Here is a 71672-nt window from a genome sequence, read left to right as displayed (position 1 = left end):
AGACACTGATTACTTCCTGCTTAACCACATAGCCCCTGGCCCTGGGGTAGGGGCTTTTAAAAATATGGATCTTCTACACCTGTTAATAGGGGGGGCAGCAGGATGATCCACGTCCACCCCATGATCTTGCCCAGCCCTTTCCTTTCTAACTAGGCAACTTTTTTGCCTCTAAGCTTTCCAATCTTTAACATCAAAAACTTCACCTAGTAGCACTACTATTTTTAGGATACTATGAATAAGAAGGCACATAAAGACAGTTAATACATTTAATGGCATTTAAAATGACTATTTTATTAATACTATGACATCCATGTACACTTAGAAACTAGAGTCACATTTTATATTCAGTCCACAGACAGGGTGTGGGGTGTACCAGGATCTTGGGCCTCTTGCAACAACTTTGCAGTCTCAGCCACAGGGAACTGCTGACCAACTCCAAACCCAGAGTTCCTGACACTTTTCGAGTTGCCCTTTTAAGTGACAGCTAATTATATCAATTGATGACTCTGTCACAATAGTTGTAAACTTTCATCCCAATGGTAGAGCGCCCTTTAATAATCGCCCTCCTCCAGTGACCTTTGAGGGCCAGGCATGCAGAGTCGGCCAGTGCAGGTACCGAGGTGGCAGGACACGTAGCTCTGTACTGGGCCCTGTGCCGAGGGTTCTGGGTGGGACATGTGGCCCCTTTCCTTACAGGGCGTGGGGATGGGGGTACTTACCTCCAAGCTAGTAGGATTGGTAACCTCAGGATACATTAGAGTCGGGTGTGTGTGTGTGGGGGGGGAACTTCCAAAGTTGTAGAATCCCAAGTTCACCCAGGGCGGTAAGGGTCCAGAAATGACCTTCAGAAAACCAGCAGCCCGTGGGATGTGCAATGAATGTACTGACAGATGAGAGAGAGATGCTAAAGCAATTTACAAAACAACACAGAAGGGAATAAGGATGAATAGAAAATCCAGGTGAAACCAGCACTTCAGCACCAGTGGGCTACAAGCGTGGAATGCTTCTTAAAGAGAGAGTTTTGAATTGGATAGTATCACATTTTATAGTGAGGAAAAAAAGAGACCCAGGGGAGTCAGAGCATTTGCTTCTATAAGAAGAGTCAATGACCGAGCAACTGCCCCCTGCCACAGTCACAGGGTACTGATTAAGTAGAGAGCAGGAAGCCTTATCGTGAGTGTGTGTGTGCGTGTGCACGCATGTGTGTGCGTGTGCTTGTGCATGTTGCAGGCAGATGCGAGCATTCTGGCAATGGGCTTCACATGGCGGGGTCCTAACTGACCTTCAGATGTGAGGGATAACTGTCTGTTCCCCTAAGTGAGATCCTGTAATTTACTTCCATCTGTGAAATGATGGACTGAGCCCCAGTTCCTTCACAAGAAGGCCTGTGGGATTTATGCCATAAATACAGCATCACTTGCTGAGAGGCAGCGGTGATCAGCAAAGGCAGAGAGTTTTCATTAAAATGCACAAATGATTAGACTTGGTCCATGTAGGGTGAAAAGAGCCCAGATCAGTGTGGTCGTTATGTATTTTTATCGTGTATCTGACATTGGGTCCGGTGGGCCTTTCACTGTGAATCCCGCATTGTTTACACGTTTGCATAAAGTTATCTAACGGCTTTTATAGGAGAGGTGAAGTGATTGTGCGCGTAGTTAGTGGTTTTGCGGGATGCAAGCGGGAGAGATTGGTTTGGCCTCACAGTGCCGAGATCTGGGCTGGGAGCGGGGTGCCAGGAGTGCGGTGTCCTTTGTGGAGAGGGCGGGTAACCGCGGGTGGGATGTGGGATGGGGGACGGAGGCGGACGGCGTGTGCGAGTGTGGACGCGGGGAGGCACGAGCGTCTGAGACAGGTGCACCGGCCTCCCCAAGCCGCGCAGATGCTGAAAGTGGCCTTCTCTGACTTGTGTGAGCAGGAAAGTCGTGGAAGGCGCTGACGCTGTCCCAGAAGAGGCCCTACGTGGACGAGGCGGAGCGGCTGCGCCTGCAGCACATGCAGGACTACCCCAACTACAAGTACCGCCCTCGCAGGAAGAAGCAGGCCAAGCGCCTCTGCAAGCGCGTGGACCCGGGCTTCCTCCTGAGCTCCCTCTCCCGGGACCAGAACGCTCTGCCCGAGAAGCGGGGCGGCGGCCGCGGGGCGCTGGGGGAGAAGGAGGACAGGGGTGAGTACTCCCCGGGCTCCGCCCTGCCCAGCCTGCGGGGCTGCTACCACGAGGGGCCAACTGGCGGCGGCGGCACGCCGGGCAGCGTGGACACTTACCCGTACGGGCTGCCCACGCCCCCGGAAATGTCGCCCCTGGACGTGCTGGAGCCGGAGCAGACCTTCTTCTCCTCCCCTTGCCAGGAGGAGCATGCGCACTCCCGCCGCATCGCCCACCTGCAGGGGCCCACTTACTCCCCGGAGTACGCCGCCAGCCCCCTCCACTGCGGCCATCCCCTGGGCTCCCTGGCCCTCGGCCAGTCCCCGGGCGTCTCTGTGATGTCCACTGTACCTGCCTGTCCCCCATCTCCTGCCTATTACTCTCCTGCCACCTACCACCCTCTCCACTCCAACCTCCACGCCCACCTGGGCCAACTCTCCCCCCCTCCCGAACACCCCGGCTTTGATGCCCTGGATCAGCTGAGCCAGGTGGAACTCCTGGGGGACATGGATCGCAATGAGTTCGACCAGTATTTGAACACTCCTGGCCACCCAGACTCTGCTGCAGGGGCTGTGGCCCTCGGTGGGCATGCCCCTGTCTCCCAGGTGACATCAACAGGCCCCACAGAGACCAGCCTTATCTCCGTGCTGGCTGATGCCACGGCCACGTACTACAACAGCTACAGCGTATCATAGAGTCGGAGGCAGCCAGCCCAGACCTGAGTCGCCCCGCAGCCCTCTCCTTCCCGCGCGAGGAGCAGAGGCGACCGCGCAGTGCTACCGGCTTTCCTCCGACCGCCCGGGGTGTGCAGGTCTGAACTGTCCGCGGGGCAGAACGGGGCTCTGCTGGTCTGAGTGCCCCTGCGCTCCCTGCCGCCTACATTTTGAGTATATTCCTTCAAATGGGTTCTCATTGGCTACACCCTGGGAATAAGGCAAGGTAGTTGCCGAAAGATGGTTAACCGGCAGATCTTCATTACTTCTCCCGGTCCCCATCACGGAAACCAATGTGTGAAAATCTCAGCGGCATTCACACCTCTCCAGCTTCTGACCCAGACGCATGGGGTACAGCCGTCCTGATCTTTGGGTCCTCCAGGTGAGAAGAGGCCTGGGCTGGGACCCAGAGGACCCCGGGTCCGGTCCCAGTTCTGCCTCGGAAGGCTGGAGGGACCCGCACTCGGCTCTCTTCCCCTTCCAGCCCCTCCCCCAATCTGTAAAGTGGGGGACAGACTTGACATCTAAGGCCCCTTCAGCTCCAGGGTTTTCTGACCTAGGATTCTTTCAAGGCTAATTAAAAAGAAAAAGTTTGTCTTAGTAAAATTCATTAATGTCCAACCTGGTGATAATTCCGTGTGCGCAGCCCAAGAACACATGGCTTTCTGCATGGCATTGCCTTCCCAAATGATCGTGGTTTTTCAAAAGGACTCTTCCAATTTGAGGAACAGCATTCGTCTTGATTTGGGAAATTAACCACTAGGGTTGACTGCATTACTGAATGTGATTGAATTCAAGCCACTGGTTTTTAAACCCATTGTTTAAGATAAAAAATTTTTTTATCACACACGTTTCAAGAGAATATACAGAGCCTGAATCTATACAGTCAGCGTATGCGAGACATGCACAACACAAACACCTTCCCGCTCATCCTTCAATGCATGTCTGTACAGCCTAAATCAGATGCTCTTCTAGATGTTGGCAATTTCTTGTCAACTTCCTGTTCTGAATGACCCCAAGAGCAGGGAACCTAAAAAGAATTTCTGCACCACATCATTTACCATCCATCTGAATGTATTCATTTCTTGAGCAAAATTTCAGCATACTCTCCCCTCTGCAGGTGCAAAAGGAGCTTCCTTCTCACTGTCTCTGACTCTCCTTCTTCCTTTCCCGGGATTTCTTTTTCTCTTCTTCTCTGTTCTTCCTCCACCCCTGACCTGCCCATGAATTCGAAGATCCCCTGGCTTAAAAATCCTACATGATTCCTATGACTGAGATAGGAATTTGCTCTCCTCACCAGACAGCTGGTTCTTGGGAACATCTTCAGCTAACACTTCAAAACAACTTCCCCTTCCCTATACTGACTTCCCAAAGAACAGAAACGCACTGTGATTCAGAAAAGTTTCTGAGCCCTGACCCCACCCCAAAAACATTTCCATCCTTCTCACAAACCTCCTTTGAAGGAACATACCTAGCAATGAGGGAAAAGACAGTTGTTTGTCTTTTAATTGCAGCATATTATTGCCTGTATGAAATATGTAAGTGTTTTATATATTCTCCTATTTTTAGCTTATATTTTATATTGTTGAGAGATCCTTTTTTTTCCTTCCAAGGCATCCTACTATAAAATTACTTATAAGATATAATTAATCTTTATGCTATTGCTGTATGCAACATTTGGTAATAAATGGTAAATCATTGACATATGATTGACTGGTGCAGTCCAGAATGTATATTAATAATCTTGTAAAACATTATCACAGACATTAAGCTAAACTGTTCCTTTTTTTTTTTTTTTGTAAGAGATACACATGCTTTGGAACGGTTGTAGATATTGATCTGTCTAAAATATTTAATTTAAATAAATGTTTTTGTACCATGACCATTCTATCATTTGAATTATAGTTTTGCAAACAGAAAAGGTTTTCCAGGGAGGCATAGATATTATGCCCAGTTCTCCTTTACAGTACTGGTCAAAATACTTTCTACATCAATTTTTTTATTTTAGAAAGTTATCTTGTAGTGTCGGTTTATTTTATGAATTATGGTAAAGAGATAAAGCCTAATTTGACACATTAGAAACAGTGTTGTTATCATGAATATTGAAAGAAAAGAGCAGTTCATAACCTACCTGCAGAACAATTTTCTCCTCAGGATGACTTCACACTTTAAAGTGGAATGAGGTGATTATCAGGCGCTCTCAAGATAAGACGTAAGTTCTGCCCAATTGCTTCCTTAAGGCTGCCACGTTTTTTCCTTCTTTGAAATAATCTAGAAAAATACCTAGTTTTCTCTCTTTACTATGCATTTATTGATGTGGTATAACAAGACATCGCAGGCTTTCAAAACCCAGTGGAATGGTGGAGAAGGGAGGGAAATTCCTGGGTTGGTAATTAAAAGATGTAACATCTTGTGAGGCTTAGGATTAAAATCCCAGCCAAAAAGTGTCTGGAAAAAGCAGATGATTACTCAGTCCCCTTGCGGGTCACCATGCCTGGCTTCTCTCCGTGGGGGAGCAGTTGTTACTTGTTCAAGTCAAGGGTAGCCTTGTCTTCTCCCAGGCTCTCTGGGCCAAGGAGTGGGTTCTGGGAGGGCTGAAATGGGCATATGTTCAGCCTTCAATTCTGATCATAATCTGTAGTCATTACTTTAATGGCTCTTTATAGATGTAGAGAAATTTATGGCAAGTTTTATGGGCTAATCCTCACTCACGATCCCACGTGGGGCCCTGTCATCCATCCACTCCACTGTGCAGCCAGAGACACTGAGGCCCAGGGTGGGAGGTGGGGCAGTGTAGCTCATCCAACTCAGTTAGGGGAGGCTGGAGTTCCCACCCTTCATCCCAGATACATTTATTGGCAGCATCAGTTGAATAGCCTAGAGGTTTCATGGCTTCACCATGGCATGGAACGATGTGCAGTCCAATTCATGCCTATCACAGCCCCGGGGAAAGAAAGAATGAGCAAAGAGGAAATTACAGGGTCAGAGTCAGATGAACCCCAAATTCACTGCACCTGGCTGGCTAGCAGTAGCAGTCTGCAGGGTCATCAGCTGTCCAGAGAACGCGTCAGGCAGTGTCTGCCCAGGACATGGGCCCTCGGCACTGCCAAACGGGCATTTTTCTTTCCAGGACGTACTGTGGGGGCAGGGGCGTTGTCCCTGCCTCTGGGAGAGCAGGAAACAGGCCGGCGACAGGGCTGCTCTTTCACTTCTGCTCAGCCGTGAGTGAAACAGTTATGTCCAGAAGCCAGGAGTATTTTGGAGTCTTAGCTGCCCGTTCTGAGAACCCACCTGTCCTCAGTGACAAGAGCACCTTTTACTTTGACTGATGAGAATTGATGGGGTTGCCTTTTTTTTCCCTCAAATGTAGATGTGACTATTTCATTCTTCCTTAAGATCCTTCAGTATCTGCTCATCGCCCAGGGCACCCAGGGTGAGCACAGAAGTGGGGTCACGTGAATGCAATGAGGTTCCTGCTTCTGGGCTTCTCACTTATTAGCCCCGGTAATGTATTCATATGCCAGCCCCCTGCCCCCGCCTTCCCAACTGTTTGAGCTTCAGGACCCACAACACCTGGCTTGGCCCCATGTGAGTGCCCCTATGGCTAACCTTCTTCCTCTTTCCAGAAGCCTTGCACAGCATCCCCCTACCCACCATTGGGTACCTACTGCACAAAAGACCTATTGTTCTCTGAAATGTTTCCTTTCCCATTCTTCCGTGTTTGTCCCAGTGCTCTTCCCCTACAGGGGAAACCCTCACTCCCATCACCTGTCTGGTGACATCCCACACACCATCCAAATCCAGCTTACATGTCCCCAACCCTGCCTGGCAGAGGGGCCAGTTACTGTTGTCCCTGAGCTCCCAGGGATCTTGAGCAGACCTTGGTAACAGCACTTACTGCTTGGCAGTGGAATCATCCACCCATATGCATCTTCCCCAGCAGGGCAGACACATAGTGGCTGCTCAACAGTAACATGAATGAATAAATAAATAAACGTCTGAGGTATTCCAGTTCATCTTGGTGATATAGATGATAATCCTTTCCCCTACATAATAACTTGATGCTCAGGGAAGGGCATGCTATCCATTGTGGTGTTTGGGGAAAGGAACACACAATTTGCTGACAGAAACCAGCAGTGAGCACATAATAGGTCCTCAGGAAGACAAAACCACCATGACAAGTGAAGTCAATTGAGCATGGTCAGATTTATGTCAGTCATAAGTAGTCTTCAGGGGCTTTAATTCTTCCTGTTTCCTTCCTAAAGCCTCCTGGGTCCCTATTTCCCCCACCCATCTCTCTGGATACCAACACCCTAGAGCCTTTGTGTGTGTCTAGTTCTGGCTGGATGTGATGCATCCATGGCTATTCACTCTAACCTGCTAGACTGTAGCCTGTAGTAAATAGACTGTAGCCTGTAGTAAACAGGTCGGGAATGGGCACAAGGGTACAGCAGGACAATCTCCTCTCCCACCCCATCCTAGAGCAGCTGAATAGAGCTGAAGTTTTTAACATTTGTAACTGCCTGCTTTCCTTTTGAAAATTATGCTCTTGATTTCCTCCCAGTGAAAGGGATTTGGAAGGAAGAGAGGGGGGAGGGAGAAGAGAGGAAGGAAGGGAGAAAAGAGATATATTTATCTATTATCTATCTATCTATCACCTATCACCTTTTTAATCTATCCTTCTATCCATCCATCCATCCATCCATCCATCCATCCATCTATCCATCCATCCATCCATTTATCCACCCACCTGACCCATCCATCCACCCATATCTGTCTATCATCTATCATCTTTTAATCTATCCTTCCATCCATCCATCCATTTATCCACCAACCTGACCCATCCATCTATCCATATCTGTCTATCTATCATGTATCTTCTACTGGTATTTAAAGTCTCAAAAGAGACAGTCTTTGTAGAAAGTTTAGAGAAAAAAAGATCATCTATTATCCACAACTTCGAGACATTGCTGGTACTTTTTTTACATAGGTCCATCCAGTCTTTAAGTTTTTTTTCATCTAGCTCTATGTCTACATATGTCTCTTATAATAGGCATTTTTATTCATTAATACTAAGTAAACATTTTCCTGTGCTATCAAACTTAATTTTTCTGCAAAAGGTGTTTTCTTGCCAGTTGAAACAGCAATTTGGAAAAAAGAAAAATTAACCACTCCATGACTTTGACATAACTATTTTCAATATGCTCATTTTGGTATCCTGAACTTGCCAGGCTTGTATTTGTGTATTCAAAATTAATTGTACCTGGTGTGATCACAGTGTAGATATAGATACCGCTGGTATTTGGCTTTATTCTCTCAAAAATCATAGAAAACATAGAAGTTTTGCCATATTGATGTTTATCTTCATACTATTATTTCCGATGATGGCTCAGTACTTTAGAGCATTAATGTGGTTTAATTCACTTGACTGCCCCCTTGCTATTAGATCTCCCACTTTTATTTTTTTCCATTATAAGTAACACTGCAGTGAACATTTCCTTGTTTATGTCTTTGGCTTGACTTCCAGCAGGGAATCACCAGATCTAGACATATGAACAAGTTTACAGCTTTTGCTTCAAACTGCTTGTTTGTTGGGTTTCCCAAAGAGTCTCAATTGATAACTAAGGCACGAAATGCCTCCGTTCAATTCCCAGGATGAACTAACTCTCAACAGGAAGAATTAAAACCCCTGAAGACTATTTATGACTGACATAAATCTGACCACGCTCAATTGACTTCACTTGTCATGGTGGCTTTGTCTTCCTGAGGACCTATTATGTGCTCACTGCTGGTTTCCATCGGCAAATTGTGAGTGTTCCTTTCCCCAAACACCGCAATGGATGGCATGCCCTTCCCTGAGCATCAAGTTACTATGTAGGGGAAAGGATTATTCTATCAGCAAGGCTGCTGGGTTGGTTCCGGAGTCCCTCAGAACACTATCAGCCCTGCTGGCTGAATTCACAGGGTGCTCAGAGCTCTAAACTCTCTAGGAGGGTATCTGGAAAATGCCTGGACCTGGAGGCAATTGTCTGATCTTACCTCATCACTGGATTTTAATGGGGACTTGGATAAATCCCCGGACCTGTTCTTTCCTCTAAGGAGATGGTGAATTTGTAGACACTTGAGAAATTGTAAGCTTTATATGCATGTACAGGATACCTATTGTCTATTTTAGATTTCTTTGAACAATTCAGTTTTTTTTTTTTTTTTAGGCTTGGAGGCTGGTACTAGTTTGAAAACTCTGGAGCCATGTGATTGTCCTATTGGGGTTGCTTGTGTGAGAGAAATAAGAGAGAAAATACAATATGGCTAAGGGGATTGCAGATGACTCACTCAGTTTCTTTGTCTGGATACTGAGCGGGATTGGAAGAGACCAAGGGGTCATTTAGACCATTCTCCGGCCTCTATTGAGGGCTGCCTCTTAGCCAGTCTTAGCAGATGGCTTTCCATCTGATCTGAGTCCTTCAGAAAAAGGGGTCGTTCTCTCCGTAAGCTAGTCTAACAACTTCCATCATCAAAAAGTTCTTTCTTGTACCTCACCTAAATCCTTCCTGTTTCAGTCTAGGTCCTTGTGGGCTTGTTGTCATCTGTGGAGAGAGACATGTTTGTCCCCATCTTGTCCAGGTCATCCTCATCCCTGCAGGCTGGTGGTCATGCTCCTCTGCTCTTTGCTGTGGGGCCATGTCTGAGGCCCGGGTAGGGTGCGGTTTCCTCCAAGTCCTCCCTGAGGTCTGTGTTCCCCTTAATCAGACGCTGAACTTTGTAGGGATGTGGGAGGGGCAGGAGGAGGAAGGTCTTGTTGTATGCTGCGTGAAAGAGGGAGGCTGGGGATTTCACCAGGGAGTGGGAGCGTGGACTCTGTGGGCACTTTTGGAATGTTCTGCATGTAGGCATAGGGTGTCGTCATATCTCAAAGTGTCACACAGCTGGGTCACATGGTGGGTCCCCTGGCCCTGCTCACCGTGTTTCCACAGGTCACTCATCTTCCATCACTCTGAGGGGCTGTGGGGTAGCACAGGTCTGGGACAAGTTGGGTGGGGGGAACCTTAAAACAACAAAAATGTTCCAGTGGATTCTGGAAAAAATCACGGGATTCTGATGAATGAAGAGTTTGCAGCCCCAGGGGTCTCAGGGAACTGGCTGTTGCGTCTTGGAGGTTCTGATGACAAAACCTAAAGGTGGGGCTCTGACTTCCGTGGGGAACAGGTCATGTGAAGGGGGCAGATGGCCACAGGCTTCCGCCTGCTCCAGCCTGTGTCTCTCCACGCCGACTAGTTCTTATCATGTCAGAGAAGCCGGAGAGGTGCTGAGCTCTTCCATTCCAACCCAACAAGTCCTAGAACCTGCTTTTTCTTCATTCCCTTCCCTGAAAAGCAGAAGCACCAGCTCCACAGCTCAGGGCGCTGTGAAGGTCAGGGAAAGTGTGTAACCTTAAAATCAATGATAAAGTGATTTGTTCTGATGATGACCGTCACTCCGCCGGGGGTGTCCTCATGTAAACAGAATAGCTACATTTTCACTGGCAAGAACATGGGGCTTGAAATTAGGAGATTCTCATCCCAATTCTGTGACCTTGAAAAAAAAATCACTGGAGGTCAGAGCTGGAAGGAATCATTGTTATCATGCTGTCAACCCCCAGGTTTGATGAGAAAGGAAATGGAGGCCCAGAGAGGTCAGGGAACTGGCCTGAAAGCAGGCCGGCGAGAGTAGAAGCGGGTGCAGGGCTATGGGGGGAGAGCTGCGATGGGGAGGTGAGGGTGAGACCCTTCAGGGCCCGGGTGGTCAGTCTTCCTTAGCCAAGCAGGGTGGCTAGGGCAGGGCTGTGGGCGAGGGTGCCCCCACGGCTCTCCCTCTGCTGGGATGGGGGTCTCGGCGGTGGGCGGGGCCTAGTGGCGCAGGTGCAGGGGTGCAGGGTAACGGGAAGAAGGAGCCCTGGGAATGCGATGGGAGGGGCGGCGGGAGCGCTGTGGGTTAGCAGGCCTTCAGAAGACCGCCCAAGTTTCTTCTTGGGCTTCTTGAAACGCAGCTGGTCTAGGTGGGTGCTGGCCCAGGAGAGGGAGGCTGCAAACAAGCCTCCCAGAGGACAGAATCCCAGTGCATTTTTCTGCGGGGCGGGCACACGACCCTAGGGTTCCCAGACACCACTTCAGTGGTGGCTTCCGAGGGCCAGAGGCTGGCCCAGAGGGGCCCGACGAGCCCACCCGGACCTCTCCGGGAGCCAGCGGAACCCTGGGTTGTGCTTCTGTCATCCCTGCCTACCACCCCCCGCCGTGTCCAGGCTGTAGGGGCCCCGAACGGCGGCTGTGGGGCTGGGAGGCCAGGGTGCCAGGGCAGGGCTCCAAGCGCAGTGGGCCGCCGCACTCCACGCCGCCTGTCCGGTGGGCTGGAAGGTGAAGAGGAGAGCAAAGGCACGGAGGAGGGGCCTTGAGAGGGCGGAGGAGCAGCCGAGCTGCTGAGTATTTTCCTGCCCATGGGAGCTGCTGTGACCAGGAGGAGGAGGAGGATGTGGCCGGAGCCCAGTGTTTCCTGCCTGATAAGCCAGCCCCTCCCTGGGAGCCCTGGCTGGGCCTACCTTCTCGCCCGGAGCCCTGCCCAGGGAGGGCCTGGCTGAGGAGGAAAATCACTTCTCCAGATTAGCTCGCCCAGGCCGAGCCTTCCTTCCCCGCCCCCGTCCCCACGGCAGCCACAGGAAATGAGGCTGGGGCCCAGCAGCCCAGAGGTCCCCACCTTCAGAGCACTCAGGCTCCAGGCCCAGGGACGCTGGTCTGTCTCGGGGCCCCACCGTCCAAGTCCCCCAAGAGCGGAAGCCTTCGTGCTCCAAAGTCAACCATTTCCAAGGGGGGCAATGACTGCAAAGCTTTCATGTGTTTGTCAGATCTCATGCCTGGAGTTGGGGCCTGGAAAACTGGTCCCTTGACTCACGGTCAGTCCACACAGCAGCCCGCTCCCACCTGGCCCACTGTCCAAGGGCACAGAGTGTGGGGGGCTTGGGAGGCAAGACGCCAAGCGGCTCCGGACACCCAGCCCCTGCCCTGCTCTGCCCTGACAGGCCGTGTGGCTGGGGTGAGTCTCTGATCCTTTCTAAAGGCAGGAGCTAAAGGCCTGCCTCCCTCCCAGCATTCATTATCAAGGACTGGACTCAGGGCACTCCTGGAGCAGCAGGGACAGTGGCCATCGCTGAAGAGGGTTGGGCACCCTGAGGGCAGTCCATCCCCACTGAGGGAGGGAGAGCACCTACTCTTCTGTGTCATCTTGGGCTGACCTGGCTTCATGCTCCCCTCTCTTCTGCCCCTAGAGAACATTCTCTTCTGGTTTCCCACCCACCATCCGGTCCCCCGAGGCCAGTCTCTTCTTGGAACCCAGGTTGGAGGCAAGGGTTGTGCGTAGGCTTCCAAGCCAAGGGAGAGATGCTTTTCAGAGCACACTGTTTTGAAATAAAGACAGAGTCCCAGAGAATGTCGGGGCACTGCTCAGAGACGCATTCACAGACACAAGCCCCACCGCCTTCCCCACAGCCCAGACCTTCTTCCCAACCCACTGGTAAAGGCACCCCCCTTCCTCACCCCCACCCTCACTGGGAAGCTGATTCTTGGTAACCAAAGTGCCCAAAGGGAGTATTTAATCCCAGTACAGATGAACACACACTTGCCGAGGAGAAAACATCTACATAGGTGTGGACAGATACCTGAGTACGCACACTCACGTGGGTGACCGGCAGCCCCTCTACCTTCACATCTGGGGGGGGCACTGCCATTTATAAAGCACTGTCACACCTGGTGTTTCATGTGACTATCACAGCAATTCCGACATAGGTACGGTTATGCCCCTTCACAGGTCCCGGCGCTGATGCTCAGGTGGGGCGCAGGGGCTGAGTAAGGTCACATGGCCAGTAAGTGGACAGGGACCCTGCCAGAGGATGCTCCCCGGGGCCTGCTCCCTGGGATGAGCATGCACACAACCACAGCTGAACCCAAAGAGCCCAGGTACAGCACAGGAAGGTCCAGAATTCCCTGGGCAGCAAGACAACCTGCATCCTGGCTGAGCGCCCAGGGCCACCTGAGCGGCCAGGCCTTTGCAGTCCTCCCTGATAGGTGGTCTCCTGGTCACAGGGTACCTGGAGATGAGATAGGTGGGTGAAGGGGAGAAGACTGGGGTTTACACCTTTTCATTTTATGCTCTGCAGGGCTGGCCCAGCCACGTACTTGCCGTGTTGCTGTGTGACCTTGGGAAAATCACTTTCCCTCTCTAGGCTTCCAGAAATTAGGAGCTTATACTCAACAGTGCTCTGCATCTCAGCCTGTGAAGGAGAAGCAAAGAAAAGAGGGGAACTCCCCTCCTTTCTGTTCCTGGCCTCAGCATGGGGAGTGGCCTTAGGGAGGTGGTCGTGGTGGGGTGTCCCTGGGCAGGCGTCACTCTGAGCAGAGCCGGAGCTGTGGTTCTGACATCCAGGTCCTAAGCACCTCCTACCACATCATCCTGTCCTGTCTCAGCTGCCCTGGGCTGGGGGAGGGCATCCAGTCTCTGTCACCAGGCTACATCATGAGGCCCCCAGACACCTGGTCTGGCCCTATTCCCCTGTGTCACCTGGCCCCACCTCCTTGGGACTCTGCCCCTCCTTACCTACATCACCTGATCTTTCTACGTCTCCACACAGGCTGTTGGGCTGGACAGGATGAGGTAAGAGGCCTCTGTCATCTGAGCCCGGCCTGGCAGGTCGTCACGTAACCCTGACACAGAGGAGCAGCCCTCCCCGTCAGTTATGATCTGGTGCAAAGGCTGCCGCTGGCTCCAGGGGGATGCTGGGATTCCTCCACGGTCCATGGAGACTTTTGGGCCCTGTCCTGTCAACCCCACTCCAGGCCCTCACCACCGTCACTCACTGGCTATCACCCCGAGCCTCTCCCCCTCCAATCCTGCTAGAGGTTCCGGAAGGTCTGGAAATGTCACCCTTTTGCTTAAACTTTTGCCTACAGTGAAGCTCAAACTTCTCAGAAGACATTCAGGCTCCCACTCTCCTGGCCAGCCACTTCTCCCCTGACTCACTCCCCATAGCACAGCCTGTGTTTTAGGCACAGTAAATTTCCAAATAGGACCTGTTTCCTCATACCCCAGTGCCTTTGCATACTCTGTTCCCTCAGCCTGGAAAGTCCTTCTCCCCTTCTTCACTCTGTAGATTCGTCTTTCATGTCTCGGGACCCAGTTCAAATGTTCCCCTTGCAGAGAGACTTTTCCACATGCCCTCCACCCATCTGACCTACCCGGTCCCAGTCCTCATCCCAAGCGAGTTCGCAGCTGCATCTTCTGCATATCCCACAGCTCTTACACACAGCATCTATGTTGCAATGAGGCAATCTCTCTGTTTTTGAGCCTCTAGCCTCCCACTAGTCTGGGAACATGTTTATCTGGGAAGGAGTCTTATTTACCTTTGACTCCATGGGGCCTACTTTGTGTCAGGCACATAGTAGGTGTCCCATCAACCTCTGTTGGATGATAGGACAGCTCTGCAGGGTTCAAACACTTACAGGTCTGTCCTCTGCCCGGTGTTTGATCTTAGACAAGTCACTTCGTTTCTCTGTGACTCAGTTTTTCTGTCAGTTGGTACTGGTTTACGTCAAGTTTTCAGATTAGGGTAATAAATAGAAGCAATGGGAATAGCTCAGGAGATGATCAATGGTGAGACAGAAATTTCTAAGACAATCCCCTCTTGATGATCCCTGGAAAAATTTAATTCTACACTGGCTCTCTGCCACCTTCTAGCCCGCGTTCATACCCCACCCTTGGCCATCAGTCAGGAATGCAAACTATTTGTAATATTGTCCCTACCAGAGCAGATTAGGAAGAAAATTGGTGCTGCATTTGAGAAGATGATGCATATATATATATGCGCATAGCATTTATCACAGTAAGGAGCTGACTGTTAATTCTACAGTTAAAAGGATGCTAAGTTCACTTTGGAAGTAAATTGAGCCCTTTGGTAATTTACCTTTTCTAGGCCTAATTAAAACATCTTTTATTATTTCCTCTATTAAACATGCTATGTAGGTACATACAGAAAACTTAGAAATAGATACAATGAGAGAGAGAGAGAGAGAGAGAGATTCCCCCCTATAATCTCCAAGCAAAGGACACCCGTTAACATTGTGTTGTATTCCTTTCAGACTTCTTTTTTCTAGGTATATATGTGTGCCCACATGAGTATTTTTCAACTTTATTTTAGAATATTGGGATTACATTGTTTGGTAACTCACTTTTTTAAAAAGTGAAAATGTAGCCTGAATATGTTTCCGCATCAATGCATGCCTCTTACTGGATGATGAACATTCTGTTGTGGGCTCTTCTAGAAGTTGCTTTTTCCATTCCCTATGTTACCAGACCCAGTGAACACTCTGTAGTTTGCTGAAGACGTTTGAGTTGCCCTAAATGAGGCTCTACCTCTTCTACCAGAATGAGCGAAGTATACAATCCCCACCTTTGGTTTCTCAGCCTTCGCTGGACCCCCTTTCCAGAAGTGCAGCACCCCTAGGACTCCCTCCCGTGCATGTTCTCCAAGAAGTGTGTGGAGCTTTCTTTCCGGTGGTGGTGTGTATTATGAAAATAAATAGGCACAGTTTTCACTTTTTAAGTATGGGTTTTGTTTTCCCACTGAAGGTCAGCTTTCAAAAAACACATCCCCTCCTCTCTCGTATCATGCAGCCCCCTCCCCACGCAACCAGCTGCCAGTCAGCTCTGGTGGGAAAGGCTGCTCTGGTACAGGGAGTGCGGGCTCAGATCTGGGCGGCCAGGGACACAGGGATGCGCACTTTCATTGCCTCACTGGGTGCCTGGGAGGGAAGTGACTTGTCTGAGGTTTGTTTAGTGAGTCAGCAGCTTGGCCCGGCTGCCCTGAGAGTGCTGGGAATCGGCCCCAGGCCCGGCCTGCCAGGCCTCAGCCTCTGACGTGCACCGTCTTGCTCAGGGCGGAAACCTCTCTTCCTGGGAAGGCAGGACAAAGGCCCTGGGGTACGCGCCTGAGGCTGGAGATGCCTCCCTCCGCCAAAAACTGCACAGGGTGCTTCTGGGTGGTATTTTCCTGTGTGCGTCTTCTCTGTCCAGCCAGACTGTGACTGGGCAGGCCATGGTCTTCCTGTCTTCTGTACCTTTCCAGGTTGAGCCCCGTCCAGCGCATTGCTGCAGGGGAGAGAAAGTGTGCACAGAGGGCAGAGACTTGGACCGGCTCTCAGCTCCTCCACTTGCTAGCTGTGAGAGCCAGAGTGAGTCACCTCATTTCCTTGAGCCTCAGCCTCAGTTTCTTCAGCTGGAAGAATGGGGACACTGAGACACCCCCCCCACCCCCGGTGGATAAGTGGATTGAAATCTCATGCTGTCATCTAGTGACTCAAAGCAGGTGCTTAATAAATGAGCGATGTTCCTTTATGCTTCATCTTGCCACGGCCCATCTGGGAATCACGGTGGCTCCCTACCCTGGGCACACGGCCTCACATCTAGGGCCCTTTTCCATACTCCTGTCCGCAACCCTTGTCTGCACCAAGACAGGCTTTGTGGATGGGGCATGGCACCTCAGTGAACACACAGTTCACAGAACAACAGAGCTTGCTATGCAAATGCAGCTTCAGGCCAGGCTCCCCGCCACCCCCCGTCCCCTTCTTGAACTTGGAGGACACGAGCCCCCCCACGGCACTCCTACACAGATATCCTGAGCCCCTAGGATTCCAGCAGCCAGACTTAACCCTCCGACACTGCTGCCAACTCTAACCATCCACCCTTCTTCCCAGCAATGAGCCTTTGCTCAGCTTGGTGCTCTGCACGCTCAGATGCCCTGGCCTGCCCTCCGTCTCTCTGAAGCCTCCTTTCCCTGAGACTTGCCTTCCCGTGCCCTCCTGGGTCTGAATCCTGCCTCTCCTGTGACTGGCCCGCCCCTGTCTGCCTCTGGGCCTGCCACCCTCCGTCACCTTCTGCCCTGTGGTCTTTTGGCTTTTCCTCCAGATGGAACCTCCTAGAAGAGAGAGATCAAATCAGTGTGATGGCTGATTTAGGGGAAAGGGTGGAGAGTTAGAGTTAGGTCAGGGTTTGAATCTCAGAAGGTTACTTACCAGCTCAGGCAGGAAGCACAGGTAAGTTCCCCGGCCCCCTAGAGCCTATTTCCCCACCTGTGAAATGAGGATAATGAGGCGGAGGGCCTGGCACTCCGTAGGCCCTCAGTATTAAGTTGAAGATGGCTTTTATTGTGTTATGTCTGCATTCTCCTGTGTTATGCCTCGCACACCCCACGGGGTCCTCAGATGTTCCCCAAAGGAGGAAGCAGCACGCTGTGGATGGGGCGGTAACTGATGTGAGTGACGGGGCCGTGGGGCCATGACAGGGACACAAACAGATTGGAGCGTGGCATGTCCAGGGGTAGAGACTAGGAAGGGACTCAGAGGCAGATCTTCCTATGGCGAAGGCAGCCCTTCCTGTGCGCATGCGCGCACACGCATGCACGCGCACCTCTGCCAGCATCAGCATCACGGTGGGGTGGGAAGAGCGGGGCTGCAAATTTTGGAAATTTGAGCCCTGGGTGGGTGTATTCCTTGACAGTGGCCATGACAGTGACCTTGGGCGGATCCCTTCCTTTCCCTGGGACTCACTTTCCTCCCCTGTACTGTGAGGTGGCTGAAGTGGATCCCCGCAGCTCTAATACTCCATGGCTCTGAGGTCAGACAAACTTCCAGTCTCAAATACATTCGTATCAAGGTAAGAGTTTACTCTAAAATTTCAGGTAGAATGACAGTGGCTGTCCAGGTGCAGGGAAAATTAATGTTGAGTAATGGCTGGCCACCTTAATTAATTAATTTGCTTATGTAATCAACCATTTATTTAACCCTTCATTTACCTAGTGTTCTGTGCCAATGTGGCAGATCAAATATGACTAAAAATATGTCACTCCCTGCACTGAGAGGTATGTCTGCTTTCCTACTCCCTTGATTCTGGCTGGGCCTAACACTGCTTTGGCCAATAGAATACAGTGGAAGTGAGGCTCTGTGTGCTCCTTCCGCTTCCTCCTACTTGGAACCCAGCTGCCATGTTGTAAGAAAACCCAAGCAGCCGTATGGAGAGGCCCACGTGGAGGAGAACCAGGGCCCCGAATAAACAGTCCCAGCTGAGCAGCCAGTCAACAGCCAGCATCAACTTGCCAGCCATGGAGCTCAAGCATCTTGGAAGTGGATCCTTCAGCCCTGGTTGAGTTGTCCTAGCTGATGCCTTGTGGAGCAGAGCTAAGCCGTCCACATGAATCCTCCCCAAGTTGTAAAATCATGATTGCTGTTTTGAGCCACTGAGTTTGGGGATAGTTGTTATGGAGCAATAGATAATGGACACAGACAGAGCTAGTGCTGGTATATGGGGATCCAGAGATGAAGAAAGAGGTGTCTTAGCCTATGCTCCTCCCCAAAACAGAACCTAAGACAAAGGTTTGCTTGCAGCATATAATGTTTTTGGAAAGTGATCTCAGAGAGCAGGAATGAAGACAAAACAGAGGAAGACAGAGAAGGAGGAAAACCAATATAGGGTGTGCCTTTGAGTTGTCCACCACTGTGGGTGACTAGTGTTTGATCCCACTGGGACCTTCTGAGGAGCCCTACAGATTGTTTCTCAATATTGCCTGCCTGAGGGATGGGAGAGAGAAGCATTTAGCCATGGGCTCCCACTTCGAATTGGCTGGGTTGTTCCATGGGATGTTAAGCCCTCTGTACTTCTAGGATGTGCATGCACGAGTGTCATGTCAGTTCCTGATGGTGCCCCAGGCTGTGACTTCAGAGAGGTGGCCGGCAGGAAGCAGGAGACATTTGGCATATGCTGGATATGAGGTGTTGTCAGCATAAAGTGGATAAAATCTGCATGTAAGAGCTTTTTGTAGCCTTGGCTCAAAATCAGAGATGGGGCCATGAGAAGAGGAGGTGGCTCACAAGAGATGTCCAGGATGACATGGACCGTTGAGGAGCTGGCTGTCTAGTGCATGTGGTAGTGGCTATTCCATGAAGCTGTCAGCTTATCTCAGCTGCCCCCAAAGGCTGGAGTTTATCCTGGGCTTTTGAGTCCCAACCACCAGCTATCTCTGTTTTTTTTTTTTTAATTTTATTATGTTATGTTAGTCACCATACAGTACATCACCAGTTTTTGATGCAGTGATCCACGATTCACTGGTACAGCCACTTTGGAAAACAGTGTGGAGGTTCCTCAAAAAATTAAAAATAGTGCTACCCTATGACCCAGCAATTGCACTACTGGGTATTTACCCCAAAGACACAGATGTAGTGAAAGAAGGACCATATGCACCCCAATGTTCATAGCAGCAATGTCCGCAATAGCCAAACTGTGGAAAGAGCCGAGATGCCCTTCAACAGATGAATGGATAAAGAAGATGTGGTCCATATATACAATGGAATATTACTCAGCCATCAGAAAAGATGAATACCCAACTTTTACATCAACATGGATGGGACTGGAGGAAATTATGCTAAGTGAAATAAGTTAAGCAGACAAAGTCAATTATCATATGGTTTCACTTATTTGTAGAACATAAGGATTAGCATGGAGGACATTAGGAGAGGGAAGGGAAAAATGAAGGGAGGGAAATAGGAAGGAGAGATGAACCATGAGAGACTATGGACTCTGAGAAACAAACAGGGTTTTAGAGGGGAGGGGGGAGGGGAATTGGTTAGCCTGGTGATGGGTATTAAGGAGGGCACGTACTGCTTGGAGCACTGGGTGTTGTACAAGTTAGTGCTTCTTGTCCTAACTGCCCCACTTCCACCAATAGCTCTATCCTCTTGCTAGAGAAATCCCAAGGCCTTTGTCCACCTGTCTGTCCTAAATGGTTCACAAATGCATTAGGGACATTTGGGATCCAGAACCCAGATGCCAAGGCTGGTTTACACGGGAGGATCTGGGCAATTTTGAACTGTGCCACTTCCTCTGCTGTGGGGGTCATGGAGGTGGCATTTCCAGGTTCTGCTGGAAGTCCAATACCCACAGAAGGAAAACATCCTGAGAAACTCTTCTGGGATGATGGGGCCTGGATAACATATTCTTACTGTATCAGGTTCAGAAAACGATTTCCCTGTCCACACTCTGGGCCAGGTGCCTGGGAACCTTGGCTGAGAGCCATGCTGCCATGTTCTGAGAATGTTGGAAGAGGAAGGCACCTCAGAATGGATATGAGTGTCACCTTGATCCTCATTTCACACATGTGGGGACTGGGAATGGCCTCTGTTTTCTCAACCCTTTGAGTAGGTAAAAATAACTACAGAAAATGTTAGAAAGCCCTTTCAGTTCTTTAGAGGATGTTTCACAAGTACCTGAGCCAAGAACTCTCATCTAGAGGACAGAAGTTCTGGTTGCTTCTGCTAAGGCTTCACCACCTGTTAGTCATGTGACCTTGAACAATGATTTTACCTCTCTGTCTCCGTGTCCTCATCTGTCATGGGGGAAGCATTCCCTGCCTGCCTGTCTTACTGACCTCAGTCAGATAATGGGTGTGTGCACATTGGCTCAAACTGCTGACAGGGGAGAGATGCCTCTAGGGTGACAAGATAAAGGAGCAACCTCTCAGTCAATCTCTCTCCCTTCTCTTCTGCTTCCCTTTGCATGTAGTCTTCCTTCTCTTAGGCTGGAATCACAGCTACTGGCTGCTCTGATCAGAACCCTGCCTGTTCTCTAGAAAAATCCATGAATCAATCAACGGGGCTGGGGGGCATGGTGGGTGGGGTGAGAATTGAGTATTTTGATTGGTCCAGCTTGGGTCATATGCCCATGCATGGCCCAACCACTGTGGCCAAGCACAATGGAATACCATGCGCCCATCCTTCAGCCTAGAAGGGAGGCACTGTTGCTAGGAGCCCCCCCCCCCCAGAAACACTTGACTGGGGCAGAAGAAGGAAAATAGTTCTTTAAAGGAGCTCTAGATCTAGACAGTCAAAACTGTGAATGCCCACTGAGGTGCAGGGCTACTTTGCAAGCTCACCTGTAAGCTAGGTAACTGTAGGGTGCCATCAGTGTCTCTGTTGTTAGTCCTGCACCTGAGTTTCTATAGGAAGGAAGAGGAACTGGGACCCTGCTCCACTTTGAGTACCCTGGCCAAGAAGGATGGGGACTTAACTTCTTACCTGTCACCAAAAATGCTGATGTCTTTTAGATAAAACAGTTCTTCCCTTTGACACAGAGAACATAGGATGTTCTAGTATTCTAGCTTCTCTCCATCATGGTTCTCCTTTACTACTCCACCCATGCAGCCACCCTGAATAGGTGGCCTTTGGCAACAACACTCCAGTCTCTGGGCCTGCAACATGCCCAGACGGCTGAGGTGAAGAAGATGCAACAGACGTACAGTGGCTCCTGGCTCTCATAGGAGTAGCAGGCTAGCTTGCAGCACAGCCAGCAAGCAAGCAATGACAGTGCAAATGGATGAGTGCTCAAGAGCTGCTGGTGTAGAGGAGCTTGGGATGTCTGATCTGGGGAGAGGAATGTCCCCACTTTTGTGGACTTCTCCTCCCCCCCTCCTGCCGTTGCCAGACCACCAACCCTTGAAAGGCAGTAAAACATGGAGGTGAAGAGTATGAGCTCTGTCTATACTGCCTGGTGTTATTTAACCCCTGCTCATCAGTTTTCTCATTTATGTAATGGGGATGATAATACTAGTATGTACATCATAGGATTGTCATGAAAGTAAAGTATGTGACTACATAACATGTGCTTGCGAGTGCCTGGCACACAGTGTGTGTTCAACGCATGTAACTTGTCACCATGTGTTACACCCAATATTTACTTGTTTATTCATTTTCTCTCTCTCTTTCTCTGTCTCCGCACTAGATTAGAACTTTCCTGAGCAGGGACTTTTTTACTGTTTGGTGCAGTATTCTCAGGGCCCAGAAGAGTCACTAGCACACTATAGGGCACTTACTAAATATTGTGTATTTCCTACATGATAATTAATATTATACTTGGCTTGAATTATTTTAATAACCTCCTTCCTGGTCGCCTTCCAGCCTCTATATCCCTGCAATAATTTTACTCCCCTGCCTAAACCTTTTTTAAAAAAATATTATATATATTCTTTGTTTTTTAAGATTTATTTTGCTTATTTATTTGAGAGAGAGAGAGTGTGAGCATGCATGGGAGTGGGAGGAGGGTCAGAGGGAGAGAATCTCAAGCAGACTTCCATGCTTCCAAGCCCCCGACACGGGGCTCAATCTCACAGCCCTGAGATCATGATCTGAGCCGAAATCAAGAGTCAGATGCTTACCAACTGAACCACCCAGGCACCCCTCTCCTGCCTACACCTTTTATTTTTTTATTTTTATTTAAATTCAGTTAACTGGCATATAGCCATTAGTTTTTAGTATAGTGTTCAATGATTCATTAGTTGCCTATAATACCCAGTGCTCATCACATCATGTGCCCTCCTTAATGCCTAAACCTTTTAAAGGCTCCTTTCTCCACAAATCAAGAGTCCACACTCTCCCTCTTTTGTACAACTGCTCCACCCCACCCCCCGCCTCCGCCTGCCCCGATGTGGATGGCTTTGTCACTTGCCCTTGCGCTATCCCTGAAACCACCTGGCACAGTTCACTTGCTGTCCTGGCTCTTGCTTTTTCTCCTCCAACCACAGCCTGTGTTTTATTTTCTTTCTGTATAACGTGCTTTCTCCTATTTCCCCCTCATTTAGAATCCTAATTATCTTTCAAAGTCTATTTCACATTGTCCTTCAAGGAGAACCTCTCCTTGATCCCTCCTATAACACTCAATTTCTCCCCTTTGTGTGTCTATTTTAGCATTTGCTCCTTCTTCCTTGTGTTAGCATTAGCTGTGTATGCATCTGCCTCCTGTTTAGACTGCAAACTCATTTAGGGCACTAACTGTGTCTTTTTCATATCTTTATATTTGCCACCTATCCTAGTATCGGTCATGTAAGGGGCACTTAATATGTGCCTGTTGAACAGCCTCAGTAACAAAGTTCCTGTCACCCCAAAGTTACTTGAATTTTGCACCTGCTTATGGTCTTCATATCTCACATCCTAGCCGGTGAGTATCTTGATTATTTAATTCCTTCTTCATGTTCTGCCTTTGAACGTGAGCTCAAGGATGGGAACCCTGTCTATCTTGTTTATTCTTGAGTCCCTAGTGCCTAATAGCATCTGGTATGAACAACTGGTCAAGTGATATTTGGGGAATGAATTCCAACCGGCTCTGAATTGCAGCTTGTTTGTGGGAGGAGTCTGACTCTCTCATGTGGAGTTGCTCATCACTTTCTCCCATCCCTCCTCCACCCTCATTTCTACTTTCTGACCCTCTTGGTGCGGGTCTGACCTCTGTATGCCCAACAACCAATTCTAGGTACATTTCTGCTCCATAGTTGTTGTTGTTGTTGTTTTTTAATTTAGTGAGAACATTGCTTTTACAAACATTTATATATTTGAAGTGATATTATCACCTCAAAAACAATCACTTATGTCTGTCATGTTGAACTTTTAAAAAGCGAATTCTTAGTAGTATTCACAATATTGAGAGATGGTTCACCTTGAATAGAATGAATTTCTAAAAGCTTTACTTTGATCGCCTGAATTAGATGAAAAAAAGTGAATTGTTATTGGAATTACCAGATTTTTTTTTCTATTGTTGCACCCGATTCCACGAATATAACACTGGCATTATTTCACCATGTGTGACGTTCTCTGGGTGGTGCTATCAAATAAACAGTTGCCACTTCACTCTTAGCATGTGTGCAAGAAAACTTGGAATTGACAAATGTACTAGGCATGGTTTTCCAGAAAAACACAGCCAGGCAATAGAAGATTATATATATTCATGGAAGAGATGTATTATAAGGAGTTGGCTCACATGATTATGGAGGCTGGTTAGTCCCAAATCCTCATGGCTGATGTCTCAGGCTGCCATAGAAACAGGAAGAGCTCATGTTCCATTTCAAATGCTTTCAGGCAGGGGGCATTCTCTCTTACTCGGGGCAGGGGTGGAGTGAGATGGTCAGTGTTTTGTTTTATTCGGGCCTTCAACTGATTGGACGAGGCTCACCCACATTAGGGAGAACAATCTGCTTTATTGAGTCAGCCAATCCAAATATTAGTCTCATTCAAAAACATCCTGACAGACACAGCCATGAAAATGTTTGACCAGGATTGTATTTTATTTTTTTTAAGATTTTATTTATTTATTAGATTGAGAGAGATGGAGAGAGAGAAAGAATGAGCAGGGGGAGGGGCAGAGAGAGAAGAAGATTCCCCGCTGAACAGGGAGCCCAGGATCATGACCTGAGCTGAAGGCAGATGCTTAACCAACTGAGGCACCCAGATGTCCCTGACCAGGATTTTAGACAGTGTTCTTAAAGTCACTGATGACCTTTGAGTTGGATGCTGATGCTCCCTGAGCAGATTTGTGTCTGCTTTTTATGTTGTCAGTGACATCACCATGGTTCTTAGGGCAGATGGTAAATGCTGATAACCATTTTGTGCATGTTACGGTTTTGTCATTAACTTTATTGAAAAAGAGAAAGATATTTTCATTTTCATGACTCATGCACTTTCTTTTTTTGTGGAACTCATTGCTACTGAGGGTTTATTGAAAAATAAAAAATAAAGATGCAATCGCAGTTAAATAGTTGTAGATTGATACTACATGGTAAGTGGAAAAGTTGCTGCAGCAAGGCTGATCCCATTACTGTCTATGAACCCTGGAGCAAGACTGCTGCCTTCTAGATCCTGTACATTGTGTCTGCCACTCCTACTTTCCCCACTGACCTGGAGCCTGGTGGCCTGTGGCTTCCTGCACCTTGCAGGCCATGGCACAACTGGCAACAGCAGAAACACTGAGTCTGTATCTTCCCACCATCCCAGAGGGGGAATGACTCTCCTCCATTGCTTGTGTCTGTGTACATTTCAACGTCAAGGGGGAGCTGCATGCGGTGTCCCTGAGAGGGCTGCACTGGGTTGGGAAAGGATTGGGAAGGAGAGGCAGGTCAGCCCTCATCATCTCCTAGATTTAGCCTGGTGTTTAAGTGAAAACTCACTTGCTCACTGCACACGTCACTCACACACTAAGAGATGCAATTGTGGCAGAAGCTGGAAGTACAAGCCAAGGGATACTGATCTGATCTTGGCTTCTTTTAAAGCAATTCTTAGTAGGACTCCATTAAGCAGTGACAAACTAGGCAGGACACCAGGACGACAGGGGGCAACTGGCACCGTCCATGACAAACAGAGCATTTGGTCACTTTACTTACAGGAGCTTTATCCTTGGGTTCTAAGGGATGCTTTGATCTCAGCCCAGTTTTAGAGTAGTTTCTCCATTTGGGGATTCCATGTTTGTGTGGTGTCAGCTTCCAGGGCTTGTAGGAGCATGGGAGCATAGGTGGAGACTCTGCCACAGTAGATTTGGGGTCCTCCAAGAGTTGCAGCAGAAAGCTGCTCAGTGCTCCTTCCTCAGGTGGGTGGAAGGGAGGGGTTTCCCAAGGGGATCACCCATTCTCTGGTCTTACCTTGATGTAGAAAGCCCAATTTTAGCTCCCAGTGTATGTGGGGCCTGAGGCCTCCATTCCCGTCCCCACGGAGGCCTTAAATCCACTTGTTGCTGTGGCTTCTCTCCTTGTTTCTGGTCCCTTGTGACTTCCCTGTCCCAGCCTCCTTCCCAAATGCAACTCAGCTACCCATGAAATGGGTATTTAACAAGTACTGAAACTAGAACTTCTATATGTTTGAATAGGAGCTGGGGGAGGCAGAGTGCTAAGGGTGTCCCCCTCCCTCCCAGACACCGAGCCCCCAGGCCTCCTCTGCTTGTCCTTGAGTAGATGACACCAAGTGATTGTGGACATCAGATGGATATAGGGGTGTTAGTCTCCCTTGCTAATTGGGGAGAATTTTTTTTTCTTTTTAAGAGAGAGTACACACGAGCAGGAGGGAGGGTCAGAGGAAGAGGGAGAGAGAGAATATTAAGCAGGCTCCTTGCCCAGCGTGGAGCCCAATGCAGGGCTTGAGCTCTTAATCCTGAGATCATGACCTGAGCCTAAATCAAGAGTCAAAAGCTTAACTGAGTGAGCCACCCAGGTGCCCCCAGGAGAACTTCTTGAGGGTAGAAACTTCTAGCACAGGGCTGAGCCCAGTGGAGGATTCCATTGGGAAGGCAGGGCAGGAGAGATTCCTACTTACATCACATGGTAGAGGCTACAACTCTGCTTTTGACCTTGGCAGGAGGGAGGAGTGTTTTGTATCTGAGAAGTTTGGTAAGATTCTCAATACCTCTTTGGACAGAGAAAGGAAGTTCCAGGATTTTCTTAACATTGTCATTCATTCATTCATTCATTCATTCGTTCATTCATCCACTCTTCCTTCATTCCCCAAACATTTTTAACATCTACACCTAGTGTGTAGCTGAAACACTAGCTCTGACTCCAATCCTTCCAGGTTAGGGAGAAGAGCTGCCCCTGAATGGGGAGGACAACACCAATAGACCACTTCCATAGCTCAGGGTCCGAGTGGCCTGAGACTGAAAGGGTTCAAAACCTCAGGGGTCCTGTGGGTCTATCTGGACACCAACAGGACAAGGCTGGGACCCTGGATATAGATGGGATGGTTGAGCCCCCATCCATGTGGCAGAAAGGCAAGGCAAGAAGGAGCTATTAATCCTTTTATAATTGATTGACCGAGTCCAGTGTCAACCACTACTTCCAGTGTCTCCTGGACGTGAGAACAGAGCTTGCAGCCTAGCTTCTTGCCAGGCTGGCCAGAGCACCTGATTCTCTGCTGCTCCAGCCTCGAGGGTCTCCAGCGTATGGCCCCGGGCAGGAGTAGTGCCCACTTGCCCCTTCCACCTCCCTGCAAACACCCACACATACTCATACACATGCACACACACATACATACACGTCTCATCCACACAAGCTGCAGGAGTGTTTTGTAATCCTGGTCAGGCCTGGGCAGGATAGGATGGCAGCTCTCATACTTCCCTCTGGGTCACCATGGTTTCAGCCATACAGAAGATGTGGATGTAAAAAAATGTGAAATATGAATACGTTAATGGATGAGTGAATGAAGGGATGAATAATTTAGGAAAAACCTGGAACTTCCTTCCTCTGTCCAAAGAGGTATGGGAAAGCTTGCAGAACTTCTCAGATATAAAGCACACTCCCTGTGGCATCAAGGTAGGATGGGAGAGTGGGGGAGTGCTCCTGGTGAAGCCTCTTCCCAGCTGGGGGCCTCCTGTCTCCTGGACTTCTGTCAGAGGGCTCCGGGTTGGTGACATGCCCCCTCAGGGCTCCTTCTCTCTACTTGAATCCAGCTTGGCTTCCAAAAGCAGGCTGACTTTGCCTGGAAACACATGGAGCCAGGCACACTTTGGTTACAAGACTCCAAAGGCAGCAGCGGCTATGGGTATGAGATGGGTACGGTACACGGTGGCCCGTCCTGTCATCAACAAGGACATGGGGCAGATGGCAGAGGTGGGCAGAGCAGGTCGCTGGCCTGGAAAGAGGCAGTGAGTGGTAACATCCTTTCTGCCCTGATCCTGGGGGCCACACTCCCTTGTCAGTTACATGACTGCGATAAGCCAACTACTGCAAGATTTGTGCCCCTGTCGCCATGAGGCATGATGCTGTAGGGGAAAGAGCACAGAAATAAGAGTCAAGACACCTGAGTTCTAGTCCTGATTCTTTCACTGCCTTTTGTGTGACTTTGAGGTAAGTACTTGACCTCCTTGAACCTTGAACCCCTTGAAAAATGGGAATAGCCAAACTTACTTCATCTCTTTCTTAGGGGAGATGGGACCCTCCCAGGTTAGAATGTTAGCTGGAAGTCCTTCCTAGTGTCTGGTGTCACCCTCACTCTTATCCACTTAAACCCACTGGTGGTGGTTCTGTCTTTAGCGTCTAAACTCAGCCTTAGTCAACAAGTGATGTTTGCCTGCCCATAGAGCACAAATTTTGTGCTCAGCAGAGAAAGACAGCTTTCTTCCACCACGTAGGGAAAATCCATTTGGGTTGGATTTTCATGGGGTAGAAGATGGAGAAAGAAAGAAGAGAGAGGAAATCTGGTGACTCTTGTTTTGTTTCTTTTAATCGCTAGAAATCTCTGATCTACTGAGTGCTGAGCACATCTCATAATACTTTCAAAATTGTCAATGGCTTTTCATCAGTCAGAGTCTTCAGTCAATGGACACCAGGGGCTCTCTACTTCTTCTTTGCTTTTGCTTTCTTTCCTTTGTTTGCTTTGTTGAACTTAAAAGATTCATCTTGGCCTGGCTGGCCAGTGATTGCGAGTGGGGAAGGGATAGGAGCATTGAGGTTCAAAGTCTTCTTCTGAAGTTTCAGATCCAAAATATCAAAAGTTATTTGTATCTCATACTGCAGCAGCTCCTTCAGGCATTCGATCTGGATGTGAATGGCCTCACTGATGAGATTTTCTAACTCCTGGAAGAAATGGAACATGGTTGGTGCTCAGGGCTCTAGGGAAGGCTGAGGCCATCTACAGATACAGTCCCTCCACAGGATCCAATTCTGAACACATCAGCTCCTTTTTCTGTATTCTAGAACTCTCCATTTACCCCACCAGCTCTTTTGGCCACCCATCTCCACTCCACTCTGTGCTCTGAGAGACTGACTTATAAGGGCTGCCTCAGTTGGCTACCTTACCTCTGGCTTTAGGTTGAGTTCAGCCAGTGGGAGGCACTGGCAGATCTGAGGCTGGAAAGAGAATGAAGTCTCTTGCTTCCCTCCCGATCTGTTGGCCATGGCTCTAGTTCTCTACCTACATCTACACCTCCTATCCCATGGCCCTCTCCCACAGCTCTCTTTTTGGGTTCCAATGACTTTCTTTCCTTCTCCCTTCAGGCCTACGGTGGCAATAACCCTGTTTGAGGGGGTCATTTATTACTAATATTGTTCTGGGCCTATAAGTCAGTCCCATATTCCCCTACCTTCTGATCAATGCATGTTCCCTTTGGATATCATCCCTCTTTTTTACCCTCCTGCACTCATCTCATTCTTACATCTCAAAGTTCTAGTAGCAGGTTTCATCAGAAGGGACAGGATAAGTTGCTCAGAGAGTGGGCATGTCCCCCAACCAGCCAGCCATGGGAAGAATGGAAACTCAGCCACCATCTGCCATGTTAAACAGGAGACCCTATCTGTCATCTCAATCAGGACTATGGCATCATGGAATCCTTTGTTTCTCCAAATTCCCTGCTCGAGCAGCCAAACAGCAGAGGAGAATTTGTGCTTGTCTTGAGGGTGTTGGGAGACATACTTGGAGTATCTGATTGCCTAGAAGATATCTCTTTGAGATCTCATATTTTAACCTAAAAACTCATGCAAAATCTTACATTTGCCCCAGAATAACTCCTTGGTTGTTTTTATATAAAAATAATGTTCTTCCCCTAAGTCCTTGGGGAGGACTGTGCTCCAAGAGGATGCATCATGTTTATCCTATGGTGTTCAGCATCCCCAGCTCAGGCACAAAACCAGAGGCACACAGCGGAGGGGACTCTAGTCCACAAGCTCCACCAGGCAGGGACCAACAGCAAAGTAATGAGGGCTGGCAGGGGAGCTGAGAGGGGCAGGGAAGGACAGCTGTGTGGAGAATCAGGAGTGGGAGGGAAGGCAGCCCCTCGCATCTGTGGCTTCATTTACATATTCTAGAGTAAGGTCCGAAGGTCCCACAGAGCGGGTGGAGACAAGCTCTTGCTTAGGTTCTGTTGGGTCCTTCTTTGCTGGACATCTTAATGCACTAAGATTACATGGCAGCCTGATGTGCTATTTCTCTGGAAGACTTGACTTAACCTTAGAAGAGTATCATTTGTTCTGTTGTGTTAATTTCTCTTTAGAGAGGGTGCCTGGGTGGCTCAGTTGGTTAAGCGACTGCTTTCGGCTCGGGTCATGATCCTGGAGTCCCGGGATTGAGTCCCGCATCGGGCTCCCTGCTCGGCAGGGAGTCTGCTTCTCCCTCTGACTCTCCTCCCTCTCATGCTCTCTGTCTCTCATTCTCTCTCTCTCAAATAAATAAATAAAATCTTAAAAAAAAATTTCTCTTTAGAGATTTTCCCCATATTTTATATATATTTAAAGGAATACTTCATAAACCATTCACTCTTTGGCTGACAATTTAGAAACCTTTTGGAACATTTAGGTTCTGGGACTCTCCACCCCCACCCCAGCCCCAATCCCCCCAACACATGCACATAATTGTGTATACACATATGCACACAGTTGTACCTGTGTTCACAGATGATGCGACAGTGATGTTGTAAGTGCCTATGTCTAGTTTAAAGAATAAATTTGGACTCTGCCAGGCCCTTAAGAAGTTGGTTGCCCTGGGGCCATGCTAGTTACCATTTAGTAAAGAGCTGGTCATTGAGACTCTGGCTCCTGGAGCCTCAGTGGTCTTAAGACTGGTCAGTGGGGCAGCCTGATTTCTTAGATCCGTGCCAGACTCTTCTAGATTCTCTCTGACCCCCTAGCCCCACCCCTTTGCCTACCTCAGCATATCACCCACCTTGAGCTATCCCCAGTGGCCCTTCCTTCATCACCTTCCCCTACCCCCAGGCCTCAATGGATGAAGGGCACTGAGAGAATCTGTGGTGATTCAGAGCCTGGGGTCTTCTTTAATGGAATCTGTCACTAATGAATGTTGCAGTGGAAAGAACTTGGACTTTGGGGCCAGCCAGACCTCAGTCCAAATGTAAACTCTACCACTTGCTAGCTTGGTGACCTTGGATGAGTTAATTAAATTCTCTGACCCTCACTCATCTCATTACGAAAACGGGGACATGAATTATACCTCACAGAAATATTTTGTGACACATGCACACAAAGCCTGTGGCCCATGCTCAGTGACTGTCTGTCCCCTTCGGCCCTATCCCATGTGTGCAGACAAAGGGGTCCTGTCTGTGAGTCTGACTCCAGCTGCCATGTTTTCTTGGTAGGAATGGGCATTTGTATGTGGCAGGTTGGCATCCTCCCACCTCGCAGACACAGCCTTACCTGTCTCTTCAGAACCCGGCTGGGCTGCTTGGGGACCTCCGAGAATGTTCTCTGTAGCTTGTGCTCCCGTTCCAGGTGCAACGCTTCCTTCAGGAGCAGCATATTTGTGTGTTTCTGCACCTCAGCCATACTGAGCTCTGCCACCTGTTGCTCAAGCTGCCAGATGTCCCTGTCCATGCCCTCAGCCAGAGGGAGGGGCTGGGGTGGTGCACACACTTCCAGGTGTGTGACGGTCAGGTTGACTTCCTGGTCCTGGCCCAGGACATACTGGTAGAGTTTGTAGTGGCGGATAAAAGTGTTGTGGAAGTAGTCACAGAGGGCCAGCAGATGAGTGGTGTTGAACTGTCCCTGGTAATCTCTGAGTTTGTTCCCCAGGATTGTCACAGCCTCAGTGATGGAGCAGCCTACAGGCACAGAGGGGTCAGGCATTGAGTGTGAACTGAGGTAAAGCTGAATTGATAGCTGATCTATATAGGTTCTGAACCCAGGTCCTATGAACCCAGAGCCCACATCCTACCAGCTATTCTATATTACCATTTATTAACTCTTAAAAGCTATGCAGTGTATCACATTTCCCCTTTTGCCTTGGCTTCTAGGAAGCTCAGCACCAATTTTGTGTAGTAACTTATATTTACCTCACTTTTATAGGATTATCCCCCTCTTTACCTATACTTTTACTTTTAACTCTCATTTTAAAGGTTTACTTCAGCTGTGCTTTATATTGTTTCCACTTCAAACCCTTTGGAAAGGAGATGAGGGTGTAAAAAAGGGACTCTGGTAAGAGTGGATCATGAGATGACTAGAGAGACAGATGTCTAGGCAACTGTTATTCTGGAGATATGTGTCACAGAGTTAGGCAAATATTGTTTCTACCATGCAAAGATCCACTCTGGAGTTACACCTTGGGCAATGCTGTCCTGAGCAAACCATCTTCTCCCATCCCCTCCCATTCACTCCTTTTGCTCACAACTCCATCAAAAGCTCAGGGTAGTGTTGTGGTTAAGGAGGCAGGACTCTTCCTAACATATGATTGCGTCTTAACAGAGCGGGTGGCTCAGTAAAGGGTCATGGCTAAACGATGTGTATGCTCTGGTGAACAGACATAATGCAGAGAGAGAAGCAAGATGAGGGATAGAGAAAGAACATGCACCAATGTAAGGATACCTGGGTCCTCACACAGACGCCATCTCTGAAGTGCACTGTAAACTCAGTCATGTGTCTCTTGCTCCCTGACTCAGTGTCTACATCTGCAGAATGGGAGCTTTGGCCAGCTGACCACCAAGTCACATGCTTTTGGGAATTCCACAGTGCATCTAATGAAGATAGAGACGAAGCGTTGGATGTAGGGAGCCTGGCTTTCCTCCTGGAGTGGAGGCCCAATCTGTGTGTAGATCCCTCTCCTTGTCTCTCCTGTATGAGCCCCCCATGGAGCCCTAGAAGAGTCTTCCACCTTTCTGGCCAGAGGGCTCCATGCTCCTTTAGGAGAGGCAGTCTCAGTCTTGCCCACATGGTTGTTTATAAAGTCCTCCACCCCCCACCCCCATTGTATGTTCATTTTGGCTCCTCACTCTTAGCTCTGTGTGGGAATATTTACCTTAAATCTCCCCAGAGTACTGAGATGGTAGGGCATCACAGTCTTAGAAAAATAGTGGTAGATGGAGCACTACTCCACTTTGAACCTCATTAGAATGTGCTGGGAATTGTCACTTGGATGTAGACTTCAGTCTCCTGTGGAAGGGATGAAGAGAGGCCTCTCCACTGTGCAGAACTAAAGGTTGGCAGGCTGTGTTTTGCCCTTCTTTCAAGGCAAATCAGCAGGCTCAAAGGCCCAAGAGAGTGCTTCTGTTTCAGAGTGGTGTAGAGGGAGGGTTTGGAGGCCTGAGACAGCTCTGTCCCTTTCTAGCTGTGACACTTGGGCCTTCATTCCCACAGATGTAAAATGGGGGATAATTATATTTAGTTGATAGGACTGTTATGAGGATAAAATGGGATGATATGTCTAAGTGCCCTGCACAGAGCCTGTTACAAGGTAGTAATTAATGAATGCTGTAGGAAAAGAAGAGTTTGTTTCTGCCCTGTGAGAAAAGTTTCTTCTAGCCACATCTATATTTCCTTCCTTCCATCTCTCCATCTATTCATCCACCCACCCATCTATCCACCCATCCCTCTATCCATCCATCCATCCATCCATCCACTGATCCACCCATCTATCCACCTACCCACCTACCCATCCATCCAAGATTAATTTGTCAATTTTTACTGAGTGCCTAGGCACTCAGTAGTGCCTTAATTACTAGGCACTATGCTAGGTCTGGCAATACTAGATAAATAAGACACATCCCTTGCCTTCATAGTGCTCACAGGAGAGACACATAAGTAAATGTTACATGTGTAAAAAGAAACAGAATCAGGTGAAGAGGAATGTTCAGTTGAGGACAGGGATTCTCCGCTGAGAAGATAATCCATGAGCTACATCTCAGAGGCCTAGTGGGACTGAGCCAGTAAAGATAGTGAGGGAGGCACTTCTTGGGTACAGCTTGAATGAGAGCATTGGGGCAAGAAGCTGCATGGCATGGGTGGAGAACAAGACCGGGTTTGTTGTTGTTGGCACTGAAAGATGGAGGCAGAATATGGTAAGCATTGAATGGAGAAGTAGGTGGAAAACAGATGGGAGGGCCTTGGAGGTTGCATTCAGAATCCGGGGATTGGCACTGTAGGCAGTGCAGGGTCTGATCAGTGTTGGAGCCCCTCTAGTTGAGCCCCTCTAGTTTATAGGGAGGATTGGTGGGGGTAGAGTGGTCCGGGAGGTGTCAGTGAGAAGCTGGCACCCTGGGAGTGAGGAGTACGTCCACAGCCAGGAAGGGCATCCTAGACCAAGGCCTGGCACAAGGGTATACAGGGTATGGTGGAAAAATAGGGGAAGGCCAGCATGTCAGGCAGGAGCAGCGGGAGAGGGGGAAAAAGGAGGACCATGATCTGACTCGTGTTGTGGAAGGGGCATTGTTTTAACAACACCACCCTTAGGCTGAAACCAAATTCCTCCCATGGGGGCTTAGGAGGCCCAGCACGGCCAGGCTGCTACCCACCTCCCAACCTCATCTAGAATCCAACTTCACCTCTCACCCCAATCTTCCCTATAAACTAGTTGTTTACTGTATGAAGCAAAAGTTGAAAGTTAAGTTTACTGAAAACAATTTTAAAAAATTATTTTTGTAAATTTTTTTGTCAAAGAAATGGCAGCTTTGCATGACACTTTAAGATTTGATTGCATTGCTATTATCATTATGTATCTATATAAATTGCTTCTTTGAACATGTAATTTGATAGTTACAATTTACATAAGTAAATAAATTACATTAAAAATTACTTAGAAGGTACAGTTGTAATGTTAAGTTAGATGTTGATAGCTTTTTATTTTTAAAATTTTTTAAAAAGATTATTTATTATTTGAGAGAGAGAGAAAGAGAGCATGAGTGGGGAGGGGTAGGGAGGGGCAGAGGGCGAGGGAGAGAGAAAATCCCCAAGCAAACTCTCCGCTGAGTGTGGAGCCCAAAATGGGGCTAAATCCCAACCAAAATCAAGAGTCAGATACTTAACCAACTGAGCCACCCAGGTGCCCCCATTAATACCTTTAAAATTTTCAATTTAAAAATTTTAGTCATCTTTAAAAAAATTTTTTTTAAATTTTTTTAAATTTAAATTCAATTAGCCAAGGTATAAGTACATCATTAGTTTTTTTATATAATGTTCAATGATTCATCAGTTTACTGAATTAAATACAAAGAATAAGCTTTATGTATGTATAAGGCAGATGTACATACAATATGTAATCAGAATATTTATGATAAAATTTGGAAGAGGTGGATCATTAGGGAAAAATGTCTAAAATGCCTCCTCAGTATGATCCAGCAATTCCACTTCAGAGTATACACCCAAAGGAAATGAAATCGGGATCCTGAAGAGCTATCTGTACTCCCATGTTCATGGCAGCATTATTCACAGTAGCCAAGACACCGAAGTGTCTGTCGATGGATGAATGGTTAAAGATATTGTGAGATATATAGATATAGATATAGAATATATATAGAATTCTATTCCATATCTATAATATATATAATATCTCTCTATATAGAGTATGTATAGAGAGTATCTTCCTGTATACATAGAATATTACTCAGTCTTAAAAAAGAAGGAAATCCTGTCGTTCCCAACAACATTATGTAATTGAAATAAGCAAGACACAGAAAGACAAATGCTGCATCATCCCACTTACATGTGAAATCTAAAAATGTGGAACTCACAGAAGCAGAGAGTAGAATGATGGTTGCCAAGGGCTGGGGGGAGGAGAAGTGGGGAGATGTTGTTCAAGGAGTATGAAGTTCCAGTTACGCAGGATGAATAAGTTCTGGAGATCGACTGTACAGGATGATGCCAAGAGCTAGTAGCACTGTTTTGCATATTTGAAATTACCTAGGAGAGTAGACCTTAAATGTTCTCACTACAAATAAAAGTGGTAACTGTGTGAAATAACTAATTAGCCTGATTGTGGTAATCATTTCACAATGTGTATGTATATCAAAACATTACATTGTACACTTTAAATATTTTTCACTATTTTTATTTGTCAATTATACCTCAATAAGGCTGGGGGTATTTCCCATAGAAAGTATTCAGAAAATAAAGTGGCTTCTAGGGGAACGGATAATGGAAAGAAAGGAGATGTGGCTTTAGCGTGCTGCAGTGTGCAATACCCTTTTCCCCCATGTCCTGCTTTGATTCTCAGAGCTTCTCACCTGTGTCACAGAGACCCAGCGGGCACAGGAGCAGTGGCCCACGTGTTCCTTGGCCCATCTCTCATGCTGGGAACTATCTGGCCAGGCAGTTGATCCTGGGGACCCCTTCATTCCTGAACTTGTGTCCCAGGTCAACAGTCGGGAGGGGCCCAGGGCCAGTGGGAGCCCTATGTTCCGTAATCACTTGGAGCTGTCCAAAAATACAGACCCCTCCCCACCACACACACACACACACACACATCTCAAAAAAGGAAATGTTGACTCCAGGGTGGAGCTGGCTTGGAAATGGCTGCTCCTCAGTTATGAGCCAGATTGAGCCCAGAGAACTCAGACGCTGACACGCAGGGAGTCATGACATGCCCAACTGGTAGAAGGATGAAGCCAAAGCCCCCAGATGCTCCATTCTATTGAGTGACCTTTACACAGGGCACCTGTCTTCAGGACCTTAGTCCCCTCAGAGGTCACATGGCCACTGGGTCCCTTCCTGCACAGGTATAACCTTTGTGCTGCTCGGATTTGGTGGGCCTTTAGTTCTATTCTTTTTTTGCTTTTGGAGAGGACACAAAATATGACACAGACTATACAAGTCTGCATTGCTTTTTTAATAGTGCTCATGTACATTACATAATGACATAATGAGAGTTGAAGACTCCTCTAAAAGCAACACACAGGCAAGTGCCCCAAAACTGGGCACCGAAGTGCGGAGAGGAGGAAGGGGAAATATGAGGAGATGGGGTAGGTGCTTGCATGGGGAAAGCATCCTGACCCAGGAGGTTGGGGGCCAGGAGTCACGGAGGGCTTCCTACAGAGAGGACACTGGAGCCCAGAGTGGAAGAAGGGGGAGGTTGGCAGGAGATGGTAGAGAAGGGCACTCCCAGAGAAGGGACCGCAGGGATAAAGGCTGGAAGCATGTAGGGTACAGTGTGGGCATGTGCATGATCCACATGGCTCAGAGTTTCTGGGAGAAAAGCTGGAGTCTGGGGGACTCACCTGGGGGGACAGAAGGGCTTGGTGTCTTCAGTTTGCAAAGGGCAAGCTTGTGTATGTCACGTGAAAGAGCTGGACTTCAAAACAGAAGCTGGGCCCCTCAACCAGAACTCACGGACCCCAAGGACCTCCAAGGATGGGCCTCGGGGCCGACTGGCACCTTCTGAAATTGCATCCAGAATTTCTCATGTACTTTTTTTTTTTCCTCCTGGGGAGCGTGTACGTAGAAAGAATCATCACATTTCTGAAAGGAAATGAAGAACTGTGGCCGAGAGCTGAAGAGCCACTCAGAGGTCTTAAGCCGAGAAGGGGGAGGTCAGCTGGGTATTTCAGAGGCATGGTAGTGATGTGCGGAGGATGGCAGGTATGATCAGTAAAGGAATCTCAGAGGCTAGGGGACCAGGGTGAGGTCATTGGTTTCTGATAATCAAAGCCAGACTCCAGGTTGGTGTAGAGGCGACTGTGTGTGAAATTTGTGAGGTAAATCATTGCATCTTCTCTGGGCTCCATGGAGCTGAACGAACATACTGGCAAGTGCCCTGTCCCTCCTTCTGCCTGGCCTGGCAGTCCATGGGGCTGGGATCCCCTGCATCTTCCAGACGTGGATGGCCACAACTGCCTGGTTTGTCAAGGCCGGCCCCTGATCTTCTCTATTTGGCTCCCGGCACAGAGCCCAGGTTCTGAGCCCAAACTCAGGTTTCAATCAAGAAGTCTGAGGGCTGGGGCACCTGGATGGCTCAGTCAGAAAGCATCTGCCTTCAGCTCAGGTCATGATCCTGGGGTCCTGGGATTAAGCCTCAAGTTGGGCTCCCTGCCCAGTGGGGAGCCTACTTCTCCCTCTCCCTCTGCCGCTCCCCCTGCTTGTGCTCGCTTGTGCTCTCTCCCCCATCTCTCTCTCAAATAAATAAATAAATTCTTAAAAAAAAAAAAGGAGGTCTGAGGGTCCAGTCATGTTGAGTGACCTCAGCAAATGTTGGCAAGTGCTCCCAGCTACCTGTCATCCTGGCAGGTTCCCTGTTATGGACATGAACTATGGCCTTAGCCTTAAAGTCATAAAGCCCAAATATGGACTTCGTCCAGGGTCACTGGAGAAGGAGTCCCTGGGTTGGATTCTAACTTCCAGTCCCAGCATTCTTTTGACCAGCTCCGGTTTTCAGCAAAGATCATCCCAAGTTGGCTCATAAGACACACTTTCTTGGCCCTCAGACCATTCTCCTTTTGCTGCAGGTTGAGGAGGTTCCGATGACTCAGAAACTCAAGGATTAAGTCTCAGAGAGAAGCCTCTGGCTGCCGGGGGACAGATCTGTACGTGCAAGTTGCTCTTCAATAACAGGGAGTGGCCTTCATTTGCATTGGCTGCTGGGAACTTCCTGAAGACAGTCCCCAAACCCCTGGAGGCCAGCACCTGCACAGGGATGCAGGCACGAGAGTAGAGGAGAGCAATGGGCAGGGAAAGAGCGGGGGTGGGGTGACAACACCAGATGCTCCAGAATCAGGGCAAAAAGGCACTGGGCTTGGACCAGCCACTGTGGGTGCCCTCCTCCCGTTGCCCCTCATATGTGGGGTCTGGGGCTGGGTGAGAGGAAGGGAGATGTGCTACGTCCCAGAAGGGTTGGGAACAGTGACGAGGTGCTGCTCCTTCTGGGTGGGAGTGAGGGGGAGGATCCAGGTGCCACCGGTGCCCCCTGACAAACCAGTTTGGTGGCCCCTGCCTTGGCTCGAAGAGGAGGAACCAAGTCAGGCTGCAGCCTGGCTGGCTTACCTTTCTGAACACCTACCAGGGCTGGCCTGGGATGGTGGGAGGCAGACAAAAGCACAGGACTCGCATCTCCACCCCCATTCTCCTTCCTTGTGTGCTGTCCCCTGCACTCAGGGGACATCTCTCTGCTCATGGTAAGGTTCTGCCAAACTCATTCACACCAAGGTGCCAACAACAGTGACAGCTCAGAAAACAGGGTATGCTTTCCTTGAGGCAGTAGAGGACTCTTGTTTGGGGAGTTTCCACTGGGCCCTGTGTGTCCTGGGTCATCTCAGGCTCCACTCAACCCCTCCTAGCTCTGTGAGGCAAGTGTAGGCACTTTACCCGTGAGAGAAACTGAGGCTCAAGGAGTCAAGGGATTTGCTTAAGGACACATAGCTGGTGGGGTGGGGAAGCCAGAATTCAAACCCCAGCCTAACCCAACCATCCACTTCCAAGCAGCCATGGGCTTTCTCTGTAGACCCTTGGAAGTGGACACTGGAAGGGGTCCCCAATCCTCCCCGTCACGGTTTTCCAAAGGATGTTCTGCAATCAGTATTATATAGAAATGAATGCTCTGCAGCCAGAGACCTTGAAGATATGTTGGACCAAAAGAAATTAAACAGAGCCCTTAATATGCTAGAGGGCTCGGCAAATGGCCAAAAAGGGTTGAGCATATGCAATATTTCTCAAATTTACTTGAGGCAAATAGTCTCTCAGACCAAGGAGCATATTTTGGCAACTATTAAACTAGTCTAGTCCTCTCCTGCTAGAGATGGGAAACTTTCAGGCCCCTTTCTGCCTTCATGAATCTGACTGTTCTAGATACCTCACGCAAGTGCAATCCTACCGTACGTGGCCTTTTGTTGCTGGCTTATGTCACTTAGCATAATGTCCTCAAAAGTCATCCAGAATTTCCTCCCTTTGTCAGGCTAACATTTCATTTTATGCATACATCGCATTTTGTATATCCATTCACCTGCTGACAGACATGTGAACCCATACGAAAGGGTTGCTTCTGCCTTTTGGCTGATATGAACAATGCTGCCATGAACATGGGTGGACACATAACTGTTCAAGTCCCTGTTTTCAGTTCTTGGGGAGTTTATACCCAGAAGCGTCATTGCTAGGTCACATGGCAATCCTATGTTTAATTTTTTGAGGCACTTCCCTACTATTCTCCTGCCTAGTAGGTGTTTTGTTTTTGTTTATAAAATAAACCACTAGTCACATTAAAGAAAAAACCTACCCCAACAGCAGGATTAGAAAGATTTTGTTGACCCTGTAAAGATTTCCTCACTGTTCACTCTCCTGGGACTCAAAGGATAAATATAGGGCCATGTATTTTAGACTGTCATGGGCTTTTGCTGAAACTCTTCTCTTTGTCCCCAGTGGTCCCCCAACCTCATCTGCTTAGCACAAGCACCCCCTCACTGTTCCTCATCCCCATTCCTCAAGAAGTTGATGTGCTTTTTTTTCATTAAAAAGGAAGTGTTTTTATTTATTTTTTTTTAAAGATTTTATTTATTTATTTATTAGAGAGTGAGCGAGAGAGAAACAGCATGAGAGAGGAGAGGGTCAGAGGGAGAAGCAGGCTCCCCGCCGAGCCGGGACCCCGATGTGGGACTCGATCCCAGGACCCTGGGATCATGACCTGAGCTGAAGGCAGTCGCTTAACCAACTTGAGCCACCCAGGCGCCCGGAAGTGTTTTTATTTTTTAAAGTTTTTATTTAAATTCCAGTTAGTTGACATACAGTGTTATATTAGTTTCAGGTGTACAATATAGTGATTCAACACTTCTATACATCACCCAGTGCTCGGTGCTCATTGCAAGTGCCCTCCTTAATCCCCATCACCAATTTCACCCAACCCCCACCTACCTCCCCACAAGTAACCATCAGTTTGTTTTCTATAGTTAAGAGTCTGTTTAAGAAGTTTGCATGCTTAATGCTAAATAGCTTTGGCAAGAAGAACGGACTCTGGGGCCAGAAGATCTCAAGGTTATTGATGGCTCTGCCCTTTACTGTGTGATAATTTGCAAGTTACCTAAACTCTCTGAACCTCAGCTGTCTCATTGTGAAATGGGTACAGAGTACCCACCCATCTACAATTTCTGTGAACATTGAAGAGATGATCTATGAGGAGAGCTCAGCACATAGGGACGGCTGAGTGGATATCCCATCTTCCCCATCCCCTAGCACAGTGCCCTGGCAATGTTTGCTGGAGAATGGCTGAGTGAGTCGGGTGGGTTAGATTGATTCAGGGAGGAAGCTTGGAGGGCAGAACAGAAGTCTTCAGGCAGAAGGCTCAAAGAGACCCATTTCAATTCAGCAGCAGGAAGAACTTTCTAGAAGAAAGAGTTTTATTAGTGGAGCAGTCTAGTCTTGAGGAGTGAGGAGGCTTTTGGCTGGGGAGAGGATTCTTGAATAATGTGTGTGTGGTGGTGTTGGTGGGGCTTGAGTCAGGTGATCTCTTGGGTCCCTTTTTGATTCTAAGAAGTTATGGTGATTTCCATAGAGCTGACAGTCTTCCATAGCCACATCTAAGGGTGCTGTGGGTGCCTCGTGGCCAAGCTCTGCAGCTGTCTCAAGTTTACTGAAGGGAGTCCTGACTTTGGATCTTCATCATCATCCTTGTCATCATCCCTGAGTTGAAAATGACTAAGTAATCCCATGGTCTCAGGGACACGGGACTGTACCTAGAGTAAAAATAGACTATTTCATACCCGTGCCTTGTCCCCTCTGATGTTGGGGGGCTCTGAGACTGACCAGCCTGTCCAGCTGACTGGTGGAGGACATGGGAAGTTAGAGGTAGAGTGTGAGGTCACTCCAAAGGGCCAGAGGTCAGCTTTGAGGGCACCAGTACCACCTGCCCACACACAGGTGGCACATCTGGGCCAGGACACATTAGCCAAAGGACACAGCTCCTCTTCTCAGCTGGGCCTGCACCACCCATCACCTTGGAGCCATCCTGCTGGGGGGCAGGATCCCAGGTATATGCTGTAACTCCAGGTGACCCAGTTAGGAGCTCCGCCCCCAGGTGTTCCACACCTGCTTCTTCCAGGTGCTCAGCTCTTGCTGCATGCCAGCAGTGTCATTCCACTCACCACGGGGTGCTCTCTTGGGCTTCATGCTCCTCAGACCCTCATGTGCCCCTTGACCAAAGATCCCTTTGGTCAAGATGGAATGTCACACGACAGGACATGTGCTCTGCTGTCAGACAGACCTGGGTTCAAATCCCAACTCCATCTACTGGAGGTGTGACCTGGGCCAAGTTACTTCAACTCTCTGGGCCTCAGTTCCTCATCATTAAAATAATGTCTATGATGCAAGATCACAGTGAGGATTATAGATGCTACACGTGAAAATGCCAAGATCGTAGAGTCCTCACTGTTCCTCCCTCTACAGGATATATGGCCCTCAGGGAAGGCTAAGGGAGGTTTCTATGGCATAGTCTTGATTTCTGGCCTACTAACAGTCTCGTCTGGAGTGCTGTGACCTTAGTGTATGGGCTGAACTAACAGTGTCCCCCATAATTCACATGTTGAAGTCCTAACCCCCTGTGCTTCTAGATGGGACTGCACTTGGAAATAGTCTTAAAAGAGATAATTCAGGTTAAATGAAGTCATGTGGGTGGCCCTAATCCAATATGACTGGTGCCCTTGAGAAAAGAGGAGATTAGGACACACACACACAAGAAAGGCCATGTGAGGTGCACAGGGAGAAGGTGGCTATCTACAAGCCAAAGAGGGAGGCCTCAGAAGAAACCAACCCTGCTGATACCTTAATCTCGACTTCTCCAGAACTGGGAGAACATAAATGTCTATTGTTGAAACTGCCCAATCTGAGGTACTTTGTTAACGGCCCCAGCAGACTGACTCGTTCATGGAGCTATCTCTGAAAGGGCAGTTGCCCATTTGTCCCAAGAAATGCTCTCTCAAGATTTCAATCAATGGCCTTTGTGGAAGCTTCCACTCTCCAGCAACAAAGAAGTTGCCGCCAAAGCCCCACCTCAGGGTCTAGTGGGAGAGGCATGGGTTTCAGGCCACCCTGGAGAAGGCTGTTGGAGAAGCTACTTTCCAGGATGAGTGAAGGTGCATTTTCTCTTGGCTTGGGCTGGTCCTGAATCCCTGGAGGCTCTCCGATGTTGGGTGGGTACTCAAGGGCTGGTGGAGTAGACCCCGGGCATGGCCGCGAGTGTTCTGGTAGGAAGAGCTTGTGCAGAGTAGCTTGGGGGCAGTAATGCCTCCTGCGAGCCCCAGGCTGCTGGGAGCAGGTGGTGTGGCTGCCTTCTATCCTGTGGCTGCCAAGATGACATTTCCTGGAGAATCAGGAGTGGCCATGGATGGAACTACAGATAGGGTGCTATGACCCACTGGGGACCCCCCTGGCTACCTCATGCCTCCACCAACTGGTCATCAAGGTCCACTTCCTCACAGGAGGGCCCTCACCGGGCCCCAGGATATGGAGCCAAGCCAGAAGGAAAGAGGTTCTTCTAGTCCAGGTGTGTAGGGAAAGCACCAGAGAGTAAAGCCTGAGGCAAGAGAGTCTGTCCCGCTCCCACCTCTCACGTGCAGCAACATGCCAGTCAGAGATAGGATACGCAGGGCCTTCTGGGTACCCCAAATCTCTGCCACTCCTGGATGCAAAGTTGGAGACCGCAGCGTTCCCATATGCCCCAACACCTCTCTCCTCTCCTTTACCGGAGACTCAACAGGGTGTGCAAAATCTGCCCACTTCCTGCGATTTCTTCCCATTAGGATGGAGCTGGCAGCTAATTGCTTCTCTGTGCTGTGCCTGGTGACTTCACTCCAGGCGCCATGGACACAGCAGGGTGGGATCTGCCCAGGGCTTCCTGCAGGCTGGCGGAGGAGGTGAGGTCAACAGGACTCTCTTTTGGCCTGCGGTTGAGACCAGAACATCCTGGTGAGCCAGGACAGAATCAGCTTGTGCTTTTGAATAAAGGGCAGCACTTTCCCTCCTGGTACCAAGGCCTGATTGGGCCAGGTGATAAGCTGGGCTGGCAGCAGTCCTGTCAAAGCTCTGAATCACATAAGCCTCCTTAAACACTATCTGCCACCTTTGTTGTCTAGTATGCAAACAGAACTCAACCATCCTTAGCCTCAGATTAACAACAACAACAACAACGACAACAAGAATCCCCGGAAAAGCTCCCTTCCAAGAAGAGTGACAGTCTACTGTGGACATTAGCTAAAACAGAAGCTTGCATGTGAGCTGGCCAGCCAGGGGGACCCCACTGTCTGCATCCTGCACCCCACCACTTGTGATAGATGGGATGTGTATCCCTGAGCAGGGGCAGGGTGGGATGTGAGATGGGAAGGGCTACAACTCTTTCGGGACCTGACCTGTTGTCTTACCAGCTTTTCCTGCCCCTTGCTGCCTGGATCCCCTAACAAGAGTAGTGAACAGACGCCTTCCCGCTCATGCTGCTGGGCAGTGGCACATCTTCACATGCGTGAACTTGGGGCTGATGCAGGAGGGTCTGAGACTGGCTCTGGGTGGAAAAGTCTGGGGCCCTGGAGGGTGTGGGAGTGTGAGAAGGCCCTGGGCTCTGAGATCAGCACAGGGGGCATCTCAGAGGTGGTGGACAGCATAAGTGCACAGGGCCTTGGCAGGGACAGGTTGAACAGAGAGAACATTTGGAAACACCCTCTGGAAGATGGAGCTGATGTCAGAGGCCCTTTTGTCCAGCTGGACATTGGCTCAGTTGGCCCCCACTGGGGTTAGGTCCCAGGTTAGGAGGGGAATTTACCCAAAGCTGGTAGACACAGGAGGAAGCAAAGGATATATGGGCCAACTCCTGAGAGAATGTGGTCTAGACCTAGGTAGTGTGGCTCAAACAACATCAGGCGGGAGAGAAAGGGAAGATCAAGTTTGGGTCGGGAATTGGGTAGAATGGGATCAGAACTAAGTCAGTAAAGGCAAGGGTTTGGGAAACAAAGCCAAGAGGAGCAAACCAGGCACCCTCAATGAACAGTGATGAAGGGTTGCCTCCTGCTACAGGGGTAAGACCTACATTTCTAGACAGACAGTGGAGCCCATGGGAGTGGCTGAAACACCTGAGGAATGGGTATTATAACAATGGCCAACCAGTTGCACATTCACAGGGCTTCCTACGTACCAGTCACTGTTCCAAGTGCTTTACATAAATGAACTCATCTAATCCTTGCAATAATCCCATGAAGTTGGTGCCATTCCTGTCCTCATCTTGTCCTCACAGTCATCTGAAGCACAGGGAGGTTAAGGGACTCTCAGAAGGTCACATAGCAAGGAAATGGTAGAACCAGGATTTGATCCAGGGCTCTAAGAATGGTGAGGACCAGTCCAGCCTGAGCCTGGGGTTGACTGTAAAGTGAGGAGGAAAATCCCAGGGAAGAAGGAGGCTTCAGCTGAAATTCTATTCCCTGTCTCCAGAGTACTGATGAACTTGTTCATGCTCTTGCAAGTGTCCCTGTACTGGATTTCTGAGAAACACTGTGGGCATGGCTGCCATGGAGACGCCATCTGGGCCAGGCTGACCATCTTCAGGAGCAACAGGCATCATCCTGAATGGCATTAAGGGGGCCCCAAGGTGAGCAGGACCTAGCTCAGGAAGCCTGGTTCTACCGTGGCTCTGTATCCATGGGTGCTCCCACCACACCCCATCGCCAACTCCCTGCAAACCACAGCCAGCCTGGTATCGCTCTCAAGAGTCAGTGCTCACAACGAGTCAGTTACCTGGGAGCGGAGTTGGAAACAGTCTTGTCTGCCTCTTTCTCACCTCCCTACTTCCCAAACAAGTCTGCCAGTTTCCTTTACCTCCCTGGCCTGCCTCTGGCTGAAGTGCCAGCCCCCTGGCTCTCAGCCCATTGTCCTGCCCCACTCCCTGTGATGCAGTGTCAGCTGGGTTAGTGTTGGCATCTGAGGAGAAAGGGCCTCGGATGGTCTCTGCTAACCTTGGGAGGGAGTTGATGCTGCTTCTGGACATGTGGAGGCTGATCCCTACTGGGTGCTGCATCAACGTGCATGCAGCCACATCTTATCGTGCCATCTCTGAACCACATCACTCTCTCAAGTCTTGGGTCTTTGTCCCTGCAGTCCCCTCCTAAGAATAACAGCTAACTCTCACTGAGTCCTTACTAGGCACCAAATGCTACGTTATGGGCTTTATGTATGTAACCTCATTTAATCCTTAAAACAATCCCAGGAAGTGGGTGTTCTTGCTTTTTCCATTTTTTTTCAATGTGTAACCAGAGGCTCAGAGGTGATGTGACTTGCCCAGGACCATACATCCAGTAAGGGACTGAACTAGGATTGGAATGTTCCCTTTGAGTGCTAAGCCTCCTGATGGATTCTGTCTTCAGTGAGTCAGATTTCAGCATGAGGGGCCCACCCAAGAGCTTGTTCCTATTCAGTGTTTGTACCAACCATGCTTCTCAAATTTTGAGATGATTTAAAGATAAGGGGAAGAACTTGAAAGCTGGAGAGCCCAGGATCAAGATTTAAAAGATGGCAGGAGAAAGGAAAGATGGCCAACACTGACAAGATGGAGTCAGTGGGGACAATTGTAAAGTCTTGCATGTACAATCAAAATTGCCATTGCACAAGGGCAGGATGGGAAAAATGGTTCCCATGTGGGACTTCCTTCCCAATATAAATCAATGTGACTTTGATGTTGATAAAATAAACATACCCGTAGGCTATATAAACAGGAGTATCATCACCAGGACAGAGGAGGTGATAAAATCCCTAATAACTTCACTGATCAAATTGCAGACTGTTTTGTGTTTGGATTTGGATGACGTATTTTAAGAAAAATATTGACAAACATAAGTATGCTCAGAGAAGGGCAGAAAGAGGGCAGTGGTGGGGAGGTAGGGGGAAAGGGTCTATGGAAATGATGCTATATTAAGAATGACAAAAATAACTGGGGCTGTCTAGTCTAAATGTAAAGACATGATAGTCACATTATATAAACATCATGAGATATCTGCAGGGCCTGCATTCTGGTTCTAGAGGACAGACTTTGAGCATTTGAGTAAAAGGTGCAGAAGGCAGATGTAGCTAGATATATATAGGAACTTCCAAATGACAGGAGTGGTTGTACAAAAGAATGAATTGCCTCAGAAGGAGGGAGCACCCTGTTGCTTGGAGGGTGTCAGCAGAGACTGGAAGAACCTTGTTGGCTGGTTGACCGGGCTCCCTGCTGTAGAGGGAATTAAGCTTCCAGATCACCAAGTGTCCTTCCAACTGCAAGATTTTAGAAGTCCACAAGGCATAGCTAGGCTGTGCTGGCAAGTTATGCGATAACCAGAAAAGCTGTATGATCTAATCTCCTGAGTTTGAAGTTGGGTTTGCATCATCATTGACTGTTTTTCACGGACTCAGCCTGTGGAAGGCTCTGATGGAAACTTGAAAGAGCCTGAGTTCCCACCTGCTTGGGGCTGACATTCTTCTTCCTGCTCGTCAGTGTTTGTTCTGGCCATGAGCCACTGTAGAGCTCAGCCGACAGCGTTAAACTCTGGTACCTGTGCATTGCTGTGAGCAGCAAGGAGCAGGACCTAGAGGGATGTCAGGAAGGACCCAGGGGTGGGGGTTGGGTGGGGGGCTGGGGTGGCATGAAGTTTCCCAAGGATCTCTGAAGCCAGCCCAGGAGCAATGCCATGTCTGGCTCAAGCCTTCAGACCGGGATCACTGGTTTGGAGGAGAGAAGTGGAAGGAAGGACACATGAGCAGTGCAAGAAATAAAAGAGGCTGATCCACATGCACACAAGATGTGTGATTCAGTGCCAGCCACTAAATGTCTTGAAACAGAGGAGTGATGGGATTTTATTTGTGCCTGAACAAAATCACTGTGCTGGTCAGTGAAAGGATGCAGTACAAGATTTGAAAGCAGTGGGCTGGTCAAAAGATGGAGGTGGGTTAGAAACAGTGGTGGACAAGGAGCTAGTGAAAAGTGGTGAGATTAGGGAGGGACATCAAGGTACGACTGCTCGGATTGGTGGGTGAGTTCTGGGCACATAAGGGATGGGGATATCATGTATAAGGAACAGAGCATCGTGTGTCCTATTTGTATGGGAGCTGTTATGCTACACGTTAAAACAATATTATACTTAAAAATATTTCGAAATAAAGAAATACAGAAAAGTTCCAAAAATAGTACATAATCAAGGCAGTGTGGTATTGAAAAAGAATAGACAGATGAATGGGGCAGACACAAGAGAGAGTCCAGAAATAGACCCACACAAATATAGGCAACTGATATTTAATCGAGGAGCAAAGGCAATACAACGGAGCCAAGATAATCTTTTCAACAAATGGTGCTGGAACAACTGGACATCCCCATGTAAAAAAATGGAATCTAGATACAGACCTCACTCCCTTCACAATACTTAACTCAAAATGGATCACAGGTCTAAATCTAAAATACAATACAATTAAACTTCTAGAAGATAACATATAAAAAGCCTAGATGACCTTGGGTTTGGTGATGACTCTTTTAGATACAACACAAAGACACGGTCCATGAAAGAAGAACTGATAATTTGGACTTCTTTAATGGGACTGGAGGAGATTATGCTAAATGAAATAAGTCAAGCAGAGAAAGTCAATTATCATATGGTTTCACTTATTTGTGGGACATCAGGAATAGCGTGGAGGACATTAGGAGGAGGAAGGGAAAAATGAAGGGGGCGGGAATCGGAAGGAGAGATGAACCATGAGAGACTATGGACTTCAGGAAACAGACTGAGGGTTCTAGAGGGGAGCGGGGTGGGGGATGGGTTAGCCTGGTGATGGGTATTAAGGAGGGCACGTACTGAATGGAACACTGGGTGTTATACGCAAACAATGAATCATGGAACACTACATCAAAAACTAATGATGTAATGTATGGTGATGAACATAATAAAATAAAATAAAATAAAAAAATTTAAAATTTCTGCAAAAGACATTGTTAAGAAAATGAGAAGACAAGCCACAGACTGGGAGAAAATATTTGCAAAAGACACACTTGATAAAGGACTGTTATCCAACACAGACCAAGAACTTTAAAAAATTCAACAAAAAGAAAACACCCTGCTTGAAAAATGGGAAAAAACTTAACAGACACCTCACCAAAGAAGTATATATATATATATGGCAAATAAGCATACGAAAATGTGATCCACAGCATATGTTTTCAGGAAAAGGCAAGACACCACTACACAGCTATTAGAATGGCCAAAATCCACAACACTGACAACACCAGATGCTGGTGAGCTTATGGAGCAATAGGAGCTTTCATTCATTGCTGGTGGGAATGCAAAATGGCATAGCTACTTTGGAAGACAGTTTGACTGTCTCCAACAACACTAAACATATTCCTATCTTACGGTCAAGCAATCTCATTCCTTGTTATTTACCCAAAGGAGTTGAAAACTTATGTCTACATAAAAACCTGCGCACAGATATTTATTGCAGCTTTAAATTGCCAAAATGTGTAAGCAACCAAGATGTCCTTCAGTAGATGAATAGATACATAAACTGTAGGTGCATCCAGACAATGGAATATTATTCAATCCTAAAAAGAAATGAACTATATGGGGTGTTATACGCAAACAATGAATCATGGAACACTACATCAAAAACTAATGATGAAATGTATGGTGATTAACAGAATATAATAAAATAAAAAAAAAAGAAATGAGCTATCAAACCATGTAAAGACATGAAGGAAACTTCCATGTATGTTACTAACTGAAAGAAGCCAATATGAAAAGACTGTATGATTTTAACTATATGACATTCTGAAAAAGCCAGAAGTATGGAGATGGTAAAAAGCAGTGGTTGCTAGGGGTTGGCGGAGAAGGAGGAATGAATAGATGGATCACAGAGGATTTCTAAGGCAGTGAAACTATTCTATGTGCTACTTTAATGGTGGATACATGCCATTATATGTTTATTGAAATCCATAGAATGCACAAAACCAAGAATGAATCCTAATATAAACTATGAACTTTGGGTGATAATGATGTGTAAAGGTAGATTCACCAACTGTAACAAATGTCCCACTCTGGTGGGGGATGTTGACAGTGGGGGAGGCTGTGCATGTGTGGGACAGGATTTCTGTGGGAAATATCACATGTGGAATTTAAACCCTCTGCTCTATTTTCCTGTGAGCCCAAAGCTATGCTAAGAAATAGTCTACTAAAAAATAGCATAACTGAAGCCATAAAACTCCTACAAGAAAACAGGAGGAAACCTCCTTGACATGGGTCATGACCATGACTTTTTGGATATCATACCTAAAGTATAAGCAACAAATCAAAAATAAACAAGTGGGACTGCATCAGAGTAAAAATCTTCTGCACAGAGAAACTAATTACCAAGAAAATAAAAAGGCATCTTATGAAATACGAGAAAATATTTGCAAAGACATATCTGATAAGGTGTTAATATAAGGAACTCATACAACTCAATAGCTAAACCCCAAATAATCTAATCAAAATGGGCAATGGATCTAAGTAGGCATTTTCCCAGAGAAGATATTCAAATGCCCAATAGGTCATAAAAACAGGCTCAATCTCACTCATCACCAGGGAAATGCAAATCAAAACCACAATGAGATACCTCGTCACACATGTTAGAACGGCTAGTATCAAAAAGACAAGATATAAAGTTGGTGAGGATGGGGAGAAAAGGGAACCCTCATGCACTGTTGGTGGGAATGCAAATTGGTGCAGCCACTGTGTAAAACAGTGTGAAGTTTCCTCAAAAAATTAAAAATAGAGCTACCCTATGAGCCAGTGATTCCACTTCTGAGCATATATGCAAAGAAAGTGAAATCGCTATCTTAAAGAGATATCTGTACCTGCATGTTCGTTCCGGCATTATTCACTGCAGCCAAGCCATGTAAACAGCCCATGGCCCATCAGTGGATGAATGATAAAGAAAATATGATATTTTTCAGCTGTAAAAATATTACTCAGCCATAAAAAAGAAGGAAACCTTTTGCAACAGCATGGATAAACCGTAAGGGTATCAAGACAAATACTGTAGGATCTCACATGTGGAATAAAAAAACCAAAAAACAAAAAACTGAACTCATGGAAATGAAACAGACTGATGGTTTCCAGAGGTAGGTGGGCAAAATGGATGAAGGTGTTCAAATAGTACAAACTTGCAGTTATGAGATAAATAAGTCCTGGGAGTTAATGTACAGCATGGTGACTGTAGTTAACACAACTCTGTTGTATATCTGAAAGCTGGTAAGAGAGTAGATCTTAAAAGTTTTCACCACAAGAAAAAAATTGTAACTACGTGAGGTGATGGATATTAACTCAACTTACTTTGGTAATCACTTTGCAATATGTACATATATCACATCATTACGTTGCACACCTTAAGCTTATGCAATGTTATATGCCAATTATATCTCAATAAAACTAGAAAAAACATAGTACAAAGAAATTTTTCCCAAAATACTTAAAGAATAAGCAGCCCGCAAAATGCCCCAACATCAGATTGCTTTCATGTACGTTATCCAAACACGGCATTCGTAACTACCACCATCAGAATTGGGGGATCACCCTTGACACACCACTGTTGCTTAATCTCCAGACCTCATTCGAGTCTTCCCAGTTGTCCCTTGTATACATCCTTCATAGCAAAAAGGACCCAAACTGAGGCCACATGTCATGTTTAGTGGCCACATCTCAGTGTCTTTCAGTTTAAAACAGCTCCTCTGTCTTACCTTGGCTCTCAGGACCTTAACGTTTTTGAAGCTCACGGGAGAGGGACTTTGTTCAGTGCCACTAATTTAATGCTTTCTTGTGATTAGATAAGGTTCTGAGTCTTTGCTAGAACCATCACTGAAGGATGCTGCGTTCTCCATTTGCATTCCACCAGGTGGAACATGATTCTCAATGTGTACTTTTACTGATGACGTTGACTTGGATCATTTGATGAGGGAGGTGTCTGCCGGGCTCCCTTGAATAGAAGTATTCTTTTTTTTTTTTAAAGATTTTTATTTATTTATTCATGAGAGACAGAGAGAGAGAGAGAAGCAGAGGGAGAAGCAGACTCCCAAGGAGCAGGGAGCCCGATGCGGGACTCGATCCCAGGACTCTGGGATCATGACCTGAGCCGAAGGCAGACGCTTAACCGTCTGAGCCACCCAGGCGCCTGAATAGAAGTATTCTTTTCCCCTTTGTGATCAGTAAGAATGTTGTGGGGAGGAAGTATGTAAATATCCTATTTCTCATCAATCATTCACCTACTGGTCTTAGCACTTATTGATGATTCTTGGCTGAGTGTTACTATGATGTGGCCAAAGAGGGGCTGTTCCAGATATTTGCTTAATGAATGAATCTGCAGCTCACAGCCCAAGAGGTGGATGGGTGTGATCACATTCCCTTGTGCTATGGGGTCATAGGGAGAGATGGTCTTTCTCTTCTCATGAAGCCAGGGCAGGGGTGGGAGAGATGATCCCTCTATAAACTCACTTGACTGCTTTTACCCCATCCCTGCCAGCAAGCTGAAGCCTGCAAGGATTCCTCCAAGACATTCAGCAGACCAAAACCTGCTATGTGGAACAATTTGCAGTCTTTCAGGAATGCAATGGGGAGTCAGAGAAGAGTTTTAAACAGAGGAGTCATGTGTTTAAGTAAAAACAAAGCGAAACAAAACAAAAATTATGAATCTTGGCCCTTACTTCCTTCCCTGAAATAAAATCTGACTCCACCTCTGAGCCTACTCTCAGCCAGGTGCCCCAGAGGTATTGATCTGATAATGAGAGTCATACTAAAGTGTAAATAACTCACCAAGAGACAAACACTCTGGCTGCTGTGTGAACAGCTTGGACTAGTGCAAAATTTTCAGCCAGGGAGATGAGTAAAAAGATCCAGGAAGGACATTCAGTTTGCTTCACTTTCCAGAAACCTAGACAGGAACCTTGTTTCCAAGCATGTGAGGATGCTACATGTCGGAGAAAGAAAGGAAGGGGCTCCCAGCTCCTCAGAGGGTTCCTGAGGCTATGGACCACAGGGGTGTCCTGTGCCCCCCATTCCCCAGCAAGCCTCGCTGACTTCTGCTCCAGATGCCCCATACCTTTTGTTTCCTTGAGCAGCTCTTCTGTGAACCTGACCACCTTGGCCACTTCCACCCATGGGAAGCCTTTGCCCACTGCAAAGATGATGCTTTCGTAGAGAGTATCCAGCAGAATGCTTCGGCGGGAGTCTCTCACTTCATCAAACTCCTCCCAGTTCAGCAGTCTCCGTAGATGCTCCCTACCTTTTGGTTTCTGCAGGGCATGACATGAGGGATGGAGAGTGAGACTGAAGAATCAAGATGCCATCCTCACTGGGCAAACCACTACTGGGGTCTTCACAGGACTCCCCATCGTCCTGAAGAGTGACCAGGAATGTGGGTGTGCCTGAGCAGAATTATGCTTTCATTTCTGGACAGCTTTTCCTCTCTGTTCTGGGAATGTGCTCTTCTTTCTAGCACCGCTCCTTCCTCTGAGAGTTCTCATGCTAGTCACTGCAGCTTCCAGGTTTATATGCCTCCAACAGGCTTCAAGTCCTGACTTACGCTCCCTCCTTCCTCTTCCTTAAAACAAAATTTGACTCCCCTCTGAGTCTGTTCTCAACTAGCTGCCCCAGAGGCATTGATCTGATATGAAATTCATGTTAAAGTGTAAATGACTGCAAAGAAGCTTGGTAAGGCTATGCTTTTGAGAAGGACTATGTCTTACTTGGTGAAAATTCAGGCACTTGAGCAGACCAGCATGGGAAGCTTGATCAGAGTCCTAACTATAAAACCCCAATTCACCTGAGTGTTTGTCTGGCCCTTCCAGAAAAGTTTTTATAGAACGTTAACAGATGTAGGAGAAGCAAGTGCCTTTTAAGGAGGCGGTAAGACAAGGTGTGGCATGAAGTGGAGACCCACCAAAAATGGGAGTGCTGCTTCTCTGGGGTGAGGGGAGTCTCTGGCTGGGGGAACTCCTGTAGGGGAACTGATGACAGAATTGCTGCCAGGGGCATCCAGAGACTCCTCTCTCACCACCTGACCCAGGCAGCGCTTCCTGCAGCACTCACAGATCCCCAGGTTGGTGTCTGAGGGGACAGCTGGCTGGGAGATCTAGAGCAGCTGGTGAAAGCACATGCCCTAGGGTGGGGAAGGAGGCCCCACCAAGAAAGCCTTTGCCTGGTGCCTGCCCATCAGCTCATGGCTGCAGGTCAGAAACTGATCTGTGCATATAGTCACATGGGGTCCTCTTGCTTGAGCTCTACAGCAGTGCCTTGCCACCCCTCTGTGGACAGCCCTGCTCTGGAAGGAGCTTGCAGAGAGCTCCAGGCCCTGCTGTTGGGTCCTCATTATTACATAGCCACCCCCACCACTACCCTTGCTCATGTCTTTCAGCCTCAGAATTGGCTCTGAGAAGTCAACAAAATCTGCCCCCAGCCTGCATTAAAGCAACAACCCTCTTCCCCCCACCCCACCCCACAACCACACACACACAACCACACATGTTGGCATACAAGCCCAAAGAGCTCACAGGGCCCTGAGGCTCTCCGGTGAGAGGTGGCATCCCATGGTGACCAGCCCCAGGGACCTCCCTGGTCCTCCTCAGAGTAGAGGAAGGCACAGTGTCTTTGTGCTCATCTCCTCCTTCGCTCCAGTCAGGCTCTGTCCCTGTAGGAGGAAATAATCTCTAAGCTCCAAAGGCTCGTAAGCCTTTGGCCTGGCATTCCAGCTGGCACACACTGATTGGGGGCCTCACAGATGGTGTATTGGGAAAGGAGTCACATCCAAGGTGTCTATCTGAGGAAACACCATTGAGGGGCCACTTCTCACACACACCTCACCGTTACATCAATCTGAGCAAACTCCTTTTAAAAGCTGTCTTTTCTTTTCACCTGAAATTGGAAGACTTTTTTTACTCCCTGGGGTGTTAAGAGTGCCATGGCCCCTGCATCCAATTGCTAGGAGACCTAGCCCGGACTGACTCAGAGTTTCTGGAACCCTAGGGGTGAGTGTGCCAGCTTTGTGAGGTCATGAAGACCTGCTTTGAGGTGGCTTTTTCCAGGCTTCTTTCCTCCTGGCCCCTCCTCTCCAGCTGGGCTCTGGGTCTCATATCCCTACACCTGCTTCAGGGGCCTTGATCCTTTTCCTACAACATCTAACCTCTCCTTCACAAGAGGTGAGTTTTCTCACGCTTTCCTGTGAACACTCACGAATGTCCCCCATCCTACACCTCCTTTAACCCCAGCCCCACTTCTCTCCTTCCTTTCAGGGTCAAGGATTTGTCTCCATGAAAAGATTGGCCTCTAGTTGCTGTCTTCAGGACCTCATGGACTTTCCTCCAACCAAGATCTGGTTTCAGATTCATTCTTCTTCCTTGGCCAGTAGCATCTGTGGCTCCCAGTTTCCTGCATCCTGACTTCACTTCAGGGTGCAGAAAATAGTTCTGTGGGGGTGTCCTCTAGCTCAGTGCCCAAGCACCCACATACTGAGATGAGTAGGGATCGAGTCTCTTCTCTTGGGGTTGGTAGCTGAGCTGTCTGATCATAGGGCTGCCTCCACTGGTACCTTCCCAGGCCTCCTTGTATTTTTCAGTTTGGGCCTTTCTGGCCAGAAGTGAAAGCTCCCAGGTTATAGCTCTTCCTTGTGTGGGGGAAGAAGTAAGAGCTCCCAAGCTTCCAGCATCTGCCACTTTAACCATCCAAAGGCATTATTCTTGTCAGACCCATGGCTCCATCAAGCTGCTTCTGTGACCCACCTTTGCTACCCTCATGGACATATTACTTCAGGGCCCTTGCTACCTTTCCTGCCACGAGGAAGAACTTGGTTAGGGCCACTTAGTTCCACTCCTGAAGATTACTAGGGACAAAGGGATGGGGAGGGGCGCCCTTCCTTCCCATGAGGCCCTCGGGCTCCTCGGGCAACTCATGTCAACTTACCCATTCTCTTTTCAGCAACCCTCACACTCTTGTTTATCTCCTGGAGAGTGTCCTTTTGCAATGTGTGGTTGCTTCATCATGGATCTCTTTCCATCCTCGTCACCCTTGGCTGAAGCTTCTTGGCTTCTTTTTATTTCATCTCATTTCATTTCATTTTATTTTATTTCTTTTTTTGGTTTTATTTAAATTCAAGTTAGTTAACATATAGTGTATTATTAATTTCAGGATAGAATTTAGGAATTCATCAATTGCATATAATACCCAGTGCTCAATTACATCAAGTGCCTTCCTTAATGCCCATCACCCAATTACCCCATCCCTCCACCCTCCATAAGCTGCTTTCTCCTGAATGATCTCTCTCTCCACCCTTTCCCTCTCTGCCTTCTCTGAAGACTTCTTTCCCTCTATTTGTTCTTTACATTTTGGTGTTGTCCATTGCTCTATCTTTACCCTCTTATCCTTCTAAGCCATATATTCTTTTTAAAAACTCTAGTATTGTAACACTTAACACAAGATCTACCCTCAATACATTTTTAAGTGCACAACACAGTCTTGTTAACTACAGGCAGTATGTCGTATGGTAGGTCTCTAGAACTTACCCACTCTGTGTAACCAAAACATTATGCCCATTGATGAGCAACCCTCCGTGCTCCTCTCCTTCTAGCCCCAGCAACCACTGTTCTACATGCCTCTATGTAGGTGGTGACTGTATGAGAGTGACTACTTTAGGTATCTCATATAAGCAGAATCATATGGTATTTGCCCTTTTGTAACTGGCTTCTTTCACTCAGCATAAAGTCCTCAATGTTCACAGGTCATGTATTCTTGAGGGATTTTTTTTTTCCTGTTACATGACTTTAATGTCCATCCATAGCAAATGACTTCCAAATTTATGCAATGGATGTGTCCGCTATCCTCTATCCCCAGCTTGGGGTGTGCTGATGTGCCATCTCTTCCCAGAGAAACGATGACTGGGGAGCTCTGCTACTTGTTAGGTTTGTGGGGGTCAAGGGGTCTCAGGGCTTCTGTGGGGCATGTTGCTGGGGGGAATCCTGATGCAGTGGTTTGAAGGGGTGAGTCCCCAAGTCTAGGCCTACTCGGTGGGAGCTGTCCCTGTCTGTAGTCCTGGGGTAAGTGCTGCAAGCCAGTTGCTGTGCCTGGACACTCGGATGCCCTTCCTTGACTTCTCTCCCATGTGGCATTCGGCTGGGGCTCAATACCCCAGACCCAGAGCCACTTCTCATCTCCTTTCCCATTCCTCTCAATTTTCTCCTTATGGTCACAATTCTCTTTGTTACATCAGAAACTCAAACAGGCTTAGACCAAATGAGATTTTATTGTTGCACATAACTAAAATGTCTTGGGGTATGTATAAGGGGAAGCTAGATCCAGGTGCACCAATCTCTGTTTATTCTCAGGATCTTCCCGGAGATTTTCCTTTATCACCTCTTCCTAAAATGTACTTTTCCCTCCCCTCACCTGGCTAACTCTCATGGATTTTGCAAAACCCAGCCTGCACATTAGCTTTTCTGGAAAGTCTTCCAGATCCTTCTTCCCCAGACTCGTTAGGTGTCCCTCCAACTGTTCAAGTCAGCAACTTGTGGGACATTCCTGACTGCTCCTCCCCCTGTTCCTTCCCAGACACTCCAAGCTTTACCAAATTTACCTCCTAAATATTTATTGAGTTCCTTCTCTTCTCTTCATCTGCATTGTTACTTACCCAAATAGAGACCCCATCAATTCTTGCCCCCACTTCCTTCACCTATTCTCCATACTGTCACCAGAGTAAACAAACAAATCTGATTATGGGCTGGAAACTGGCAAGGGGGAACTTGCTAGGGTGATCATAATGTCCTGTATCTTGTTTTAGGGGTTGGTTACTCTGGCATATATCTTCACTTAAGATCTCTGAATTCTATTTTATGTAAATTACATCTTCCCCTTTCTCTGCAAATGCAAATACATACACATATGAAATTGAATTATGTCAGTTTCTTGCTTCAAAACTTTTAATGGTTGCTCAAAGAGTAAGCCCTGAAGCCTTCATGGGGCTCAAAAGGCCCTATAATGATCTGGATCCCTCTTCCTTGTCCAGCCCATCCTGGCCACTCTGCCCACGGCCACTTTTCCAATCCTCCTCTGTCCTCCCTCCAGAACTTTGCACACGCTATCTTCTCACCTAGAACACTCTCTCCTCCCTCACTCTGCATCCATCATTCTGATACCTCATGTCCCAACTTAATCATCTCTTGCCCAGGGAAACCTTTCCTGAGCTCCTGTGACGTGGTCTTGTAGTACTAAATGCATCATGAACAGCACTTCGCTCATTGTAATTGTTCACTTTGATTAACCATTTTGATGATTTGTTTTAATGCCTGTTTCCCTCTAGATTGTATGGCATGATGGCATTTCATTTTTTTAAAAAAGATTTTGTTTTTTGACAGAGAGAACAAGCAAGAAAGCACAAACAGGGGGAGCAACAGAGGGAGAGGGAGAATCAGGCTCCCCGCTGAGCGGGGAGTCCGATGCAGGGCTTAATCACAAGACCCTGGGATCATGACCTGAGCCGAAGGCAGATGCTTAACCTACTGAGCTACCCATGTGCCCCAGGATTTCATTTTATTGATGATGATTTTATTCCCTGCTCTACAAGCCATGGTAGGCTCAGCTGCTTGTTGACTGGATGTGACTATCTTTATCATAACGACAGGTATTTCACCTGTTTATTGAGGGCTTTTCCCTCTAGCCTGCTTTTCCCATGAAGACATGGACAATGTCTTCCTCTCTGAGGCCCCACTGCCTTGTGTAGGATCTGGATGTTGGCTGGCACTCAGTGTTTGCTAGTTGAATAACTGGAAGCATCATGAGGTGATATTGACAGGAGGAAAACAAGTTACGGACCTACATTTGCACTTGACTCATTTTGGCCACACCCAATGTTCTTTATTAAAACATGGATTTTCTTAGATCTCCCCTGCAATCCATACAAAAGCCACAGAGTCCAGCACTCTTAAACTTAATGGTGTTTGAGGTACCTTTTCATATTTACTGTTTGTGGAATGAATATGTGTATGTCAACTCACCTATGTTAAAAGTCTGTTTGGTCATAACGATTTCATATACTTACCAAGCAATGCTAAAGAGTGTTTTCAGTTAGTACATAGTGAGAGCTACATTCAGTAGCTTTAACTATCTCTTTTAATCCTTACAATAATTCCATTGGATAGATAAAATAATTATTATTCTCATTTGGCATATGAGGAAGCTGAAGTTCAGAGAGATTAAATATCTTGTACAAGATCTCACAAAACTAGTATTGGAACCCTGACCTTAACACATGGCCATACTAATGGCTATTGCAGGATTCAAGAGTTTTCTAGATAAGATCTGGACATTTGGGTTCACGGACTCCAGTTAGTGCTCAAGTAGTTTATGTAACTTCTCACTTCAGGCTATAATACGCATTATAACCTTAGAGATTTCTTTTTTTTTTTAAAGATTTTATTTATTTATTTGAGAGAGAGAGAGCACATGAGAGGGGGGAGGGTCAGAGGGAGAAGCAGACTCCCTGCCGAGCAGGGAGCCCCATGCGGGACTCGATCCTGGGACTCCAGGATCATGACCTGAGCTGAAGGCAGTCGCCCAACCAACTGAGCCACCCAGGCGCCCTAACCTAGAGATTTCAAGTACCTTTGAATGATTCGGGGAAAATCTGACCATTATTTTTCTTTTTATCCTTCATCAGCATCAACATCTTTTTTTGTAGCAGTCACTGTGTTACCTGTTAGAACCTCAGACCTTATTCATCTTATAACTGGAAGTTTGTACCGTTTTACCAACCTCTCCCTATTTCTATTTCCCCAACCCCAGCCCCTGACAACCAACCACTTTTAAACGGTTTCTGTGAGTTTGACTTTTTTTTTTTTTAGATTCTACATATAAGTGAGATCATATAGTATCTGTCTTTCTGTTTGGCTTTTTTCACTTAGCATAATGCCCTCCAATTTCATCCATGTTGTCACAAACAGCAGGATTTCCTTCTTTCTTATGGTTGAATAATATTCCATTATACAAACACACACACACACGTACCACATACATATACCATGTTTTCTATATCCATTCATTCATCAGTAGACACTTAGGTTGTTTCTATACCTTGGATACTGTGAATAATGTTGCAATAAATATGGAGATGCATATATCTCTTTGATATCCTGTTTCATTTCCTTTGAGTACATACCCAGAAGTGAAATTGCTGAATCATATGGTAGTTCTATTTTTAATTTTGGGGGAAACCTCCATATTCCATAATGTTGATCAACATTGTTTTTATCACCTTCATTATCGTACTAGGACAAGACTGTGGATGCTAGAAATACAAAAAGATACATATATTTAAAGATTTTTTTTATTTATTTATCTGAGACAGAGAGAATGAGAGAGACAGAGAGCACATGAGAGGGGGGAAGGTCAGAGGGAGAAGCAGGCTCCCTGCCGAGCAGGGAGCCCGATGCGGGACTCGATCCAGGGACTCCAGGATCATGACCTGAGCCGAAGGCAGTCGCTTAACCAACTGAGCCACCCAGGCGCCCCCTTTACACATAAGGGAAGGGTTTTAAAAGGAACATATCCACCTGCAACACACAGTTTTCTCTTTTTCTCCTTTATTCTTCCTGCCTAGAACATAGATGCCATGGTTGAGGCCTCAGAAGCATCTTGGACCATGGGGGCGCCTGGGTGGCTCAGTTGTTAAGCATCTGCCTTCAGCTCAGGTCATGATCTCAGGGTTCTGGGATCGAGCCCTGCATCGGGCTCTCTGCTCTTCGGGAAGCCTGTTTCTCCCTCTGCCCCTCCCTCTGCTTGTGTTCCTTCTCTTGCTATATATCTCTCTGTCAAATAAATAAATAAAATCTTAAAAAAAAGCAACTTGGACCATAAGAAAAAGACTAATCAAATCAGAGAGGTCTTAACCTTGACACACCAAACCAACACTATCAGTTACCTACTTCTAGATTGTTCATGGGAACACAAAAACAAACCTGTGTTTAAACCACCGTAAGTGGGTGGCTGGTACTCACAGTTCTACCAATTCCTACTGAGGCTGACCATAGTACCAGAAGTGGGATGCTATCATTAACAACCTAATATTTGAAAGTGACTGAATGAAGAAAGTAGGTCGAGAGATATTGGTGTATCAGATATTACAAAATAAAAGCTACATAATACATTTGAACACATTTAAAACTGTCACCTGCTGTACCTTGGAATGTATACCACATGTCAACAAAAGGTGTAGCACCAGGGAATATGGTAAGAAAAATCCAGACTTCTGGCAGCAAAATTCAGAGAGAGAGAGATAAATTCAGACTGGGGTAGGACAATCTGCAAGCAGAGATGGATGAAAATACTGACTTTCTTAGAGATATACCCTTAACCTACAGTCTACAATCTATGCTTGCTGAGAGCATTGCAATTTTCTGCTGTATATTTATTAAAGATGATGTTTTAAAAATTACGGCAAAATACACCTAACATACAATTTACCATTTTAATAATTTTCAAACATACAGTTCAGTGACATTAGGTACATTCACATTGTCATGCAATCATAAGCACCAACCATCTCCAGAACTTTTTCATCTTCCCAAACTGGAACTCCATACCCAGCAAAAAATAACTCCCCATTCTCTTCTCCCCAAAGTCCCTGGCAGCCACCATTCTTTCTGTCTGTATGAATTCAACTACTCTAGGTACTTCATATTATTGGAATCATAGAATATTTGTCCTTTAGTGATGGGCTTATAATGTCCTCAAAGTTCATCCATGTTGTAGCCTATGTCAGAATTTCCTTTTTAAGGCAGAATAATATTCCATTTTATGGATAGACCACATTTTGTTTATCCATTCATCCGCTGGTGGACACTTGGGTTGTTTCCACCTGTTGGCTTTTGAGAATACTGCTGCTATGACCATAGGTGTCCAAAGTGATCACTGTAATTTGGAATCTTATAGGATCAAAAAAACCAACTGCTTCTATACTTCAACTGAACAATTTATAAATAGTGGCTTAAAAATGACAGCCATAGTAAGAAAAGACTGCTATCCCACTAGGCAAAGACAATGATCTTCTAGTAAAGATAGTATTAATCCTTCCAAATGGAACATTGTTAGAAATTACCTCAGGTCAGTAGTCCTATTTTATGAGCTAAAGTATTACACAGTGGCCAATAGAAAAAGACCAGCAGCCTTAAAAATTAGGTCTAGATAGGATCTTTTGTTCTGTGTGGTTGGTTGCACATGGAATCGACAAGAACCAATGAGAACCAAAGTCAGCTAAGTTTTGAGAGAACAATACTACCATAGAAAGCCCAACCTGACCTGCAACATCCCATGACTCTTAGAGCAAAACTATTCTTATACCTTCAAACCTAAACAAATAAAAGGTGAGCTTTAAGGGCTGTGAATTTCTAAGAAAAGTCATCTTTCCAAACACCATTCTGAGATGGAGCTTGGGAAATAATGGATGAAGAAAAGTTTCCCAGAGGGGAGAACAGTGAGGAAAATTCTTAGGGGAAATTCTCTCAGAGGTTGAAGCAACTGGCCAGGAATATGATCCATGGTCAAGACCAAGAGCCCACACTGGTTCTTTTTCAGAGTATTCCAGGATTGCCATGAATCAATGAATGCTGTGGGTTTCCCATTATTCTCTCTCCTTTATGGGAGTTTTAAAGACAGTTATCTTCCTTTCCTGTCATTGCATATAGGGGGTGCTGGAGCAGACTCTTTGACTTTTGGTTTTTAGACCTTGGGCTACAGGGACCACATTTAGACATGATAGAAAAGATAGCATCACCCTTAGTGGGCATGAATATGAATATGAATATGAATATGAAGAAGGGTATTTATGGATGATGATCTGTCCAGTATTTATTCTCCCCTAGTCATCCCAATAGGACTCAAATTCTCCTCAGGGAGCAATATACGCAACTGAAAAACATTTGCCTGCCTCCCTTGCAGATTGGAGTGATTATGTGATATACCCTGGATAGGTTTTCTGGGCTTTGGAAATCCCATTTGCCCTTTATCTCTTTCTTTCTTCCAATTGTGAATGTAGAGATGATCACTGGAACAATAGCAGTCATGTTGCAAGCACATGGGTGAGAATCCCATCCCGGGATCCCTGATGATAGCTAAGCTTACTGCACTAGCCACTGACTACTAAAATCTGAACTTTTGTGGTATGAGAGAAAAAAAACACCCACTTCGTAAGCCACTGTTATTTTAGATTTATGTGTATCTACACTCAGTCTCTCAGTGTTACAGAAACTAAATTTTGAGGCCCAAGTTGGGTCAAACCAGGTCATGAGATGGATCATGCAATGGGGGTTTCTTGTTCACAGAAATAAAGCGATTTACCAGAACCAGGAAGTGGGGGCGTTTAGGTTGCAGGATATCTCCCCTGGTCACCAATGTGCGTTGCACGTCCTACTTCCTGTCAGGGTCCTGAGAAAGAGACAGTCATCAGTCATCTTGGGAGACTTTTCCACAGCAGGAGCGGGGGGACAGGAAGTCTGCTCATTAACATAAAAGGAGCCCCATTAAGAACAAATTATTATGAGAAGCCAAAGGTCTATCGTGTTGTGGATACTACTCAGAAGGTAAATTTAGGCTTTGTGAGCATGCAACCAGTTAGACCTTAGTTTCCCTGGGCAAGGACCCCTGGAAGTGGGATGAAGGAAGTACACAGCAAAAAGAGGCCATTTTTAGGACACAGTAAACCTCAGCATGTTTCTAAGTAATCATTCATTCATTCACTCAAAAATGTTTATGAAGTGTATAAAAGAAGCCATTCTGCTACAAGTGTGAGATACAGAGATAACTTGTAAAGTCTTCCATGATGTGGTCCCTCCTCCTAGCACTGCCTTGGAGCATGCTCCTTCTTGGAGATTTTGAACCTTTTCTTGCTTCTGTCCAGAAGGCTCTTCTCTCAGATACCTGTTTGTCCAGCTCTTTCCACTCAGGACTCAACTACATGTCACATCCTTAGAGATGCTTTCCTCTCACTCTCTGTACCCTCATCCTGCTTTATTTTCCTTCACAGCTCTTATTACTACCTGCCATTTGCAGGTGGTATTTATTTGCTGTATGTTTGCCTTCCCCTCACTAGAATGTAATGTCCATGAGAGCAGAGTCTTTGCTTTGCTCACTGCAGGGACTCTGTGCCTACAACAGTGTCCGACACAGAGCAGACACTTCATATTAATTGAATGAATGAACACAGGCCTTGTCCCCAAGATGCCTCCAGTCTAGAAGAGGAGTAGATCAAGTCACCAATAGTGCTGTCTAAATGTAAGGACAGAGTACTCAGGAGGCTGTGAGGGAAGAGAGGAAGGGCACCTGACCAAACAAGGATGCATGCCTGGAGAAAATGACTCTGCAGAGATAGAGCAAGACTAACAGGGGACTGAGGGTCAGCGCAGAGAAAGAGGATAGAGTCTGGTCGATTAGCCATGTGAGGCATGTTGGGGAGCCGTTCTTTCCCTACATCAGGAGAAGTGGGTGGATGATAAAAGAAAGACAAATACCATATGATTTCACTCATGTGTGGAATTTAAGAAAACAGATGAACATAGGGGAAGGGAAGGAAAAATAAAATAAGATAAAAACAGAGAGGGAGGCAAACCATAAGAGACTCAACTCTAGAAAACAAACTGAGGGTTGCTGGAGGGGAGGTGGGTGAGGAGATGGGATAACTGGGTGATGGGCATTAAGGTGGGCACATGATGGATTGAGCACTGGGTGTTATATGCAACTGATGAATCACTAAACTCTACCTCTGAAACTAATATACAGTATGTTAACTAAATTGAATTTAAATTAAAAATAAAAACGAGTGGTAAGGTGGGGGTGTGGGTTCATGATGGAAAGTTGAGAAAGGCCATCATAAAACATGACCCTAACTTCAATGTAGGAAAGAGATATGTGGAAGTTAGCTTTAGGGCCAGGGGAGAGATCATTCTGGGGAGAGATTTTTTAGAATAACTTAATGGCCTTCTTTTGTTGTGCCAAGATGGCTCTCGGGGAATACTGGAGCAGAGGGCAGAAGGCTACATAAATGGCTCTGCATAAGAAGTGATTAGAACATTCGGTATTCGACCTCAAAAAGTGAGGTCTTACTGGCAATGAAGAAAGTAGGCATGGCAGTTAGGTAGGCGATCAAACTCACCTGCCCCAACAACAAAGCCTTTCTGCCTGAGGGTAATAAAACATTTTCTGGGGAAAAAGAAGTGGCAGGGCCTTGGGTGTAGAAGAGATGAGGAATCAGGCGACTCCAAAGAGGACTTTGAAGAAGACGGTACAATGAAGGAAGCTGGGGCCCAAGGGGTGGGGCCACAATGAGAAGTCCTCACTGGTGGGGAGGGTGTGAGAACCAAGACCTTTGGCACACAAGGATGTGTCAGAGTCATTTTAAAGTGTTCTCCCTCACTGGGATGTGACATAATCCCAACTGCCCTTCTTTACCCCCCAAATCACAGATGTCTATTATGCACAATGGTCGGTTATGAAGAAATTAAGATCAATGTGGGCAGAGAAATGTAATGACTCGAAAGCTACCTGGTGAGAAAGTGGGAATTTGGTAGCAGTAAATGAGACTCAAGTGCCATGAGATGAAAGTTCTAGCCCCACCAAATCCCTCCAGAGACATGGAGAAGGGTGATGAGTTTCCCATCTATGTGGGATGCGGCTGGAGCCTGTTTAAGGGATTCTTTGAAAAGAGAGTGATCCCATTCTGATTTTTACTTTATAGTAGCAGGGCATAGGTGATGTTGTTGCTAAGGGTGAGGGGGCACGAATGGGGTTTGGGCAGGTAGGGAAAGGAGAGCATATATCTCCCAAACTGTGGAAACCATAATTCAGTCAAAGGCTTTACCACACCTGGTGAATACATATTGGTCCAGGTCTAAAGTTTCCACGAGAGCCTTTCTTGGAGAGGAGGGGTGGTAGAGAGGTCAAAACCTAGGGATGGGCAAGTAGCAGAGGAATAATTTTAATCCTATGGACAAAAAACCCAGCTCCTATTATCCTGGTCAGAGGTCTGTTGAGACAGTGACCTGGAGAAATTGGTGATGGTTTGGAGTAGCTAGATTGAGGACTGGACCTGACCAGAGAATGGCAGAAGCATTGAGGAGTAGCATTGGATGCTCAGATAATGTTGAGACCGTGAATTGGCAGAAACTTTAACCCACAGGAATGAGTGAATTCCTCCAGGAGCTTCCAGCCCCTGAGGGTGGAAAAGAAGAAGGATATGGCTGGATTGATCAGCAAGACAGTGGCTGAAGTAATGTCCCATGGGCATTAAGCTGAATGCAAAGTAATTCTGGACCAGGAAGAGGGCAAAGGAATCTGAGGCGGGTGACTAAGGTCTGCTGAGCATGAAGAACAGATGTAGTGGGGGGAAGAGAGAAAGAAAGCCAGAGAGAGAGAAGGCCATGGCCTAAGACCGATCTCATAGAGTTGAGGTTTCCCGAACCAAGCATGTCTGTCTGGGTGACAAGGCCTGGGGAATGGACATGGGGACATGAAAACAGTGCTACACCCCTTCTGTTTTTTTGACTCTTCTCTCCTCGTTTCCATTTTGACACTTCATGCTCTTTTTTTTTTAAAGATTTTATTTATTTATCTGAGACAGAGAGAATGAGAGAGACAGAGAGCACATGAGAGGGGGGAAGGTCAGAGGGAGAAGCAGGCTCCCTGCCAAGCAGGGAGCCCGATGCGGGACTCGATCCAGGGACTCCAGGATCATGACCTGAGCCGAAGGCAGTTGCTTAACCAACTGAGCCACCCAGGCGCCCAACACTTCATGCTCTTTCTTATTCCTTTAATAAAATCATTCCTTCTCTGGGCCTATGCTATTCTCCCCATAAAAGGCATAGTATAGTGGTTAGACACAGGGAGGCTGATACCAAGCAGCCTGGACCTAAATTCTGGCTCCATTGCATACCAGCCAAATGACTTTTGGAAAGTTAACCTTTCCAGGACTCAGTTTCTCCATTCAAGAAGTGGTACGATAATAACTTCTACCTCATAGGGTAGATGAATCAGCATTTCTTGAATACCAATGAACATCATACACTTTGCACGTAACTTAGTGAGCCAGTACACACCATCTGAAATTTCTTTGTGTTCCTTATGTTCTAGAGTTGGCATGAAGAATCTGGATTTCAGCTAATAACTATTGCATTGGACAATGTCTGTTCTGACTTATTAAGATTACCTGGGCAAGTCCGAGGTGACGATTAATTTTATATATCAACTTGACTGGGCTAAGGGATACGCAGATAGCTGGTAAAACATAATTTCTGGACGTGTCTGTGAAGGTGTTTCTGAAAGAGATTCACATTCAAATTGGTAGACTCAGTAAAGCAGATCACCCTCCTCAGTGTGGGTAGGCGCCATCTAATCTGTTGAGGGCCCCAAAGATCAAGAAGGCAGAGGAAAGGAGAATTTATTCTCTCTGTTTGAGCTGAGACATTCTTCTTCTCCTGCTACATCAGTGCTCCTCATTTTTGGGCCTTTGGACTCAGACTGGGACTTGTAGCATCAGCTCCTCTGGTTCTCAGGCCTTCCGGCTGGGACTGCAACTACACCACCGGCTATCCTGGCTCTCCAACTTGCAGATGTGGGACTTCTCAACCTCCATAACTGCATGGGCCAATCCCTTATAATCTCTTCTACATATCTAGATCTCTCTATATTCTATTGGTTCTGTTTCACTTAAAAACCTTGACTAATACAGTTAGCTTTCAAATGCAGAGTGATCTCCACTCTGCAGCCCACATGTGTGCACATCTGATTGGATTGAATCCTGCATCTGTCAACCAGAGGCAAGCCTTGAATGATTTTGTTTGTGGAACTGATCAGTCATGTTGATATTGAACGTATATTGCCTAAGTTGTCACCTCATGATGGCAATGCATTCTTGGTCCCAATCGTTTCTGCAGGTGGCTCTTTCACCTCATTAAATTCCAGTGAGGAAGCCACCAAGTGTTAGGTCACGTAGTTCATTCCTGCCTCTAGGCAACCCTGCACCTAAATGCAAATATTCTAAGAAAGAATCGTTTTTTGCCCTCAGAGAGAGTGGATTTGATAATTCTAGGCTTCAATAGATCCCCAGAAGTGTTGCCAACATAAAGCCAAAATGATCAATTCAGTCTAAAATGAGTAAGTGGGGTCCTCCAAGGGTTGGTAGAGAAAACAGCTGATGGATGGGTTTACCCGACAGCTGGTTCTTTTAGGCCTTCATACACCTAATTCCTATTTCATACAATGACACCCTATTTCCTTTTCTGATTTATTCAGGGAGATGGGAACCAGCCAACCACCTCTGCCCTAGTGTCCCTGACTCAGGACTTGTACTTCCATGGAGCACCCCCCGCCAGCACAGGCTCCTTGTGGCCCGCCCAGGTGGCTGGAATTCGGTGGGAGCCCCTGGTGCTGGGAGGGCTCCCCTGAAAGCCCATGGGGGCTGTGTTTAACAGTCTTGAAGAGTGTACCCTTGGGCAGAGGGCCAGGAACAATCTGTGTAACCTGCTAAGCTAATTATTCTCTCTGCAGATGGTGTTCCCCACTAATCCTCTCTCGGTTTGTCATAATCCAGTTCTTTTCTGAGGAGAGCTGCTGGGTGTCTGGCTTTTGTGCAAAAGGGCTGTCTGTTAAAGCAGAGGAGATAGGGCATCTGATCTGTGGGACTGGGCTTCTGGGCTCTTGAACCAAGGAGAGCAGCTGCAAGGACTATTCAGAAGAAGGCTACTGGCCCTGTGGCCCTAGGAGGCTGAACCAGCTTCAGAGAGTGAGGCAAGCATCCACACTGGCCTGACTTTCCTCCGCTGGCCATTTCCCTGGGGCTCAGAGGGCTCAGAGGAGCTGGCCATGACCTTTGGCTCTGCAGAGGACGGTGAGTCTGTAGGTCTGTGTCCCTTGGGGCCAGCCACCCCAGGGGCAGAATATCTTGGCTCTGGGAAGTCACAGTCAACAGGGAGGACTTTTCAGCCTGAGACTCTGGGAGGGACGTCTTGAGCGGGATGCTTGTGGTGATGCAAGATTGGGTCTCTTCCCCCAGTCTGCTGGGCTGTTTGGAGGTAGGTCATGTTTAAACACGGTGCTGCTGAGATTCAGGTTCCTGCTCGTTGATTTACAGGATATTAATACTATAACCTGTCTGGTTCTCCCACCCATCCCGGGAGAGTGAACAATGCAGTCGCTGGAGCCAGAGAGGGAGAAATCCCTCCTGAGGACACTCCTGAGGCTCTTAGAGTCCTGCAGGGTGAGGATGGCCCATGGTGGGGTGGTTCAGGGGTCACACTTGGTTCTCAGAGGATCAAGACTTCAAGAGAAGGCTATAAAGGGCCAGGGTGAATATAAAGATTGGCAGGGAAGAGGGTTGGGAGTCCCTAGGAATTACCTCACTGAATTTTCTCTACTGGTTTTAGGTTAGTGCCCATTCCTACAGAAGAAAGTGGGGCATGGAGATATTAAATTATAGAAGGGCCACAAAGTCAAACCCAGTTTCTGCCTCAAACCTCTTTCCTCCTTGTTGCTCTTTTTATGGTTGTTCCTGGGTAAAGACAAATGCCATCCTCCTGTCCCAGGTTTACAGACAGAGAGACTTGGGGTAGCTGGGTGATTTGCAGAGGGCACACAGTCAGTGAGGGCAGACTCTTGGCCAAGTCCAGTGTGACTGCCACTAATTGTCTCTGTGTCTCAGTTCTGCACCTTCCCACAGGGCTTCGCCCTACTGCCAACTCATCCCCTACTTGGAGGAGGAAGTCTACTGTGGGGAAGGGGGCATAAGCCACTGCCTCCCAGGTGTGTAACCAGTTGAGGTCCCTTCCCACAGTCCAGAAGTGCACCTCAAACAGTGAGAATATCCTCTGCTAGGGGCAATTTCTAGAGAAGTATAACCCGCCTCAGTCTCTATTTACCCTCTTAGATATATAAATGTCATCCAGAAATCCTCTTATTATGGTGACGCCAGACAGGCCCGCTTTCCTTATCTAAGCTTGGGGGAAAGAGGAGAGCTGGTTGCCATTTTTAGTACCTTCGTGCTTAAATGTATGTTTGTGTATGTGCGTGTGGGTGTGCATGCCTATATGTATGTGTCTGTGTGTGTACATGTGTGTATGTGTAAATGTGCATGCCTGTAAGCTGTGTATATGTGAACGGGTATTTCTTTGTGCATGTGTATGAACGTGTGTGTGTGTGCGCGCACGCACGTGTGCACGCATGCTGGTGCAGGATTGCTGGGGGTGCTGAGAGACCACTGGACTAGCACTCACAATGCCTAGACCTGCTCTGGCTGACTGCCTGGTACCCCTGCTCTCTGTGTCTTTGTTTTCCAGGTAGAAAGCAAGCAGGATGGACTAAAGAAGCCATCTCTTCTTTACAGGGCAATAGCATATGCATACAGTGTTCAGCAGCTTTCTCAGCTCCAAGTTAAATAACCCCAGTCCCTATAACCTTTCCCTGTAAAGCACATTTTCCAATCCTTTAATCATCTTGGTTATTTTCCTCTGAACTCTCTCCAAGATACCTATGTCATTGGATAAGTATGTCATATAAATTAGTCAGTAAATCAATCTGTCAACAATATCTCTTGAGCAACCACCCTGTGGCTTGCAGGAGGTGCTGGGCTGATACAATCCAACCACACAGGAACAAAAAGAGGTTTCACTGTGGCTCAGACCAAGTGTTCATTTGTCCAGCAGTGGCCTGGGACACCATGGACATGCTGGGAGGATGTTGTTCCTTCTAATACCATCAGGGTCCTGCCTCAACATCAATATCTGAAAATGTTTCAAGTAAACATTTAAGGGCACCTGCTCTATTCAGAGCCCTGTGATAGGCACTTTGAGAGTTAGGAAAATGAGCATGATACTGTCTCTGACCACTGGGAGGAGAGGCAGGTGCATGAGGTAGAGAGTAAAGGGTGGGTATGGAAGCAAAGAAGGATACGTGTGTCCTAAGTGAGGACCTTGCCAACCTCAAGGCTGCAGATAGGACATTGGTGTTCGATGTGGGCTGCTTTGAAAGCTTTTCTCCCAGATGCAGCATGATCGATAATATAGTGAAGTAGCAAAAGAATTCAGAATTTGGAGTAAACCAGACCCTTATTTGAATAATGATTTTACCCTCATTAGCTGGGTGAACCTCAGGCAAGTTAATTAAGGTTTCTGAGTTTCAGGCTTTTTGCGTGGCAGGATAATACCTACCAAGAAGGATTATTTGAAATTAGATGAAATCACATTTGTAAAGTGTCTGGTGCATAGTAGGTGATTGGTATTATAATCTCCCTTCCCCTCATCAACTCATTAAGGATCATTTTATGAAAAGGCTTCAGCTCATCTGGATGGATATATACTGTTGGTCATACCACTAGTTGGGGTTCTAAGTTCTGTGAGTTGATTATGTGATGTATACAATAGTATCATCTCTGCTTATTGATCCTAAAGTGATTTTCTTCAAGGTTGAAGGGCAATCTTTTATTTATAGTATAGCATATGTCTCATGATTTTATAGTCTGAGATCAACAGCTGTGATCTTAGCTTTTATCATTATGGTTGGGGGTCCATATTCTTTTTTGAGTTAATGTCAACTTGGCCCTTGACTGAGACCTATGGCTAACCTGGCAGGGTAACTTTGGGCAAGTCATGAAGAGACAGCTGTGGTATAAAGCAAATGCTTCTCAAATATGTGTGTGCATCAGAATCACCTGGAGGTCTTAGTAAATACGGACTGCTGGGCTCCATCCCAGAGTTTCTGCTTCAGTGAGTCTGGGTGGAACCTGATAATTTGCATTTCTAAGACATTCCTTGGTGATGCTGAGGCTGTGGGTCCAGGGCTTGCACTGTGAGAATCACTGATATAGGAAGAACAGCTATGGAACTTAGTGGAGTTTGGCCAAGTGAGTTGATCTTTCTGAGCCTGCTTCTTTATTTATAAACTTCTTCCTTACAGATCAGATTTAAAGGTAATAATTAGAAAAATTATGATGAGCAAAACACTTCATAAACTATGAAACACCATATAACTATTAATGGCTTAATATTCCCCATCAGCTTTAGCTTACTCACCCATAAAATGAGGATAATAATAGTAATTTTTATGAAGATGAAGTGAGATGACTGATACAAAAGTAATTTGTGAAATTATAAAGAACTATGGAGTCTTATTCTTATAAGTTCCCTAAGCTTCAAATTCCTCATCCAAAATACAACAGGATGGTCAAAGGGGTTCATCTTATGTGCCAACCTTGGTCATGTAGTAGCTCATTATTTTACATG

The 71672-nt window shown here is 47.0% G+C and overlaps 2 protein-coding genes across 2 annotated transcripts in view; one reads left to right on the top strand and one right to left on the bottom strand.

Moving 5' to 3' along the window:
* Window positions 1–4738, top strand: part of SOX7 (SRY-box transcription factor 7) — a 6912-nt gene extending 2174 nt beyond the window's left edge. Inside the window, exon 2 of the mRNA XM_006733674.3 lies at window positions 1916–4738. Within this exon, the coding sequence (XP_006733737.2) occupies window positions 1916–2838 (923 nt within the window). The 3' untranslated portion in view covers window positions 2839–4738. The remainder of the gene's footprint in view (window positions 1–1915) is intronic.
* Window positions 4739–28060: 23322 nt separating this feature from the next.
* C2H8orf74 (chromosome 2 C8orf74 homolog) lies at window positions 28061–52766 on the bottom strand. The gene is made up of 4 exons (XM_081812906.1): window positions 52728–52766; window positions 52475–52667; window positions 30869–31272; window positions 28061–28300 (listed from the first exon to the last, which is right to left on the bottom strand). Exons 1-4 carry the CDS (start codon window positions 52764–52766, stop codon window positions 28061–28063), a joined length of 876 nt encoding a protein of 291 aa, XP_081669032.1.
* Window positions 52767–71672: the final 18906 nt, after the last annotated feature.

Source organism: Leptonychotes weddellii, chromosome 2, assembly GCF_054177405.1.
Source record: "Leptonychotes weddellii isolate Sample4059 chromosome 2, ASM5417740v2, whole genome shotgun sequence".
In the NCBI taxonomy this organism is placed as follows: Eukaryota; Metazoa; Chordata; class Mammalia; order Carnivora; family Phocidae; genus Leptonychotes; species Leptonychotes weddellii.
This window is presented reverse-complemented; position numbering and strand designations above follow the sequence as displayed.

Coding starts and splice junctions, on each gene's coding strand:
- C2H8orf74 (XM_081812906.1), bottom strand. CDS start 52,766: ATGGGGAGTCCTGTGAAGACCCCAGTAGTGGTTTGCCCA. Junction 31,273..52,474: donor GCTGCTCAAGGAAACAAAAG/GTATGGGGCATC, acceptor CTGTGCCTGTAG/GCTGCTCCATCACTGAGGCT. Junction 28,301..30,868: donor GCCGGGTTCTGAAGAGACAG/GTAAGGCTGTGT, acceptor CATTTCTTCCAG/GAGTTAGAAAATCTCATCAG.